Here is a 72089-nt window from a genome sequence, read left to right on the forward strand (position 1 = left end):
GCGATTCCATGCAGCAAAAAGAAGATTAGTGGCGGGTGGTCGAGGAAGATTTCCATCAACAAATCCCAACTTATTCTTTGCTGTGAGAGCCATAATCATGGCATAATTCCATGTATTGTAATTGGATCCTATAAGTTGATGGGAAACCAAAATGAGCCCAGGATGATCCCCACTGTGAAGGAAGTAAGGGCTGTCGGAATCCTCTGTAGAAGTGGCGACCATCATGCGATTGTCATTAGAATTGGCATTGGAACCACCACGAACCAAGGAGAGAAGAACTAGATCTGCTCTGATATAGAGGATTCCGACAGCCCTTAAAGAAAAGAAAAATTGTTTTTGGAACTCGTTTTGATTTTTTTATTTCAAAAGCAGAGACCAATTTGTGGATTCTATACAGAGGCTTTGAACAAAGTCTGTTATGACATATTTTTACTATTTGTTACTCTCATATTAATGCTGCTACAAATACCGAAAATACCCTAGTAATTCTTAATGTAGAATATTTGAATTAACAACAATTGAGTGAAGTTTCGATTTTGTTTATGAATGATTTGTTGCAAGTCCGTGAATAATTTGTTGTTTATGAAGTGGATGTTGATGGTAAGGACAGATGGCATGGTCGTGATTTGTGTGATTTGAAGACAACATTTGGAGATTATGATGAAGATGTGTGAGATGATTCAAGGTTGGCGGATTGTTAAGAAGGAAGGAAATATTCGATGAGGGGGCTATAGAGAATGCACATGCTTTGATCTTGCCAGGATCTGGTGGTAGAGTACTAAGACAGGGGTGTGGTATCAGATACCAGAGTTCATTAAGAAATTTAGATACAAAAGGAGCACCGAATTCTAAGAAGTTTTTTGTCAAGACCATTGGTAATGGTTTTCCCATGGACAGAGAGGATAATGCAAAGTTGGATCCAAGGATATCTCTGATTTGGTAAAAAAAAGTAGTTAAAGCTGTTGAAACTGAAGCTAAAGAAGACAATGCACCTCTTGAAGCCATCAAAGCAACTAGTGATGCTACTGTTGAAGTTGTCAAAAGTGCGGCTTTAGAGGTATATGACACTGCCTCCCCTTTCATTATTTTATATTTTGCTTTCACTTTAGTTAAAATTTCTGTTTTGTAAAGAACAAACATTATATTAAATCTTTTATTTTTAATTATTTGCTACACAGAAATTCAAAACTGCCAACGATGAGGAAGTTGCAGTTTTAGCTGCTTCCAAAACTGCATCTACTGTCATTGATGCTGTTAATGCAATACTTGAGTGTAAGATTGTACTATAGATTCCTATGTAATTTCAGTTTGTGTGAGTACTAACTTTTTAATGTGTTGGTGGCAGGAGCTCCAGTAATATGAATGCTGATCCAATGAATTTAAGAGGTACTGAAACAAAAATCAATGAAGCGGTTGAATAATTTTTCAGATACCAGATATTGGTGTGTGGGTGTGCCTCAATTGGAGTTGTACTCGCCTTTTCAATTGTAATCTCAAGTAATTAAATTTTGATTATTGTGGATGATTTGAATTAGGAAATTATTTCCTTGGTTTTGTTCTTCAACTCAAATCTGCCACTAAAACAGGACATGGAGACAGGACTAGTGTAATTGGTTTTGAGGTTGAGTTGGGCATAACAACAGCTTAGAAGATGTGGAGGATGTTCAGAGCAATTGAAGACATGTTGTTATGCAACTCATACTCTGCAATTCTGATTGAAATCCAAGTAAACAGAAACATATTATTAAAAGCTTTAGTTGGGCTAAAATGCTTTAATTAATTTCCACCTAAAAACCAATGAACATAATAACCCAATAAAGAATATGTTCATAATGCATTTTTACTAATAAACTTAGCAAATTTAAGGACATATTGAAATATTCAGTGTCAGAAATCCAAGTAATGAAGAAGGTTAACTTGATTTGTGCTTGCTTTGGCTATGTTGCATTCGAGAACAATGCCCATGGCAACATGTAGAACAAACATTAATTTATTAAGATGTTATTAAGAAATGATTTCTTATCTACCCTTATAGTTTCTTTTTATCTCATGAAGTAGCAATGGCAAAAAATCATTTCATTCCCTCCACACAAAGGACATTCTACCCTTGGTTTAAATTTCCTTTTCCTTTTCCTTTTAAAGTTTTACATGATAAAAACAGTATTACCTTCTACTTATAGTGACCTAAGTCAATGATTTTGCGTTAAATCCTAAGGCTAGGTGATCAGTGATAAATAATTCATTGCTTTGCATGGAAAATAGTAAGCTTAACAATTACAAAGTATGATTATATCCATGATCCACTAACTAGTGGAATTACCTTTTGTTGTCTAGAGTTGTTTTATGTTATTCTCTTCTATCATATTGTTTTTTGTGCACCTAGTAGTTATGCATGTGTTTTGATTTTATTTTTATATATTATTTGTCTTGTGTTACTGATGATAGACAATTTTTTTTTTTTCACTATGGAGAAAATGTAAAATCACTTTATATTCCTTTCTTATTAAAGTTGAGGGCTTATTTGTAAATAAAAAAAATGGAAGAAATTAGTTAGATTTTTTTTTTTTTTGTTATCCTTGGTGAGCTGGAATTAGGTTTATTGGCAATCTATCACTAGCCCTAAATATATTCTTCTTGTTCCCTTATTTCCTAGTTAATGAGAATAGAGAACTCTTCAATAGATATTGCAATTTCTTTCTCTTTTATAAAATGGTATCAGAGAATTCTCTTCCATTGCAACTATTCTCTATTTGTTTTTTTTTAATCTTCCTGATGGCTTGTGGAGAACAAAATAATAATCGAGTTGTTATGAGCTCCACCTCTTCTCCAATGGAAGATCTCTCCAATCCTTTTTTTCTTCATAATGGAGACCATCTAGGGCTTATTCTAGTTTCCCATCCTTTTCATGGCCCTAATTACAACACATGGAGTCGGGCGATGCTAATGGCTCTCACAACTAAGAACAAAATAGGCTTCATTGACGGTAGCATTCCTCAACTTGAAATTGATGATTTGCTCTATGGAGCTTAGAAAAGACGCAATAACATGGTTAATTCATGGATCTTGAACTCGATGGCTAAGGAGATAGCTAATAGTCTTCTCTACATCTCTATTGCTATGGAGATTTGTAACGACCTACAAAATTTTTTATCAAACCAATGCTCCACAAATTTTCCAAGTTAGAAAGGCTCGTATGGCTTTGAATTAGGGTGTGCTTGACATCAACACTAACTACACTAGGCACAAGATTTTGTGGGATGAGCTAAAGGAATCTCAACCTATTCTCATATGTCATTGTGGAGGGATGAAAGTTTGGATGGAGTATCAACAAAATTAATGTGTTATTCAGTTTTTAATGGGTCTTAATGACTCATATGCTTCCACATGGGGTCAGATTTTGATGATGGACCCTTTTCCTCTAATCACCAAAGATTTTACCCTGGTTGTTTAAGAAGAAAGGCAACGTGCAGTCAATCAAGGTTTGTCACTCTCTAACGATTCTCAGATTTTGGGTGATTCTAGCATTTCTATTATTGCAGCTTCCTTCAATTCAAAATCAAAAGGAGAAAGACCTTTGTGCCCTCATTGTGGTATTCAAGGACATACATTTGATAAATGTTACAAGTTTCACAAATACCCACCGAACTATAAAACCATAGGAAAATCAAATCCATCAAATGACTAGATAAATCAAACAATTAAGCTCCAATGTATTTGATGGATTTAGGTCATCATCACAGGATTCACCATTGAACACTCTGACTAGTGATCAATGTAAACAACTTATTACATTCTTGAGCTCACAGCTTTAAATCGGATCTCAAACCTTGATGGATACTCAGTAACTTAGTCCATCCATGTCGAGCTTCAATGGTAATCTTTCTTTCTCTCTAACCTACAACCTTTCAACTATTTCTCATTGTTCATGGGTGTTGGATATTAGAGCAACGCATCATGTTTGTTGTGTTTTAGATTTGACATGAAGGATATGAGTGATGCCTCTTATTTCATTGACATTAAAATACATAGAGACAAAGTTCGAGGAATTTTGGATTTGTCTTAAGAGACTTATATCAACAAAGTTTTAGAGAGATTTCAAATGAAAGATTGTTGACCAAGTATAGCTTCCATTGTGAAGGGTGTCAAGTTCAATTTGAACTAGTGCCCAAAAAATGATCTTCAAAAGGAATAAATGAAGGGCATTCCATATGCTTTTGTTGTTAGAAGCTTAATGCATGCTCACATTTGCACAAGACCTAACATTGCATTTTCTATTAGGATGTTGGGAAGATATTAGAGTAATCTAGGTACAGACCACGAAAGAGCTGCAAAGAAGGTGTTATGGTACCTTCAAGGGATGAAGGACTACATGCTTATGTATAGACAAACTGATAATTTAAAGGTGATTAGCTACTCAAATTTAGACTTTGTTGGTTGTGTTGATTCATGAAAATCAACATATGGATACATTTTTCTGTTTGCCAGTGGAGCTGTATCTTAGAAGAGTGCAAAGTAGACTTTAATTGCTACTTCCACTATGGAGGTTGAGTTCATATCCTGTTTTGAGGCTACCTTGCATGGTGTATAGATGAAGAGTTTCATTTCTAAGCTTAGAATTATGGATTCAATTTCTAGGCCATTAAGGATATATTATGACAATTCAATTGCAGTTTTTATGGCTAAAAACAATAAAAGTGGTAATCAAAACAAACACATTAACATCAAGTATTTAGCCATCGAGGAATATGTTAAGGAGAAAATAATGGTTATTGAACACATTAGCATTGAATTGATGATAGTTAATCCTTTGACGAAAGACATGACACCATCAAAATTCAAGGATCATGTGAATTGAATGGGATTTGGTTCCTTTGTATGATTTTCATTATAAGAACGAATGTTATTTGTGATAAAATTGTATTTATGTGATAATATTTTCTTGTATTTGATTTTAATTTGTGTACACATTCATTCATTTGAGAAATATTATTAATGTTTAGACCTAGAATAAATGTAGGGTTTATTCATTAAGTAATGAAGGCAAGTGTTCAAGTGAAAATGCATTGTGATACATGGAAGATAATACTTGTTTTAGAAAACCTATCACCATGTTTCGTTTATTTTGTTTCTTCCTATGGTGAATGATGGAATATATGGACCAAGTGGGAGAATGTTAGATTTTCCTAAAACGGGTCCAGAATTCTGGTCCATAATGTTCCATCAATTTTGGGAATAATGCTAGACTTTCCTAAATGGGTCTAAAAATCTAGCTCATAATATTCTAGGATTTCCATTGATTTAGTTTCCCTTTTTTATTGTCATTAATAGCCATAAATTATGGCATTGACTCTACTATGGGTAGGGTGAATATAAATAAAGTCTTCGTGGTTAGGTCCCTAAGCCTCTAATCTCTATTCGAACATATATACACCATCATTTTGAGATTAATTAAGGGCTTAGAAGCACCTCAACCCATCTGAATATCAAATTCGATTTTCAGATTATCAAACCATCAATGGTCGGACGTATGTTTAAGTTATTCCTTTATTTCCACATTTTATATATGCTATTAAGGTTTTGAGCATGTTTAGATTGGTTTTAGAACTAACATAATTAACTTTATTCATGATTTTTTGCTTCCAATTCTCTTAACCATATAGTAGGTGCTAACAGCCAAAGTTTCTTGTTCTTCAATTTTTATGAATCACCATGTTTAGCCCAAGAAGATGATAGGGAGGTACAACAAAAGAGATGATCCCATTTTATACATAAAATGTTGTTATTTTTTGTTTTGTCAAAATCCCAACAATTTACACAACGTAAGCCATATATTATCTCAATTAGCTTGAAGTATGAACCTAGAGCATGTCTAACAAGGATAATAGATAGCAGTACAATATAAAAGATATATCATAAATGTTAACTATTGATGAATATTTACTTAAAGGTCAATTCAACTAACAAGGAAAAATATTGACCGATCATTCGATGTTGTCTCTAGTATGCATCAAACATTCATCTTACCTATACTTAAACACTCAAAAATCCTTTTGATATTTTCAGTGTTTAATGTCATGTATCAACAATATTTCTCTTATGCCATATCGAATCATTGTACATGTAATTCATACATTTAAATAAGAGAAGGATATGTGTTATATGGGTTGATGCAAATGTAAAATAGTGTTACGAAATAAAAATAAATTAATTAAATTTTAATAAATGATAATTAAAAAATCATAATGAATACTATTATTATTATTATTATTATTATTACTACTACTACTACTACTATTACTACTACTACTACTATTATTATTATTATTATTATTATTATTATTATTATTGTTTGAAATATTGTGCCAAAGAGACAAGATAATCCCTACATTTGAAAAAACAATCAATATTTATTAAAAATTATAAATATAATCTCAATTTGACATTTTTACTCTTTCTCTTTTTAAAATGGGAGATGAGGATTAAAAAAAATTATCATATATATATATATATATATATATATATATATATTTCATGTTTTTAAAATATAGATATTATTCTTTCTTGTGTGTGATTGTTTAATTTCTTTTAATCAAATAACTTTTTTTATTATCATTCCTACAAAATTAAGGGATAATTGATTACTACTCAAAAAGTACTATTTCATAGCTTGTAGTTAACTCTTTTAAACACTTTTGAGTAGTAGTTATCACCTTTTAACCCAATTAACATATTAAGGACCCTTGCAATCAATTCTAATCAAATTGTGTTAAGTTTTGGTGTTTTGATAGCTTTTTGATCACCAAAGCAATCTGAGATTGAGGAGAGTTCTTTGGAATCCTTAAGCAAATCCAGAATACAAGGAGTTTGGGATCCTGCACATTCCACCCGGGTAGGAATTCCACCCGGCGGCTGCCAAAAGCTTTCCACCCGGTTGTCGCCAACTACACTCGGCTGCCGCCATTTCCATCCGGAAATCTGCCGCCGCCGCCATTCCACCCGGCTGCAAAAAGCTATCCACCCGGATGCCGCCATTTTCCACTTTCCATCTGAAAATCTGCTGCCACTTTCCACCCGGATGTTTCACATCCGGAATTATGACGCCGGATGGGAGAGGAGAGCGTTTCAACTTCCACGATCAGACATATCCGGATCCGCCGATAGCGCTCACCCGGAGGATTTCGCAGCAATTTTGCATAGTGCCGCGGTGTTCTCCTGAAGCTTCCCAATATGTGCGACAGACATCTTTAGATATTTTTCTTTAGATATTTTGCTTTAGATATTTGATGTCTAAATCCCCAAACTCTCCTTGTAACCCACCAATTATAGGATTCCTTAGTTATTAAGTTAGGAAAAATGATGAATAACCTTGTAGATATTATTATTGTAATTTTCATATAAATATCTCTCGGGAGCCTGTTCTCGAGGAGAGAGAGAGAGGACGCAACTCTTGTATAGTTTTTCAAAGGAAGAAAAATACAGAGCTTTGCTCTGCTTTTACCTTCTAATTTTGATTGTATTTTTCTAGCCAAACAACCTTTGAGGATGTTTTCCCAGAGGATGAGAGGCTAAACCTTTGGTTTCTTGGAGTGAAGGAAGCTAGGTGAAAAGTCCAGATGCAAAAGTGGAAAACTCTCGTGCTTTAAATACAGGTAGTTGGAGTTCATAAATGGCTTTTAAATCTAAAGTTTTGCTTTAAATCCCTTAGAATCACTTTGAATGGCCAATACATGGTAAACTTTTAGATCTCTGTGGATACTTATTGCTAGATCCACATAAGACCATTAGTTATCATGTACGAGCCATTGGAAAGTGGCTTAAGGTGAAGGCCCATAGTGTCTAAAGCCATTAATGGAACTTGACTACCATTTCTATTGACTTTTTATGGATTAAATCTTCATTGTTAAACCTATACCGGTTCGGGAAACAACCATCCTTTATGTTGTTGTCCCCAATGCGAAGAGAAAAATCCAGAATTTTCCACTTTGCATTCTGAACTTGATCCTAGCAACCTTTAGCTTCGGTAGACTTTCTTTCTTCCATTTTTACCTAGTTCTATGTTAGTTTAGTTTCAAACACCACTTTCAAAACAAATTTTATTTTCTTTTAAACTTTAAGTTTTTGACAAAGGAAATCATCAGATTCAATTTTGAATCTTGAGTCTATCACTGGTAGAGTGAAAACCCATCCCAGAGTTCGACCCTAGAGCTGCTATACTATAGTAGCTTTGCTACGCCAGTATGAGGTCATAGGATTTATAAATATTTTTTATTAAAATACCTGACTGGGCACGAATCAATAATACCTAATGAATTTCTCCAATCTTCTAAATAAAAAAAGACCTTATTTGTATTGATTTTTAAAAGAAGTTGAAAGCTTTAAAAAGTTCTTTTCTTTTTATAAAAAAAAAAATTAATTAATAAGAGTTTCTATGCCTATTTGAATATTTTTGTTTTAAGGAGCTTATAGATAATAAAATAAAATAAAATAAACAAACTTAATATGAAAGTCAAGCAAATGTTGCTTTTTGTAGAAGTTATATTTTAGTTTATATATGAAGTAATTTCATATTTAATAAAACTTTTACAATACCAATATTATTATTTAAAATTTATAACTTTATCTGTAGTTTCAACTTTCAACTAAAGTAAAACATAAGACGTCATAACAAATCAACTAGAAGTCTTCTTGACACTTGAGAATGTCGAAGAAATCTCACCTCAAGCCTAAAGTCCACTTTTTAAAATATATATGAGTTGGAAATTTCAAATATATTTGGGCTTCAAATCAAAACGAGTTTTGAATCATCTTTTAAAAAAATTGGGCTTAAGCCTAGTTTGGTACATTTTTTCATCGTTAGAGGAATTGATGATATTGGTTTGGTTAATTTTTTTCTCAAAAAAACTAATTAATCAAATTGATTTAAAACCTTTAGACAAATATTTTTTGAGATATATTATATAAAATATTTTACTAATTTTAATACTTATTAAAGATCATTGAATCGTAGATATGAGATATTTATTTACTATCTCATCAAATAATTTTTTGAATTGAGTGCATATTTTTTTAATACACGTTGGAAAGTGGATTCATTTCAATTCATGTCTTTTCATGTACCTATGATTTCATACTTTTTTTAGTACATATCAAAAAGTGGATTCATTCGTATTCACACCTTTTCATGTATCTATCATTTCTGTATTCATGTCTTTTTGGTGAAATAATCATGGTGGGGTATATATTGAAGTCTCAAAACAAAATAAAAAACCATCCCATGCATTTAAGGGATCATTGAAATAACTAAAAAGGGCATTTCCAATTGCATGCAATGAATATCTATGGATTACCTCATCTATCATGTCAAACATTGAAAATTATAGAATTATAAGAAAGAACACCTATGATATTATAAACATCTATTTCAAAATGGGATCGATGTACACCAATAGTTTCGGTACCAGCTACAAGTGTAACATTCACAGCCCCCATAAAAACTTGTTGAGTATATGTATATCCAACCAACCATTCTTCTATTATAAATATATTGTCCTAAATAAAATCTTTCTCAAGAAAAAGGCATTACCACAAGTTGCCTCCAGCCTGCAACCATAGGGGAAAATATCATGAAGAAAATGAAGAAAGAAAATAATAGAAACATAAATCACCTCGAAGTTCATCATTATAAATCTCTCTCTTGGAAATAGCTCTGGTAGTTGGTTCAATCTAAGTGAACTTGAGCATAAGAAAGTAGTAGATAAAATAATAGCTAATGATGGAAGAGTTCAACACTTAGACGGTAAAATTAAAGTCTTGTATTTTGGCCATAAAACTTTCTTTATAGGAGGGAAAGAATTTATGAATTCATGCCTTGTTAGCAACAAGGTTGGAGAGAGCCAATCCAATCCCTCATAAAGCCATTCACTAGAGGTTGCACAGGTGCTCTAAATGTACTTGGAAAGACCATATAAGCAAAATTAAAAACTATCTACCAGTAGGATTTTTAAGACAATATAGAGACTAAAATAAACTATTAGATGGCAGTACGACTAGAAAATTTACCAATGATTGTACCGGAGAGAGTGGAGGCCAAGCTTATTAGTTGTCTCTACAACATTCATTACATTAGGGAGATGTTGTTTGTTAGCAAATACAAGCAGCACAACATCACGAAGCTCATCCCAAAATCAGAAATCATTTAACATTGGTCTTTTAACATTGATTTTTTTAAAAAAATTTTCAATTAGTAATTGAAAATAGGTTGTGACAATGTAACACGACAAAAGCATAGGACTTGGAAAATAGGTACCATTGTGACAATCGTGAACTGCCACCCATTATTAAAGATGTGGATAACTAACCATCCTTCACTTTTCAATCATGAGTCTTAAGGTGACACTACACAAATCCATCGAAGGAGTGAGCCAGATAGGGCCTTTGATCACCCCTATTTATGCACTTCTACTGTCTTTTCTTTCTTTACTTGGATTGTTTTCCTCAGGAACACACTTCTATACATGCATCCATATGGGATGGTCTGAGGAAGGAAGTGGCATTGGTGTGACAACCATTCATGCTAGCTTAGTTTTGTGAGTATGTTGTGGCTTCCCTGGTCTATTTTTGACCATCCAAAGTGGTTTTTGGAGAAGAATGTTGACATCAAAATTCTTACAATTTTTTATCTACAGGCTGGATTTTTGGACCTAAAACTGCATTTAGTGGAAATAAAATGGAAAATAAGCAGAATCTAATGCTGGTTGATAAAGATCCATAATCTGGAAGGTCTCCATATCAGTAAATGAACAATATGAATGGGATGAATGAGAGAGCAATTTTCTTACACAAACACATGGAGTTACGAAAAATTGTTTCTAGTATCTACTACCATGTAGAAGTAAACAGAGCATAATTTTTATAACTTTATTATTTAGAATACTACTCTAAAATGCATATTGAAATGCAACGGAAATGCAACAAATCTAAATCTGATATTTATATTGAAATTTGAAAGCAAAGAAACTTAATGGAATCATTTACCATAACCTTAATGGAATGAAATCTGGAAGCAAACAACTATTACTAAGAAACTTTAAAGGATAAAAGGATATCAATGAAAAAATCAAATAGTCAAACACAAAGTAACCCACACCCACTTTGTGTAATGTCAATGTGGGTATGTTGGTTGAAATTGAAGGATCCGGTATCATAGTTAGAAAGAAACATGTTGGATTGCTTAGATTCTTACTGTTGCTAGCTCCTCCTCATGCTTAGGAACAAAGGTTGTATCCTTGCCTTTTCTGAAGTCTTGTGACACAAAGGCAGCATATACCAAGAAAGGTTAGATAGGTCCAATAACATTAAAATCAAACAAAAATGTCTTCCAAGAATAAAACTTACACCCGAAGATAAGAACTTTGCCTAGCTCAATATGAAGGATAAGTTTATGGTAATCAATGAGGAGACAGAAATGCCTGGATACCCTGATTAAAGATCTGGATGATTGGTAGATAACTGACAACTAAAGAAATGACAGAGATTGTAGTAGTATGAGAGACTCGAACTTGAGACCTCTATGTTTTAGCTTGCAGGAAAATTTTAGCTAGAATTTTGACCTACAATGTATGCCATGAGAGAAAAAAATAAAATAAAAAAAAACAAAAAAAAAACATATGTTTTAAATAGAAATTAATTGATTGATGAAAACTTACTGTGTTGCTTAACAAAAATTTAAGCAATTTAAAAACCTCAATGAGTAATCTGATTTTAATAACAGATAAATGTATCTTTCTGGATATGATTTTAATAAAAAAAATTCAATAATAATTTAGTTTAATAAAATAATTAAAAAAAAAAACTAGTACAAACTAGTAATAACAGTGTCATCAAGAGCCTTTTTCATACGCGTAATTGCTGTCTCGCTTGTTGGAGCCCATACAATAAGCTAACTAAGCTAAAGGAACCAAACAAAAACTATACAATGCTTACTTTGACAATTTGCTACTACGACATTTAATCACATTCTCCATGCATGTCAAACTATAAGAAATATGGCTAACAGAGCTTGATAAAACCAAGGTTTTTAAAGTGTGAAGATCTAAGTTTTATAAGAAGGTGACATAGCAAAGAAAGAAACTATGAACTAAATATTTATAAGACCAACAAGAGAAAAAACTACCAGAATATACAACTAAAAAAATACAATAAGCTGAAACTAGGAACAACCTAAAGAACAAAAATGAAAATAAATAAGAGAGAAGAGGTGTACCAAATATAGAGAATGCTCCTCAGTGAAGCTCCAAAAATAATGAATAAAATTCACTTTCTCACCAAAAATAAAAAAATAATAGAGAAAATACCAAAAAAGTGAAAGAGAAAATCCCGAGACCAAAAAGGAGAGCCCCCCTACCCCAGGGTCTTGTGCCCTTAAGTACAACGTTCCAAGCATCATTTTCTTCTATAGAATCTGTTGGTAATATTTTGACCTCTAGTTATTAATGGTCCATTGTGGTACAATCAAATCCAATGCAACAAAAGTTTTCCAAGTTTTTATTCTCTTGGACATAAAATAGCCAAATTCGGGTTGGGTTGTTGTACACAAGGTATATAAAATAAGTGTAATGTAGTTGATATAAGTATGGATAAATATAATATTTAACAAATTTTTATAAGAAAAATAGCATTAATTCATTTAATATATTTAAAAGATTTTTTTAAAAATTAAAAAATACTTATATTAAAATATATTTTATGACATTTTAAATACTTTAAAAAATTTATCATTAAATTATTAAAAATGCTAAAAAAATCTTTTTAGAAGTTTATCATCAAATTTTTTCTACAAAAACAATAGAAGAAGTTTATTTAATTCAATTTGAAAAAAAATTACCCATATTATTAAAAATATTTATTTTTAAAAATCATTCCTAAATATAAAATTCTATGGCTTTATTACTCTGGTAGCTACATATAGAAGCTAATCACCTTGCTAAACAAAGATTTATTACCACTATGATATTTTCCATCATGCCAAACGCCGCACAAGTATGCAATTTCGTTTTGTAAATGCTTATATCATCCACAATCATTTAAACCTCCATAAATGATCAATAACTATTTGTATTTCATGGCATTGACAGAATTGAACCTTTTGGGAATACAATAAATAATGTTGAAGGGACAAAATTAGAACTTCTAACAAAGTACATAAATTGGAAAGCTAAGACAAACTTGAGAAATAGAGAAAGAACCACCAGATTCAGCACACATTTAGGGTTCCATTTTGAACTTTCATCATGAAACATATCCTGGAATCAGTAGCTAGCTATAGTCCCCAATGCAAACCAATTGGCATCTCTTGTAGTAGAAATACTGGTGGTTGATGAGCCCAATCACATAACTTCGTGAGCTTTCCCATAATACCTGTTTATAAACGGTGCCTGAAAGGCATTCCAAACAACAATAATTACTATTTAAAGATTAATGAGTCATAGTTATTTCCTGAAAAATATGTAGAGAGGGCACAAATAAGATAATGTAATTAGCATTCATTAGCAAGTGTCTACTCTAACAGAAGAGGCCAAATTCATTGATATGCTACAACCAATCAACTATTTTTTGTACTTATTCACATAATGGATGGCAAAACATACCCTCAATAAACCATGGCCAGGTGAAAACTAGGTGAGTCAACAGAAAATACTCAACTTAATTAGCTAAGTAAAAGTCAAACCATTTAGAACTAGTGTCATATTGATCCATTTGGATACTAAGGAAAAAAAATGGCCACATAATGACAAAGCTTTTGGGCGATCAGTTAGTTGATATTCAAAATAGCAGATAGGTTTTGTTAGCATGCAACAGATAAATAAATTAAACATATATTCCATCAAGAGATTAATTTTTGACTATTTATTTAGGTAATGACTTATAGTAATACACCATGATCTTGAATGTCGCATCAAGGCCAACTTCAAAATGCACAAGATTCATAGGCTATCAATAGTCTCATATGGAGAAACAAAAATAGTGGCGTCGAAGATATTCTGTTCTTTCAATAGAAGGGATGTTCAAAATTATACCTTAACATTTTAGAGTTTTTGTCAATGAAGAATAATCAGAACAAACTCTCATAAATTCTTTTTTATGCTATCTCTGGCTTTTCATGACTGTCCATATTAGATTGTGTTGATTGGTTGGGCTCTTGATGATTATAGAGAGGTGTTTTTGTTAATCTCTCAATCTAATTGCCTTTATGTCTCATTTCTATACTTCTTGTGTACATTTGTGCACCTTCTTTTAATTAGGCGGTGTTAATAATATTATCTTGTGCAAAAAAAAAAAAAAAAAAAAAAAAACTGTACCTTAACATTTGATATGTCAGGAGTATCATCGGTCTGCACTGAGTAGAACTTGTTAAACTTCATGTTTTCAAAAGCTGCTTTAGTCTACTAACTCATTTCTGCAAGGGCTTTTTTCGGGCTTCTCTGGCCTACAAGAAAAGGAATTAACAAGTACTTAACATATCTAAAATTTATGTGCAAGACCAAAACTATTGCAACGATTGGTATCTACTATAAAATACTTCTCTATTGGCTTTTTTTGCCTCTTGGACTTTATCTTTGACAAAATCCTGAGCAACCAAAACAATATAAGTTCATGGTATGGTTTATTACATGAAGGAGCAATCAGTTACATGCATATCATCAATTACAGATCACCTTAAATGAATCATTTTGATCTACATGAAATTCATCCTCCTCAATCAGCTTATCAATGAACTCCTAAAGATAGGAGAAGTACAATTAACCACGAGACGTAAATAAAACATAATAAAAACCTATAAAGCTTCTGAGTAATGAAGGAACTTATTTCTTTAGAGGGTTCCTTCCACAACACACCCCTAGGAAAAATTAATGCAGGAACAAGTCATCTTTTGTCTTATTAAATGTATGACCATAAAAAATGACTCCAAACTAAGTTTAGTATCAATTGCTTTATAGATGCGAGACAGCCAAACCCACAATCAGATGGTAACAAGGATTCCCTCAGCTAAACAGAAAATACAACCATTTGACCAAATTAGTTTACAGGGTTGTTGAATTATCTAATAATTGGCTCATGATTATACATAAACAAAGAAAATTGGGGATAAGTTTAAGCAACCAAACCATGTATGATTACTACTCAAAAAGTGCTATTTTATAGCTTGTAATTAACTCTTTTAAACACTTTTGAGTAGTAGTTATTACCTTTTAACTCAATTGGCATGTTAGGGACCGTTGTAATCATTTCTAATCAAATTGTGTTAAGTTTTGGTGTTTTTCATAGCTTTTTGATCACCAAAGCAATCCAAGAATGAGGGAGATCTTTGTATAGTTCATGGCAAAGCAAGTTGCAGCTCAAATTCATGAAGAAACTAAGCTTTGGAGCTTCATAACCTTTTGCCAAAGCCAAACGAGGATGCAAGGAAGAAAATCATAGAAGAAATCAACCATCTAGTAATTTTGCAAGTTGTGGATTTTCGCAACTTGCGAAATAGGAAGAGGAAAGGAATCGTTGTAAGACAGAGAGTTGATTAGTTGCAGGACAATTTCTCAACTTGCGAAACCACAATTTCAACTTGCGAAATTTTCGCAAGTTGCATTTGAACTTGCGAAATCCACTTGTAATATGAGATATTTGCGCACCAACTCCGTTTGATGTTTATCTTCAGATATTTGTGTGTAAATACTTATTTTCTCCTTGTAACCCACCAATGACAAGTTTTCTTGGTTGGGAAGTTAATAGGAGGGGTGAATAGCCTCTCTATATAATATCTATTATAATTTTCTTTTTAAAAAAAAGATCTCTGGGAAGTTTTTCTTGGAGACGAACTTTGTATAGTTTTTCAGAAAGTAATACACAGAGCTTTGCTTTGCCTTACCTTCTCATTTTGTTTTCTCTTTTATTTTTATTTCTAGCAAAATCAAACTCTGAGGATGTTTTCCCACAGGATGAGTGGAGTGGCTAGGCTTTTTGTTCCTTGGAGTGAAGGAAGCTAGGTAAGGTTCCGGATATAAAAGTGGAAGTTTCGTTGTTTCAGTTTTTAATGAAGAGAAAGTGTGACCCGTTAATGGTTTTTATCTTTTTTAGTTAACTTAAAATCACCTGGGCTAACACTTGGTAAGGCAAGTGGACTCCGTCCATTGAGTTCCACTAGTTTATCTCTTGCGAGCCTTTGAGAGGTGGTTTAAAGGTAGGATTATCTAGAATAGCCAACACTTGGTAAGCTTTTAGACTCCCAGGAGATATCCATTAGTTATCACTTGCGAGCTTTTGACAGGTAATCCAAGGTTAAGGATCACCTTGAATGGCCAATACCAGGTGAGAGGTATGAACCATTGCAAGATGATTCAGTGACAAGGATTTAGTGTTTGAAACCATTAAGGGGAAGCATCTGTACCACATCGGTTCGGAAAATAACTATATGTTAAATCCCCAATGCGAGGAAAAGATCCAAGTGACCGGAATCTCCCTTTTTGCATAAGGAACCTAAGCCTAGTGATCTAAAACTCCAAGAAGCACTTTTCTTTGTAAGTAATTTCAGTTACTTTATTTTTGGTTTCACTTAAAACCAACCTTTTCACACATATTTATGTTTTCTTTTAAAGCTAACCTTGAAAAGAAAAAACACCAATTCAGTTTTTGAACTAATATAAGTTGTAATTTGAAAACCCATCCCTGTGGACGATCCTAGAGCTACTATGTTATGCTAGCTAATTGTCACAAGATGCTTCAAATGACCCTCCCCATGGCTTATATAGGAAGTAAGAAGCTTCTAGAGACCCTTGGAGACATCCACACTTAGCCACTAGTGGGAAGAATGTGGAAGGTTCTAGAAATGCCTAGAGAAGTCCACACAACTCTACACTATGGTAGAAGGCATGAGAAGGGTCCAAAGCTTTCTAGAGAAATCTAGAAGTCTCTTGTATATAGGCTTGTACATAGAACAGTGTAGGACATTCTAGAATATTCATGAATTGTAAGGAACCCTCCAAGGTTCTAGAGAGTTCCATTGGTGCCTATAAATAGGTGAGGGCCTCATTTGGCCAAGGCACCAAGCAAGTGAGCATCCAAGCACTTGTAAAGGCTTCTTGAGTTAATAGAGCTTCCATTCTTTCAAGAGTTGCCTACCAAGCTTCTTAAGCTTTTGAGTTGCAAGTGTCTTAGCCGAGCAAGCTAAGCATTGGGGAGCAAGGCTGACTTAGCAAGATCAAACGTCTTGGCTTGTCTAAGTGCCGCACGAGCTTAGTGAACGACTAAGTCCGTGACAAGTGGTATCAGAGCGAGGCTACGAAGCGGGCATAAGGGAAGCATGTCGGGCTCTAACGTGGAGGAGACTAGCAAACAAACCCGTGGGAGGGAGGCCGAGCCTACTACACGGGGCAGGGGCAGAGGTAAGAAGGATACATCTCGTGATGTTGTTGCCAACATGGAGGCAAGGTTAGCCAAGGTGGAGCTAGCCATGGCAGACACCCGGGAAGGGGTGGACTTGATTGAGCAAGGCATGGAGAAGGGCTTAGAGGATCTAAGGGAGCAGATCTAAGACCTTCGCGAGGGGGTGCTGGTCTCGCAAGTTCAGCCGGTGTCACACGAGGAGTTCATGTCCTTCCAAGACAAGGTCATGAGCATGTTCGCTAGTGTGGAGTCAAGGATGGAGGCCTTGACTGCACGCATGGAGGCCCGAGACTAAGAAATTCGACAAAAGTTGGCCATCTATAAGACCGTTGTATCAGCACGAGTCATGGCCACTCATGAGGCACCATGGGTGGAGGTGCCCAAGCCACACGCGTTCAGTGGCAAGAGGGATGCCAAGGAGCTGGATAACTTCTTGTGGCACATGGAGCGTTACTTTGAGGCCATTGCATTAATGGATGAAGCCACTAAGGTACGCACCGCGACCCTTTACCTCACTGATAATGCTACTCTATGATGGCGTCGACGGTTTGCCGACATAGAGAGAGGGACGTGCACCATAGACACATGGGATGCCTTCAAGAGAGAAATCAAGAGGCAATTATATCCCGAAGACGTGGCCTACCTAGCAAGGAAGAGTTTGAAGCGTCTCAAGCACACGGGCTCGATCCGTGAGTATGTCAAAGAATTCTCTACTCTTATGCTTGAGATACCTAACATGGCTGAGGAGGAACTACTGTTTAACTTCATGGACAACCTGCAAAGTTGGGCCGAGCAAGAGTTGAGGAGACGTGGTGTCCAAGACCTAGCCACGGCCATGGTAGTAGCCGAGTCCTTGGTGGATTATAGAAGGGGAGACTCTTCCAAGCCCAAGCCACCATCCAAGGGTAACCAGGCTAAAGGTGGGGGAGACAAGAGGTCGCAAGGCCATACCTCTAAGGAAGGATCAAGCAAAGGCCTTAGTGGTAAGGATGGCAAAGGCAAGGACAAGCGAAAGGAGTTCACGCCCAGGACCAATTGCTTCCTGTGCGATGGTCCGCACTGGGCACGGGACTGCCCTAAGAGGAAGGCTTTAAATGCTATGATCGAGGAAAAGGAGCAAGAAGGCGATGCTACGGTGGGATCGTTGCAGCTCCTAAATGCCCTTAAGGCTAAGCCGATGCCTAAGACGCCTCAAAGCAAAGGGCTGATGTATGTGGAGGCCCTGGTGAATGGGAAGGCCACCAAGGCCCTGGTGGACACAGGTGCCACTCACAACTTTGTCTCGGAGGATGAGGCAAGAAGGATGGAGCTCCAAGCATCCAAGGAAGGAGGATGGCTCAAGGCACTCAATTCAGCCGCTAAGCCATCACATGGAGTAGCTCGCGGGGTGACTATGCACATCGGCTCATGGGAAGGAAGGGTCGACTTCACAGTGGCACCCATGGACGACTTCAAGATGGTGATAGGAATGGACTTCCTACAGAAGGTCAAGGCCGTGCCACTACCTTTCCTACGCTCAATGGCTATCCTAGAGGAGGAGAAGCCGTGCATGGTCCCTACGGTCACTGAAGGTACGCTCAAAACCCCTATGCTATCCGCTATGCAAGTAAAGAAGGGGTTAAAGAGGGAAGAGGTGACCTACCTCGCCACCTTAAAGGAAGAGAAAGATGATGGGTCGGGAGAACCCATGCCTAAGGAAATTGAGGGGGTCCTTGATGAATTCAAGGACGTAATGCCGCCCGAGTTACCTAAGAGACTTCCTCCTAGGAGAGAAGAAGATCACAAGATTGAGTTGGAGCCGGGAGCCAAGCCCCCTGCTATGGGGCCATATAGGATGGCACCACCTGAGTTGGAGGAGCTAAGGAGACAACTCAAGGAGTTGCTAGATGCGGGGTTCATCCAACCATCCAAGGCTCCCTATGGCGCGCCGGTTCTATTTCAGAAGAGGCATGATGGGTCCCTACGAATGTGCATAGATTACCGGGCACTCAATAAGGTGACGGTGAAGAACAAGTATCCCATCCCGCCCATTGCTGACTTGTTCGATCAACTTGGAAGGGCCAGGTACTTCACGAAGCTGGACTTAAGGTCAGGCTACTACCAAGTCAGGATTGCGGAGGGAGATGAGCCGAAGACTACATGTGTGACCAAGTATGGCTCGTATGAATTCTTAGTGATGCCTTTCGGACTCACCAACGCCCCAGCAACGTTCTGCACCCTCATGAACAAGATCTTCCACCCATACTTAGACAAGTTTGTGGTGGTATACTTGGATGACATAGTCATCTATAGTAACACTCTAAAGGAGCACGAAGAGCACTTGAGGAAGGTCTTTAAGATCTTGAAGCAGAATGAGCTATATGTTAAGAAAGAGAAGTGTTCGTTTGCTAAGGAGGAAGTGAGCTTCCTTGGGCATCGCATCAGAGATGGCAAGCTGATGATGGATGATAGCAAGGTGAAGGCCATCCAAGAATGGGATCCACCAACCAAGGTATCTCAACTCAGATCTTTCCTTGGTTTAGTTAATTACTACCGGCGGTTCATAAAGGGTTATTCGGGAAGGGCCGCTCCACTCACTGATCTTCTTAAGAAAAACAAGGCATGGGAATGGGATGAAAGGTGCCAACAAGCCTTTGAGGACCTGAAGAAGGCTGTGACTGAGGAGCCAGTGTTGGCACTACCCGACCACACCAAGGTCTTTGAGGTACACACAGATGCCTCAGACTTCGCTATTGGGGGAGTCCTTATGCAAGAAAGGCACCCAATCGCATTTGAGAGTCGCAAGCGAAACGACGCGGAGAGGCGTTACACGGTGCAAGAAAAAGAGATGACAACTATCGTCCATTGCTTGCGCACTTGGAGGCACTATCTGCTAGGGTCTCACTTCATAGTGAAGACCGACAATGTGACCACTAGCTACTTCCAGACACAGAAGAAGCTGAGTCCTAAACAAGCTAGGTGGCAAGACTTCCTGGCCGAGTTCGATTATACGCTGGAGTATAAACCGGGAAGTGCTAATCATGTGGCCGACGCCCTAAGCCGCAAAGCCGAGCTAGCGTCTATGACGAGTCAGCTCCAAGGAGACATAATAGATCTTCTAAGGGAAGGACTGCAACATGATCCAATGGCTAAGAGCCTTATCGCCTTGGCTCATGAAGGGAAGACCAAGCGGTTTTGGGTGGAGGACGGCTTACTCTACACCAAAGGGAGACGACTCTACGTGCCTAAGTGGGGGAACATAAGGCGGAACCTGATTAAGGAGTGCCATGACACCAAGTGGGCAGGGCACCCTGGGCAACGATGCACTAGGGCACTGCTCGAGTCGGCTTACTATTGGCCTCAGATACGGGATGAGGTTGAGGCCTATGTGAGGACTTGTCTTGTGTGCCAACAAGACAAGGTGGAACAGCGACAACCTAGAGGCCTGTTAGAGCCACTACCTGTAGCTGAATGCCCATGGGACAGCGTCACCATGGACTTCATCATCGGGCTGCCCAAGTCAGAGGACAACGGCTCTATCATAGTGGTAGTGGACAGGTTCTCTAAATATGCGACCTTCATAGCAGCCCCTACTGACTGCACTGCGGAGGAGACGGCAAGACTATTCTTAAAGCACGTAGTCAAGTACTGGGGATTGCCTAAGTATATTATCAGTGATCGCGATTCCACGTTTCACTGGGAAATTTTGGACGGAGCTCTTCAAGCTTATGGGTTCGGAGCTTCATTTCTCCACCAGCTTTCACCCACAGACAGATGGGCAGACTGAGAGGGTGAATGCCTTGCTAGAGCTATACTTGAGGCACTTTGTGAGTGCCAACCAGAGGGATTGGGCTAAGTTGCTAGATATAGCCCAGTTCTCATACAACTTGCAAAAGAGTGAGGCGACCAACAAGAGCCCGTTCGAGCTAGCCATAGGGCAGCAACCCTTAACTCCTCACACGCTAACGATAGGCTACACGGGAAGAAGTCCAGCGGCTTTCAAGTTCGCGAAGGGGTGGCATGAGCAAGCTGACATAGCACGCTCGTACTTGGACAAGGCCGCTAAGAAAATGAAGAAGTGGGCTGACAAGAAGCGACGTCACACGGAGTACAAGGTCGGAGACATGGTGCTTGTCAAGCTCCTTCCTCAACAATTCAAATCCCTAAGGCCAGTGCATAAGGGCCTTGTGAGGAGGTATGAAGGACCCTTCCCTATACTTGGAAAGGTCGGCAAGGTGTCCTACAAAGTGGAGTTACCGCCAAGGTTAAAGATTCACCCTGTCTTCCACGTGAGTTACTTGAAACCATATCACGAAGACAAGGATGATCCAAGCCGAGGGCTTTCTTAGAGGGCACCTACAGCGGTTGTGACCTCCTATGACAAGGAGGTGGAACACATCATTGCAGACCGAATCATCAGAAGACGTGGTGTGCCTCCTGCTACGGAGTACTTAGTGAAATGGAAGGAACTACCAGAAAGCGAGGCTAGTTGGGAGCCAGCAAATGCACTATGGCAGTTCTAGGAGCAGATTGAGCGGTTCCGGGCAGAAGACACGACGAGGACGTCTGCGGCTTAGGTGGGGGAGAGTGTCACAAGATGCTTCAAATGACCCTCCCCATGGCTTATATAGGAGGTAAGAAGCTTCTAGAGACCCTTGGAGACATCCACACTTAGCCACTAGTGGGAAGAATGTGGAAGGTTCTAGAAATGCCTAGAGAAGTCCACACAACTCTACACTATGGTAGAAGGCATGAGAAGGGTCCAAAGCTTTCTAGAGAAATCTAGAAGTCTCTTGTATATAGGCTTGTACATAGAATAGTGTAGGACATTCTAGAATATTCATGAATTGTAAGGAACCCTCCAAGGTTCTAGAGAGTTCCATTGATGCCTATAAATAGGTGAGGGCCTCATTTGGCCAAGACACCAAGCAAGTGAGCATCCAAGCACTTGTAAAGGCTTCTTGAGTTAATAGAGCTTCCATTCTTTCAAGAGTTGCCTACCAAGCTTCTTAAGCTTTTGAGTTGCAAGTGTCTTAGCCGAGCAAGCTAAGCATTGGGGAGCAAGGCTGACTTAGCAAGATCAAGCGTCTTGGCTTGTCTAAGTGCCGCACGAGCTTAGTGAACGACTAAGTCCGTGACATAATGCTACCCTAGTATATGGTGAAATAGATTTTTAAATTTTGTTAATTATTCCTGTATGAGGATTGAAATCAAAGCACACCAGTTGATTGAACACCAATCAATAGGGCATACACCAGCTGGGCACAAATCGAAAGTAACTCCTCTCGAGGTGTATACCATAACGAGTGGCTACCTTCCAAACGAGATGTGGGTGCCAATAAGGTTGCACAAGTGAAAATCAAGAAGACCCGCTTAAATTCCTCAATATCATCGATGCCAACCATCATTGACTCTATATCTTGCAAACTCGGCATTTGACTAGCTTTAACAATTCCCTTGTCAACAATTAACTTTCTTCCACTATGTGGAATGCCCATCGTCATCCCAACATCATGACATGTCAAAGAGACCTTCTTACCCCCAAATAACTCGATTTGGGAATAAGCAATGTTTGTGTTTTTTATCAACCAAAAACATAAATCTAAATTAACTTCCTTACAACCTAATTGCAATAGCCTACCAAAACCAAGTTCTCTTATTACATCCTTCTTCACTTCTGAGAGCAAATGGATTCCAGAGAGGAATCTAGGGCCAGAACAATGACACCGTATGTTCATATTATCACTGCATTAAACAACCATAATTCATTAATAAATTAATCAAATGTTAAAGACATGTGAACGTGAATATAGTGTTCCTATATACATTCATCAGAATTATTACACAAATATAACATATATTAACAAAGAAATGGGAAACATTTTATTACATCATGTAAATGAAAATCATTAAGATCGGTTTCCCCCAACTCTCAATAATATGGTTATTAATAAGGGTGAAATTGTTATATATAGGGCCACCCACTATGATACCCACTGCCCAAAAAAAAAAAAAACACACAATGTGCATTTCAGTGGGTCAGCCAATTAAACAAATGGTATGCATCAAATTTACGTACTCATCTAACCAAATCAATATAGTTTAGGGAAAAGTGGGATTTGATTTACTAATAAGAAAATATATGGTAAAAAGAATCCCAAATATTTTAAATTAGTATTATCTTCATCTATTTAAAAATAATTTGAAATACATGCACTAAGTTATCCAATTATTCCAAAAAATGTCATTTTATTTGTCATGTTATTCAAATCAATTGACAACTAGACTCTTCCATATAAATGTTTCCTTTTTTTTTTGTTATTTTATTATTTTATTATTTAAGATTTTTTTTTCCTCTAGAAACAAACATCTTATAGGATTCTTATTATAGTTTTCTAAAAGTTTAGAAAATATTGTCAAACAAATCATATTTAATCATAATTAGCCATTCAAAAAGTAATAAGGTTGTTTATTAAATAATAAATAATAAACTTCGTAATATATAATTATTTTAATATTATAACAAATTTATTATTGAAAAACTCTTATAACAAATTTTATTCATTATTATATTAAACAATTATTAATATTATATAATAAATACAAATTTATTATTGGTTTATTTATTATCAAGAATATGAATCTATTTTTAACTTATTAATACTATAATAAATTCTGTTTTTTTTTTTTCACATTCTTACTTTATAATGTTTCTAGAGAAAAAAAAATCCCAAATAATAAAATAATAAAATAATAAAATAATAAAGAAATAATAATAATAATAATAATAATAATAAATATCTAAAAAGAATGGAAATATCTATATGAAGGATTCTAATTATTAATGGATTAGGATGACATGATAAGTAAAGGGCTATTTTTGGGAATAATTAAATCACAAATTAAAAAGTGCATGCATTTTAAATTATTTTTAAATAGATGAAAATAATACTAATTTCAAATACTTGAGGTTTCTTTTTTCTATATATTTTTATATTAGTGAATCAAATCTCACTTTTTCCTATAGTTTACAGTATTACAATTTAGAAATAACAGTTAAAAGTAAAATCTAATGAGTATTAAAGTGGAAACCAAATCAATACAGAGATTCTTTTTATTCATTATTTAGTGTCTTGGATATAATTTCGTAAATTTATTATTAAAATTATAAAGTAGTAGTAAATTTTGTATAACATTGAAAAGGTTATATTATATATATATATATATATATATATAATATAAAAATAAAAATTGTCAACTAATAATACAAACCCATAGAATTGAAGACAATGGGTAGTGATCCTCTCAATTTTATCCTCATTTATTTTAGGGTTAAGATAGGAATAACTTTAAAATATGCCTATAAATAATGATATTTATTTTAGGGTTAGGATTCATATAACTTTAAAACAAATCTAGAAAAAAAAAAGTGTAATACATCTATCTAGGAAAAAAATATAATATAAATATAAAACTTGCCTTGGTAGTTGAGGTCCAACATCAAAGGGTTAAAAAGAGTGAAAATGTGGAAGTACCACTATAAAGAAAGGGGAAAAAGAGATCCAGAAAGTATTCGTTTTACTAGATGTTGGGTGGTAAGGAAAGATAAGATTAAAATATAGAAGGGTGTTGGGTGTTGGCTTTCTTAACTTAGTATAAGATATTTATGGCAGTTACTAATAAAATTCATTTTCTAGATGGACTATGGTTACATAAGGGAATGTTTGGACAGTTGGATTTGTCATCCGAATTGGTATCAGTCTGTGGTCTTTCCAGCTAAGATTTTTCCTTCTTTTTGTTCTTTCTAATATCATCTCCTAATTACAATTCTTCTTCCTTCATTCATGCTTGAGAAGAATGCACAATGAAATCTTGAAAGAGGGTAGGATTGTCATTTTGAGGGTACATGATCACTTTGTTTTTGTTTGATAGATTCTCTCATATAACAGAGGAAACAGAGGTTTCTGGATAATTTTAGGATTGTTTGACAAGTACCCATTCCTCTTAGACTTGTAATTCACCATCAGATACATCCAGAAATCAAAAGGGCTTTCTCGGTGTCCATTTTTTCTCTAGGAAAATTGGAGTTTCTCCCTTCTTGCTCTAGAAAAAAAAAATGGAATTTTCTTTGTCAACCAATCAGTTTTGAGAAAAAAAGTTCTTATAATGAATAAGCTCCAGACTTGAGGAGGTTAGTTTTTGTATATATATAATGTATATATATATAACAGTTCATGTAAATTTTGATTTTTTTGTAAATTAAAATATAATGTTTTTTTATATTGATAAATAAAAGCCATACTGTTTTAAATGTTTAAAATAATGTTTGAAAAACAAAGTCCCTGAAATGGGAACAACTTAAAAGGTTAATTCTCAATTTAGACCAAAGAACAAATTAATTTATATAAAATATTTTCTTTGAGATTTAATTTCTACATTTGTATTAAAAATATGTGGTAACAAAATTTTCTATTAACATTAATTTATTTAAATAATTAATATTATTAATAATTTATCTTATCAAATTAATTTTAATTTATAAAATATTACTGATAAAAACTGAAATTTTGATTTAACCAAAATAAAGATGGGTAATTAATAATTAATAATTTTGATTTATAATATTGTTCTTATGATTTGTTTCCTTTTTATTTATCTATACTAAATCTAAAAAACAAAACGACCACCACTTCTCTCACTCTTTGAATTTGCTCTCCAGGTGAGCATCCGGAAAAAGGCCCTATTTTCCTCTGCCACTCTCAGGTACTAATCTATTTTCCTCTGCCACTCTCAATCTTTGCAGGTACTAATCTAATCATGTTATTATTATTTCTTTTCAACCCCCATTTGCTTCCCAAGAAAATCCATTCCCCATTCGATTTCCGGGAAAATTCATCCTCGTTTGATTTCCAAGAAAATCCATGTAAAACTCCTAAGGAAAAAAAAAAAATTCTTTTATTTTTTTTTGCTCCCTATATTTTCTGGATCTGTTCTAGGGATTTATTTGCTTTTGTGCCATTGGATTTCAATTTCACAAACCCTAAATCCACGATTTTTAAGCCATGCTGAAAAACACAACCTTTGCCTGCAAATCATGTTCAGATTACCAAATAACATCGGTAAATTTCCAAGATTTTGTATCCAGTGTGCGGGCTGGACTGGTAGGAAATATTGGGAAATTTTCGAAAAATGGGTAAAAATACCCATTAATACCGAAATCTTGACGATATTTTTTAAAAATTACTCAAATTTCTATCAACTGATAATCGGTGACAAATATTGTGTCGCCGAAATTTTTTGACATTTCAATCCTTCATCTCAAGTACTAAGCTGTTACAGAAATAAGAGAAGAAGGCTAGATCCGATCTCAACAAGCAACGATAACAACCCAAATTAACTCATAAATCCATTACATTCGTACCTGGGAAAGCTCCTCTCAGCTCGAGCCATCTTTCTCTGTTTTCACTACAAGCTCTCCTCGCGAATTGTGGCTGTGAAAGAAGGTGAAAAAAATATGGGTTTTTGGAGTTAGGGTTTGGTTCAAGAGAGAAGAAGGGATTTAGGGTTTGGTTCAAAAGAAAAGAAGAGATTTGAGGTTTGGTTCAAGAGAGAAGAAGGGATTTGGGGGTTTGGTTCGGTTCAAGAGAGAATAAGGGATTTGAGGGGTTTGGTTCAAAGAGAGAAGAAGGGATTTGGGGTTTGGTTCAAGAGAGAAGAAGGGATTTGGGGCTTGGTTCAAGAGAGAAGAAGGGATTTGGGGTTTGGTTCAAGAGAGAAGAAGGGATTTGGGGCTTGGTTTAAGAGAGAAGAAGGGATTTGGGGGTTTGGTTCGATTCAAGAGAGAAGAAGGGATTTGGGGGGTTTGGTTCAAAGAGAGAAGAAGGGATTTGACGTTTGGTTCAAGAGAGAAGAAGGGATTTGGGGCTTGGTTCAAGAGATAAGAAGGGATTTGGGGGTTTGGTTCAGTTCAAGAGAGAAGAAGGGATTTAGGGTTTTGATTCAACTTAGAAAAAGGGATTTCGGGTAAATCTCACTGTTATATTCTAGTAAATATTTTTAAAAAAATATTGCCACGTGGAGTGTCTAGATGGTTGATGACATGTAAATGAGCCATGTCATTAGCTTAAGTGGAACATGGATTTTCTGAGCAATTAATTATGTCAAAGTGCATGAGGGTATTTTGGAAGGGCCTCAACATCACTATTACAGTGTATGAAAGGTCGTTTATTTTCCACAAAATCCACTGAATTTGAAAAGTAAAAAGTAAAGTTTCCAAAAGACAAAATTTTGACCCTTGATGTATGGTTACATAATTCCCCCAAAAAAATGCCTTTTTCTTTACCTCAGAAAAATCTGCCTTTTTCTTTACCTCAGAAAAATCTGCCTTTTTCCCAACCATCCCGCTGCCTCTCTACAACTAGTCACCTTTTCGCTCAACTATGTCCCCCCTTTTTGAAACAACTCGTGCATCAACTCTTTTCTTCCTGCTTTTCATCCCGTCTAGCCATCCAAGGACAGCTCCTTCATCAACAACTCTCTTTCACCTACAGTCCCCTCTTTGTCTGCCCAAGGACAACTCCTTGGGGTGGCCAACAAATGATAATAAAAAGAATAGAATAAAACCCCTCTATCCGAGGGGGGTCTACACCAACATTATCAATATTGATTTTAGTATTTTTATTTAAAGTTGAATAAAATAAAAGGCCAACATTATCAATGTTTATTTTAAATATTTTAAAAATTAACCTAAAATCACATCTACTATTTTACCACATATAAAAATAAAAATAATAAAGCTTCTATCCCGTGACTGTCCATGTAAGCCAAAAGCATTACTTTATAATCATTTTTCAACATATCCATAGATACAAGAAAGTATTGAAGTAATAATAAAATCTTGGGTAGTGGGACAGAAGGAAAATGTAATAACAATTAATCAAATGAAAAACTTGTGGCTAAGATGATGGCTTAATAAGTGAAAATAGAAAATAATAATAATTTCTTAGATGTAATTATGTGAGGTAAAATAGATTATTAAAAGAGGGTTAGGAAGTAAAGGGGGGTCTATATAAATTTAGGAAGTTATTACTTTTAGATAACTAGTAAATAATTATTATTATTTATGTTTATTTTTATGTTAGAAATTGATCAAGTCCTTGAAAATTTTGATTGATTTTTTTTAGTCAAAGGTTAATAGTTTAATAAGTAATTTGATAATTCTTCATTTATATTTATCTATTTTTAAAGTATAAAAATATTTAAATTGTCTAAAGTGGATCAAGTAATATTTTTTTTTTAAATATATTCTATTTTGTTTTTCAATTATAAAATAAATTGAGAATATCTTATGATTTGTATGACTATTATGAAAGTGATTTTTATCTTTATTTAATTTATTAAAATGATTTTAGAAACTCTGTTTATTAGTGGTCTTGGTAAATAATGGATGTAGTTGACCTTTGTTACCCTTGATAGTTTAGTGACACAGTGTAACCCCAATCAATAAGGGTGTTATTAACCTTTGGTACCATTTACTTCCAAATCATCCCATCCTGGAAAAGGGGGAACAGATTAAGGCTACCTACCTAATTCAAGTCTCACTATTTTGACCTAATGTTATTATCAATGGATCATAGTAAAATGCTTATTCATGAAGTTCTTTTGAATATGAATTGATTATGAAATATGCATTATGCTATTTTATTTTTAAATTAAAATATTTAATTCTTTAAAGAAAGTGAACTTAATTATTGAATTAAATAAACTTACTTGCTAATTGACATTTATAAAAATAAGTTTTGGATAAATGCACCATACTTCAATCAGTTTGAAATTTTATTACATCCCATTTTATTTTGAGTGAGAAGGAAGTTGAGTAAAAATAACAAATGAAAATAAAGAGAGAAACAATTGATGAAATTTTAAATTAAGCAAAGTAAATGAAATTAACCAAAAACTATTTATGAATTGAACAGTTGGAAATCACTATCAATCACCTCTCTCATGTGTAACACCATAAATAGACATAAGCGTCATCTTCATCCATAAGAAGACAGCCAAAGAGAAGTTGGCAGCCACAATGACTTATTTTTGAAAGTCGACAACGGGCTTAAATAGAAGGCATCTCTGCTAAGAAACCTATCACATTTTATCTTCACAGCTACTTTCTTTCTCTTTTTGCTCATGGACTTCCTCTTCTCTTCTATCCTCTTTGCCTTTCTTCTCTTTCTGTACATGCTGTACAAAATGGGAGAGAGATCCAAAGCCAGCATCTCAACTAAAAAGCTGCCCCCAGGGCCATGGAAACTACCTCTATTGGAAACATGCATCAGCTTGTTGGCTCTCTTCCTCACCAATCCCTGAGTCGCTTATCCAAGCAATACGGGCCTCTCATGAGCCTACAACTTTGTGAAGTTTACGCACTCACTATTTCATCACCAGAGATGGCCAAACAAGTTATGAAAACCCATGACATCAATTTTGCTCATAGGCCTCCTCTTTTAGCTTCCAACGTTCTATCTTATGATTCTACAGATATTCTTTATCCTCCGTATGGCGACTATTGGAGACAACTGCGCAACATTTGTGTAGTTGAACTTCTAACTTCCAAGCGTGTCAAATCCTTCCAATTGGTTAGGGAAGCGGAGCTTTCAAATCTCATTACAGCGGTCGTTTCCTGTTCAAGATTGCCCTTCAATCGTAATGAAAATCTTTCCTCTTACACGTTTTCCATTATATCAAGAGCTGCTTTTGGTGAAAAATTCGAAGACCAAGATGCATTCATATCAGTTACCAAGGAAATGGCGGAGCTGTATTCTGGTTTCTGTGTTGCTGATATGTATCCTTCTGTCAAATGGCTTGACCTGATTAGTGGAATGAGATATAAACTTGACAAGGTATTTCAGAGGCTGATAGGATACTCCAAAACATTGTTGATGAGCATAGAGATAAATTATAACCACAAGCAGGGAAGCTGCAAGGGGAGGAAGATCTAGTTGATGTTCTTTTAAAGCTTCAACAGCATGGTGATCTTGAATTTCCCTTAACTGACAATAACATCAAAGGAGTCATACTGGTTAGTTTACCCTAGAAAGTTAGGTTTGATTAATATTTTCAACAATCAACAATCATGAGCTGAATTCTCATACTGTAAATGTTTGTGGTTCTCATTAAAACCACAATTAATAAAGGATTCTTCCTTTGAGTAAGGTATATACCCAGTGAGATATTACACTTGTTGACAATCATGAGTAATTATCCCCAAGTTGGTTCTCCAACATTCAAACCCCTAATTTTTTCTCTACTGCTAGCTATGCAGATAAACTAGAATAACTAGAATTCTTGTAAATATGTGATTGTATCTCAACAACTATAGTTTCCTTATTGTTAGTCAATCAGTCCTAAAATATAGGATCTAAAGTTGTATACAGTGGCTATTTATGCCCATCCAGTAATAGAGAAAACTATTGGAGTCTTCTCCTCACATACTCTGTATTTTTAACTTGGTATCAGAGCGGGTATTATTATCCACTCTATATCATCACAACCTGAATACTTTTATACCCCTTGCACCATGACTAATGGAAAACCCGAATCATCCTTTGTACCAGTTATCCATGTTCAATCAAAAAACCCCAGTTTCACAACTAATGTCATCTTTATCGAAACCAATTATGATGTCTGGTCTCAAATCATGGAAATGCAGATTATAGAATGTGAGAAGCTTGAATATCTTACGAGTAAAACATCTCCAAAGGTTACTGATACTTCCTATGCGAAGTGGTACGCTGAGAATCTAAAGGTCAAAGGATGGTTGTTGACCTCTATGTCATCGGAGATTATGAAACGATATCTTAGATTGCCTACTGCATATGAAATCTGGACTACTCTTGCTAAAGCATTCTATGATGGGGCAAATGAATCGCAACTCTTTGCACTGAATCAATAAGCATTCTTCACAAATAGGTTGGTCATCCTCTTTCCACTAATTATGGTGATCTGATAGAAAATTTTCAAGATCTAGATCATCGTGATAAAATTGTTATGAACGACCCCGATGATGTTATTGCCTATAAAAATCAATTGAGAGACTACAGGTGCATATTTCTCTGAATGGACTAGATGCAAAATTTGAACAAATTCGAGGTGAGATTCTCAAGAGGGATCCTGTACTGGATCTTGAAGAAACTTATGTGTATGTTCGTCGTGATTCTGTTCGCCAAGATGCACTGAATGGCGAACTTGAACATTCAGAGCTATTTGCTATGGTAGCTCGCTGAGTTAAGTATCAACAACCGCAAACAAACCCGAAACTAGATTGAACATCTGGTCCATTGAATCATGATCATAATCAATCGTTTGGATCACAAAATCGCAACTATGAAATAGGACCTGCACGACTAGAACGTATGTGTACTCACTATGGTGAAACCGAACACACTAAGTCACGGTGCTATGAATTGATTAGATATCCAGAATGGTTGGATTTTTCCAAGGCACCTCGCAAACGAAATTTCAAGACAAACCACCATGCTTCTATTGCTATGATTGAGCCTAGTCATGCTTCCACCAGAAATCTAGAGAAAGCCTCATCTATTGTTGCTACTTCTGGGAATGTGGGTAAGGCTCTTCATACCTCTACTCACGTTAGTCATAGTGAATGGATAATTGATTCGGGTGCCACAAATCACACGACCTTTAACAATAATCATATTTAGTCCATAAAATCCTCAAACCAACATATAGTGTCCACAACCAATGGTACCCCTTCTCCAGTGTTAGGAGAAGTTTCAATTTCTCTTACAAAAAATTTGAATTTAGATTCTGTTTTGGTTGTTCCTTCCTTTAGTCATAACTCATTGTTTGTTGCTCAAATAACCCTATTTTAAATTGTGTTGTGATTTTTGGTCTAACCTTTGTGTCTTTAAGGACATTCAATCTTGGAAGACAATTGGTTATGGTACTAGGAGAGGAAAACTCTACTATCTAGATCTAATGCTGGCAAGCTCAAATCAATTGGCTCAAGTTTTTTCAACTAATACTCCTGATAAACTTCAAAGTTCAGAAATCTAGTTGTGGCACAGGCGTTTAGGCCATGCATCTTTTGGATATTTATAGAAATTGTTTCCACAACTTTTTTCACAATTGACTGTTTCAGATTTTAAGTGTGAGATTTGTGAATTGGCTAAAAGCCATCATGTTCCATTTCCCATTAATATGAATAAAAGTCCTGTACCTTTTATGGTTATTCACTTTGATGTATGGGGGCTTACAAATACTCCTTCTTTGAGTGGAACACGTTGGTTTGTTTCATTTATTAATGATCACACTCGCATGACTAGGATTTGCTTGATGAAATCAAAGAGTGAAGTGAGTTCCTTATTTCAACAATTTCACAAAATGATAGCAACTCAATATCAATCTAACAATCAGGTTATCCATATTGATAATGGAGACGAGTTTATCAATCAAGACTTGAAATGGTACTTGAATTTACATGGAATTGTTCATTAGACTACTTGCCCTTACACCCCCCAACAAAATGAGGTAGCTAAACAAAAAAATTGTTACCTTCTTAAGGTTGTTTATGCTTTCTTGTTTGGAGCTCACATGCCCACCAGCTATTGGGGTGAAGCCATCACTACTGTAGCCTACCTCATCAACCATATACCTTCTAATTCCCTACAATTTCAAACTCCCTTTGATGTCCTTCATCATACTGTAAGTGCCCCTACTATACTGAATTTGTCCCCTAAAGTTTTTGGATGTGTAGCCTTTGTGCATTTTTACAAAGGCTTGAGAACTAAGTTAGAACCCCGAGCACTTCGATGTGTATCTGTTGGCTATGCCTTGCATCAAAATGGCTATCGGTGTTATCACTCTCCCTTCTCGAAAGCTTTATGTTACCCTTGATATGGTCTTTCATGAAAATGATATGTATTATTCTGAGTCTTCACTTTAGGGGGAGAATAGAGATGAAGTGTAGACTTTACATCATCCTTTGGACAACTTGGATTTTATAAGAGATAATAACTTGGAAACTAGTGGTGAATGTTAAAGTGATGATAACACCATGGATAACGGGAAGGAGTGTACAAGTGAGATTGGTGATGGTCTAAAATTTTTTGAGGATGAGAATCAAGGTCTGATGGAAGTTTAGAATCAAATGGAAGTGCCATTAGTCTCTCACGATGTACCAGCTAACCAATTATCTTCTCCAGCCGATTCCATACCTGAGTTATATGAAAATTCTGAATCTAAACCTCACCTAAAAAGGTTACCCAATCGAGTCACAAGAGGGAAACCCAAAGTTAACCATGAACCTGTCATCAACTCTAAATATAAATATCCCATAAATAACTATGTGTCCTGCCAAGATTGTTAAAGGAAAGTATGACATTTGTGAATCAATTATCTGTTGTATCTATTCCTAACAATGTGTAGAAGCCTTGAAAGATCCCAGATGGAGAGAGGCAATGAATGAAGAAATGAAGGCCCTTCAAATTGACTTACCTGTAGGGAAGATACCTGTTGGATGTAGGTGGGTCTTCACCATTAAATACATAGTCGATGGAACTGTTGAATGGTGCAAAGCAAGACTTGTCACCAAGGGATATACTCAAACATATGAAATTGATTATATGGAGACATTCGCACCAGTGGCCAAAATTAATACTATTCATATCCTATTATCTCTGGCGGTGAATCTTGACTGGCCTTTACACCAATTTGATGTAAAGAATGCATTTCTACATGGAATCTACAAGAAGAAATATATATGGAGTTGCCCCCTAACTGTAATCGGCAAACTGAAGGAAATAAATAGGTCTGTAGGTTGAGAAAATCCCTATATGGTCTGAAGCAGTCTCCTAGAGCATGGTTTGGAAGGTTCACAAGTTTTATGAAGTCTATTGGTTACAAGCAAAGTAACTCATATCACACTCTATTCTTGAAGCATAATAAAGAACAAATCATAGCTCTTATTCTGTGCGTTGATGATATGATAGTGATTGGAAATGATTATGAAGAAATGAAAACACTACAGGAGCATCTTGCCCATGATTTTGAGATGAAAGACCTTGATAAATTGAAGTATTTCCTCGGAATTGAAGTGTCAAGATCGAAGAAAGGTATTTTTCTATCACAAAGAAAATATACCTTAGATTTACTAAATGAAACTGGTATGACAACATGTAGTCCAACAAACACTTCTATGGAAGAAAATTTGAAATTGTGTGTGCATTCAAATCAAGTTCCTACTAACAAGGAACACTATCAGAGACTAGTTGGAAGATTAATGTATCTTGCACATACTTGGCCTGATTTAGCTTATGCGTTGAGTGTGGTTTGTCAATTCATGCACTCCCCAAGCAAAGAACATATGAATGTTGTCATTCATATCTTACACTACTTGAAGTCATCTCCAGGAAATGGAATTTTATTCACAAAAGGAGACAATTTGGATATTAACGGCTATACATATGCTGATTGGGCTGGGTCAATTCAAGATAGATGTTCTACATCTTGGTATTTTACGTTTGTAGGAGGAAATTTGGTTACTTGGCAAAGTAAAAAAACAGAAGGTAGTTGCTAGATCCAATGCTGAAGCCGAATACAAAGGAATGGCTAAGGCAATATGCGAATTGTTATGGATCAGAAATCTGGTGCAAGATTTACATATTAAGCAAGTCAGCCCTATGAAGTTATATTGTGATAACAAGGCAGCATGTGATATTGCCCATAATCCTGTCCAACATGATTGAACCAAATATGTTGAGGTTGATAGACATTTTATCAAGGAGAAACTGGAATCAAAATTGATTGAAGTTCCTCATGTTCGATCTCAAGACCAGCTTGCTGATGTGCTGACCAAGGCAATGTCAAACCAAGTATTTAATGGTTGTCTCGACAAACTAGGCATGAGCGACATCTAGGCACCAACTTGAGAGGGTGTGTTGACAATCATGAGTAGTTATCTCCAAGTTGGTTCTCCAACATTCAAGCCCCTAATTTTTTCTCTACTTCTAGCTATATAGATAGACTACAATAACTAGAATTCCTGTAAATATGTGATTGTATCTCAACAACCGTAGTTTCCTTATTGTTAGTTAATCAGTCCTAAAATATAGGATCTAAAGTTGTATACAATGGCTATTTATGCCCAGCCAGTAATAGAGAAAACTATTGGAGTCTTCTCCTCACATACTCTGTATTTTTAACTATACCTATGTTTTTATTCATCACTTTGATCTATCCTCTTCCAGAACATTTTCAGTGGTGGAGGCAAGACAACATTCACTTCTGTGGACTAGGCAATGTCAGAAATGCTGAAAAACCCAAGAGTGATGGAGAAGGCACAGGCTGAGGTAAGGCGGGTGTTTGATGGAAAAGGGAATGTGGATGAAACTGGCCTTGACGGATTAAAATTTTTTAAGCAGTAGTGAAAGAAACCTTGAGGCTACATACTCCTTTTCCTCTATTACTCCCAAGGGAATGCAGGGAGATGTGTTGGATTGATGGATATGAGATACCCGAGAAGACTAGAATCATTGTTAATGCTTGGGCAATTGGCTGAGATTCTGTTTATTGGGTTGAAGCTGAGAGATTCTACCCAGAGAGATTCCTTGATAGTTCAATCGATTACAAGGGTACTGATTTTGGATATATTCCATTTGGTGCTGGAAGAAGGATATGTCCAGGCATACCGTTTGCTATGCCTTACATTGAGCTGCCACTGGCACATTTGCTCTACCATTTTGACTGGAAGCTCCCGAAGGGAATTAAGGCAGAGGATCTAGACATGACTGAAGCATTCTGTCTAGCAGTCTGCAGAAAACAAGATCTGCACTTAATTCCCATTCCTTATAATCCATTGCATGCCCAGTAATACTACCCAGAAGAAGCATTAGATTGATGGACGTTTTTTATTTGGATTAATGTGAGCTTTCTGCTATATGTATTGTCTTAAACAATAGTATCTATTTCTACTATATATTGTAATTAATGCAATTGAAGTTGCTACAGTATAACGAAAATTTATTGTTCTTCAATCTTTATGAATCATTGTGTTTGTCCCCAGAAGATGATTGGAGGGTATCCTAAAGGAGATTATCCCATTTCATACGTATATACTATCTTTTGTGCACACAAGATCTTCATAGAATCCAAACAATTTGAAATACCAACATCGGACTTCATATCACTTGGGATGCCTCATAGAGAGACCAAACTTAGCAAGCTTCGACTGAACCTCAGGTAACCTATCCAATCAGTAAGTTTAGGCTTATGCAGGTATATGACCTGGCGTAAACCTTCCAAGTTATGGCACTAATTGGGCCACAATTGTAATTAAGTATAGTTTTTTTATTGTCATAAGTAATACTTACCTTCTCGTAATCTTTTCAAAGCGCTGCCTGTGCTTGCAGGAATTCTCAACTTGAGTTTGTCAAGCTCCAATTCAAGGGTTGAGTACCTGGTGCAAATGTTGTCCATGATTCTAATATGAAATTGGTATATATATATAATATATTCAAGTACGATGGTGTTCAAACATTAATGTTTTCAATAATGCTTCCAACACTCTCTCTGGTATCTCACTCTACATATCACTGTCTCTAGAACAAGAAGTACCAAGTACTGATAGAAGAAAGGAACCTTATAAGAAGATTAATAGAGTACTTGTAATGACAGAGGTACAATGTTATCCCAGTGGCAGAAACAAATCACCTTCCTTCTCCAATGATCTCATGGAGCATTGGTTCAGTGGGACTAACAGGGGAAGGCATTTGATCAGCTGTATTATCCTGCTTCCGGCTCTTAGATGCTACAGATGCCTGACTATCTTCTTTCAAAAAGCTGTTTGTTATGTCTTTGAAATCCCAATCTGTTAAGTAACTGGGTTTTGCTGTAACTATGCCTACTTCAATGTCTCCTGCAAGCATTGCTGCAACACGCGACATTGTTGGCCGCAGCATTGGTGATGCCTGGGTGCACAAGAGAGCCACTCCTATGATCCGACTGGCTTCACTATCATCAAATGCTGTCAATGTTGGATCCACCAGCTCCAAGCTTCGGTTATTTTCATGTAGATTCCATGCCTGGAAACATATAGAAATGACCATGAAGAAGGAATAAGCTTTTTTACTAACATTATCTTGGGAAAGAGAGACAAATATGAGAAGTTATTTCGCTATACCCATTCCAGAAGATATATCTTTTCAGTATCCAAGCTGTTATCAGAGTTTGGCCTCCCACTGAGGATCTCTAGAGCAACAACACCGAATCCAAAGACATCAGCTTTTTCTGTCAGATGCCCTCGCATTGCATACTCTGGTGCTAGGTATCCACTTCAAGATTGCATCAAAATAGCTTAGTTGAGGTTAATTCAATGAAGGCTTGTAATGAGGCCTATGAATTTAAATAAGAAGGCATATTCCAAATCTAAAAAGTCCAGGAGCTTTCCTAAAAGAGGAATGAATTTAAATTTGGTAACAGCAGGTATCAGAACCAATCTATTCAATATAAAAATAAGCCATAGAAAGTGATTTTTTTTTGAGGCATGTATGAAGGCTATGTATATAGTTTCACTTAGATATAGACCATAGCAGAATACAGAAGTAGCAATAGAATGGTTCCAAAGAAACAGTTGAAGGAGCTCACATTGTGCCTGCAACTCGGGTGCTGATGTGTGTTTTCTTGTCATCATACAGCTTTGCCAGTCCAAAATCTGATATTTTTGGGAAGAGCTCTGCATCAAGGAGAATGTTACTAGCCTTAACATCCCTGTGTACAATCCTTGGCCTTGAGTCTTCATGAAGATAAGCCAACCCTCTAGCTGTTCCTAAGCATATATTGAAGCGGGTTGACCAATCAAGATGCAAATCATTTTTGCCTACAAGCAGCGGCACCCATTTGATTAAAAACAAATTAAACTAGCAGAAATGATGAAAAATTTCAGACAATTGTAATCATTCTAAAACTGGGGAGTGCTCAAGAGTACGCAGATTTTTTCCTCTCCAAAGGCTCATAGAAGTGCAAGATGGAAAGTATTCTAAAAATCCATACCAAAGAGAGCCTGATCTAAGCTCTTGTTTTCAAGATGTTCGTAAACAAGGAGCCGTCTATTTCCTTCAATGCAGCACCCATACAACTTCACAAGGTTTCGATGCTGCACTGCAGATATGGCAGCAATCTCTGCCACAAATTGACTCTTCCCTTGTTGAGATGCTACTGAAAGTTGCTTCACAGCTACTACCCTCCCATCATTAAGGGTGCCCTGTAGAACACTAAAATTCAGCAACATAATACTTTTGGAATTATTTAATGCTCTAATTACAATGAGAAAAGGTTTTGACATGCAATACATTATTGGTAACTCAAATTAAGTTTACCTTGTACACAGGCCCAAATCCACCCTCCCCTAGCTTATTTGCAGGATTGAAGTCTTCTGTTGCAGTTCGTAACTCTGAATAACTGAAAGTGTTTGGTCTAGGGCCTATTCCAAGAAACTCTGCAACTTCATGGAACACAAATGTTATCGAAATATCAGTACAATTTTAGATAATGTCCATTTCATTTTGTAGAAAGTGGTGTCCTTCATATGATAGAAAAGGTTGTATCTAATCTTTCTGTGCTTCAATCACCAGACTATTGAGGGTTTTCAAATTCCAAAGTAGAGCAGAAGCAGTACCTTCATCCTCATTGACATATGAAGCTTTCCTTTTTATGTAAAGAACTGAACATATCAGTATCATGCTCACAACTCCAACAGAAACTGCAACACCCACAATCAACCCAGTGTTGTTCTTCTTTGAGGGAGGAATTGGTGGATTTCCAGCTACAGTTGGTGTAAAATCTGAGAAAAGAAGCGCCATTTGGATCATCTTGTATTAACTGAAATTCATAAAATATCATTCAAATATGTTACCTGAAACAACACTGAGAGCTGAAATGGATGGTCCATAATAACCCTGGATTGGATTGCAGCAGGTTCCCTTACCGGCCCAAAACAGATGAATTTCGAGATAGTTTTCTGATACAGTAGCATAGAATTTTTTCTCAAGTGCTCTCTCAACCCCACCAGCCTCTTTTGATATGTCAAAGTCTTTGAATTGAAGGGCTCCCTGCAGAACAAGAAAAGAGATTAAAATAATCAAATGGATTGTAAATGGAAGAAATTTCATACAAGGCAAGACTGTTGAAGTTCAAATGAGGATGTTCAGATTTTCAGCTTTTACAATTTTTACCTGAATGTAAATATCAAAAACACGCCTGCCTAGACTCTCCCAAGTTTGTGTATCTCGATCTTTAAATACTGTTTCCGCAAATTCCAAACTTACTATGTAAGGTCCATTTTCAAGTCCCAGGCCATAGTATCTAAGTGATCCAGGTGATATCCTTGAACTCTGGAAAAGCTCTGGAGTATTAGTGCCGGTAACTTGCATCAAGTTGTTATCAACATATGATGGATTGCTTCTGTCAGAAAACAACCCCACATTGCTCACTGCCCATTTTTCTGTACTGGTAACATAATAAGATGCTGCTCCAAGAGTTGAGTTTTCAGCCTCATACACTATGCCTTCTGCATTTCTCATCTCTGAGCCACCACACTTGATCGAGAAGTTGGCATCTGCCATTTATATATACACATATCTTATTCTTTTCTGAATAATTGCTTTTATCTTTGTTTTCATGTTGTTTATGGCAAGAACAAAGAGACTTACAGCGTGGAGTATTCTTATTGCATGGGAAGTTTCTCTGTAGACAATTCAATCCTGGCAAAAGACTGCAAGCACAAAGAATGAGTACGTCACAATGGGAAGTTTCTTATCTATGCTATTTCATGTTAATTGCTTAATCTTAAACTAGATTTAAGATACCGTAAGTCACCTTCTGTTTGAGCTATCAAATGTGAAGTTGTTGGCCACTAAATTCCTGTATTATTCCATGCAACATTCAGTAACAGCAGGAGTTATGCTCACAAAATATTCAAGTAAAGCAAATTCAATATCATTTGCATGTCAGTATATATAAGTACAATAAGGTAACAATTATCTAATGAGAGCAGAACTTAGCAGAGTTAGCAGTCTGCTTCTCCATGGAAGAAGAATAGATCAAAAACCCCTATAAAAAGATGAATTAGATAGGATTAGAATAAAGTTCAACATCTCAACTCCCAATAACGATGTGCATCTAATGGTTCCATAGACTAACATATGTGCCCCCGTATGGAAGACCTTATTGTCTGCCACATGAATTTCTTGGACAACCAATTTCTAGTGAATGAATCCTCCACTATGTTGTGACAAACCTTGCTGTGACAACTCATGACAAAGAACAATCATTGAAAACTAAATAAGAAAGTGAAAATAGCTGTCAGTGAAGAACTTCCACTGTTGTGGAAGGAGATCACAATCTAGATGTCTCAAACCTTCTCAACGTGCTGAAGTATTTGAATACCTTCTCAATGGACTATTTATGTGATATGTATATTAAATTTGCTTCTGGTTCACTATCTTTATCTACTTAAAATCTTCTTTGCAGCTCAATGATAATTTATTTCAAACTCACCAAGAAGTTGAACTTAAAAACGAAAAAGCAGAAAAACAAAGCAAAAAAACATGGTCCAGCTCCTTGCTTGAAATCATAAATCCTTCCTGAGGCATATAAATATGTTCTTCCAACTTGCTATGCAAAATTGCAATCTTAACATCAAGGCGATCCAACTCTAAATCACAAAGAGCAACCATGGCAAAAAGCACCTACATTAGGTACTTTATGCATCAAGACGCTTCAACTGGGGTATTTATAATCTAAGCCAATGACAAACAGACCCATAAATACCTGAAAGTAACTTGGGCCAGCCCCAAAGCTCCTGTTAAAACTGAGGGAACTCACAAGACATGAACTTTGCAGTGTCATAAACAAAGTAACAGGCACAAATATCATACATCTAACATCTTAATTCCTAGATATCTAAATAATATCTAGATCAAGAATTTATGTAACAAGTATCTAACAAGTATCGCAAATAGCCAATGTTTTTATAATTAGACCGGTCATTGAACAGAAAAAGTTACAAATTCATGGTTCACTGGTCAGATTGATGGTCAAATTGTGATCGAACCAGTGATGTAATAAATTTATATTTTATATATTATTAAAATTATTAAAAAATTTAAAAATAAAAATAATAAATTTAACCTAAATTTTGACATCATTTACTATGTTTGTTGAACTATTTCTTTTTTCTTTTTATTTTATGTTAGTCACTTTGTGAAGTAAAAATATTAAATCTTTAATTTGAAAATATATAATTTTAATTTTGAATTATTAGTATTGTTAATAAAGGAATAAAAATATTTATTAAAAATAAATTATAAAGAGAATTTTTAAATAATACTAAATATGAGAGGGATTTCATTTTTTTAATATTAAATGTTTGTTATAACTGAAGTAATGAATGCTATCACATTAATTATAATAAATGTTAATTAAGTATTATTTATGACTTCCATTAATACTCATTAAATGGAAACCATTAATGTTATTTATGAGTTCCATTAATATTCATTAATGAGAATATTAATGGAAGTTATTTGGAAAGCCTATAAAAGAGCTTCCCATTCCCTGTTATATGCATCCCTAAGTAAGAAAGAAATTTCTTACTTTCTCTCTCATTCTCTCTGTCTTTCATTCTCTCAACTTTCTCAATTCTCTTTTATGATTCCTTCTTTCCATTATATATATTGTTAAAGTAAGACATATTTTATCTCTACTACTTTATTTGCATTGTATTTATCCTTATTTTACAACACGTTATCAGCACGAATTGCTTTGAAGGTAATTCTCGTATCTTAAACTTGAAGTTATTTATATAGAATAAAATTTTACATATTTATATTATTGTTGATTTTTTTGTTATATATTGTTAAAAGTTATAAACAAATTATTTGATTTTGTTTATAATCAATGTTATACCAATGCTATCAATTTATTATAACTAATAATAATAATATTGTTTTGTCACATATTTGAAATTATTTGACAATGTCGAATCTCACAAAAGTCGAATTAATAACACTTGACATTTCGAGAAAGAACTATCTATCTTGGATCCTTGATGCTAAAATACATCTCGATGCAATGAATCTTGGAGCTATGATCAAAGAAGGAAATCAAGCATCCCTGTAGGATCGTGCAAAAACACTGATTTTCCTTTGTCATCATCTCCATGAAGGTTTAACAAAAAAAATAAGCTTTTGATGAGAAATCACCAACTCGTCCAACTAGATCTGAATCATTCCGTGAAGTGAATGCAATATGGTCGATGAGGACGTGGTCATGGTCGTGGAAGAAATCCCCAATACCATGGTTCTTATAGTAATAATTCACCAAATTCTCAGAAAAAGAAAGTCTCATTGCACCACCAAAAGTGGAATAATACTGAGGTAAAACAAGAAAATGAGAAGCGTTTACAAGATAAACCTCCTAAGAACCATGAGAATAATTGTTATAGATGCGGTATGAAGGGGCATTGGTCGAGTACCTGTTGTACGCCCAAACATTTGGTCAACCTTTACCAAGCATCAATAAAAGCAAAAGGAAAAGAGATAGAGATGAACTTTACCAATAGTAATGGATTGGACCTAACCTATTATGACATTGATTTCTTTGGAGGTTCTAGTGGAAAAAACAGACCATTTAATAAATGATGAAAAGATTAACATTGATTAATGTTACTTTATATATCAAATAATATAATATTATGTCTTATATTTACATCTTATTTTCTTTTGTTATTTACATTATGCCTTGGTTTTTTTAGTTATATCTGAAATCCATGTGTTATTTGGTCTCATGATGAATGGGGATGATGTATGCCTCACAGACTGTGCAACCACGCACACAATTCTTCGAGATAAAAGATATTTCCTCGAATTGACATTAATGAAAGCTAATGTAAGTACCATATACCCTACAAACTTAGTTGAAGGCTCTAGAAGAGCAAACATAACACTACCAAATGGAACTAGATTCCATATAAATGACACTTTATATTCTAGAAAATCCAGAAGAAATTTGCTCAGTTTTAAAGATATCCGCAGAAATGGATATCATATTGAAACTATGAACGAAGATAATGTAGAATATATTTACATTACTTCCATTATATCTGGCCAAAAGCTTATAATGGAAAAACTCCCGACTTTCTCCTTTGGGTTATATCATACAACTATAAAGCCTATTGAATCATATGTTGTCGTGAACCAGAAGTTCAACAACCCAAAAGTTTTTGTCCTTTGGCATGACAAGCTAGGTCACCCAGGGTCTTCAATGATGCGTCGAATAATCGAACACTCACATGGGCATCCACTAACCAATGAATACTCATGTGTTGCCTGCTCACAAGGTAAATTGATAGTCAAACCATCTTTTACTAAAGTCATATCCGAGTCACCAGTCTTTTTAGAAAGAATACATGGGGACATATGTGGGCTTACCCATCCACCATGTGGACTATTTCGTTATTTTATGATCTTAATAGATGCTTCTACTAGGTGGTCACATATTTGTCTCCTTTCTACATGTAACGTTGCCTTTGCTAGACTCCTTGCACAAAAAAAAAAAGTCAGATTACAAGCACAATTTCTAGATTATCCAATTAAGACAATACGTCTTGATAATGCTGGCGAATTTACTTCTCAAACATTCATTGACTATTGCATGTCAGTAGGGAAAAAAATTGAGCATCCTGTTTCTCATACTCATAACCAAAATGGTTTAGTAGAATCCTTAATCAATCATCTCCAATAAATAGCTCGACCATTACTAATGAAAACCAAATTACCTACTTTTGCCTGGGGCCATGCTGTTATGCATGTTGCAGCTTTAGTCCATATTCGACTTACAACTTACCATGAATACTCCCCTTCACAACTTTGCTTGGAAAACAACCAAATATCTTTCACTTACGAATCTTTGGTTGTGCAGTATATGTACCAATTGCACATACACAACGCACTAAAATGGGTCCCCAACGAAGACTTGGGATTTATGTAGGCTTTGATTTTCCATCTATCACAAGATATATTGAACCTTTGACAGATGATGTTTTTACAGCCAGCTTTGCGGATTGTCATTTTAATGAGAGTGTTTTCCTATCATTAGGGGAAGAAAAGTCGATTCCTAAAGAACGACAAGAAATTAGTTGGAAGACATCTACTATGACCCATCTTGATCCTCGTACAAATCAATGTGAACTAGAAGTTCAAAGGATCATTCATTTGCAAAATCTTGCAAATCAATTACTAGATGCATTCATTGATACAAAGAAAGTGACAAAATCACATATCCCGACTACAAATACTCCAGCACAGATTGATGTCCCTATAGGACAGTTAACAAATGAATTTAAGATACACCTGAAGCGTGGTAGACCTATCGGCTCAAATGATGTAACTCCCCAGAAGAGGAGAACTCAAGAAAAACTTGGCACTCTAGAAGAAACCATCAAAACGACTGATCAATTTAAAATTAATAAATCTATAGCCCCAGAAGAAACACAAATAATGCAAAAAGCCCCTGAATAGGCACATATTGAATGAGAAGCCCTTGAAGATGCACATGTACTTGAAAATTGTGAGATCTTAGTAAGTTATGTACACATGGGAGAAAAATGGGATTGAAATAATATTATTATTAACAATATTTTCGCTTTCCAAGTGGCCTTCGATATCATAAGAAATGATGAAGATCCGGAACCACAAAATGTGGAAGAATGTCGACATAGAAATGATTAGCCAAAATGGAAAGAAGAATATAGGCAGAGTTAAACTCATTACAAAAAGAGAAGTTTTTGGACCTATAGTCCAAACACCTGAAGAAGTAAAGCCTGTTGGGTACAAATAGGTATTTGTACGAAAGCGCAATGAAAATAATGAGATCATAAGACATAAAGCGTGATTAGTAGCACAAGGTTTCTTGTAGAGACATGGTATTGACTACGAGGAAACATACTCTCCTGTCATGAATGCAATCACATTTTGTTTCTTAATTAGTTTGCCTGCCTCAGAAGGACTAGGTATGTGTCTCATGGATGTTATCACAACATATTTATACGGATCCATGGATAATGATATATACATGAAAATCCCTGAATGATTTAAATTGCCTTAAGCAAATAGTACAAAGCCTCGTAGCATGTACTCAATCAAGTTTCAATGATCCTTTGTATGGATTAAAGCAATCTAGACACATGTGGTACAATCGCCTTAGCGAATACTTGCTAAAAGAAGGGTATGTGAATAACCCTATGTGCCCATGCATCTTCATTAAGAAATCAGAAACTGGATTTGCAATTATTGCAGTCTATGTTGATGACTTAAATCTTATTGGAACTCCTAAAGAGCTCACAAGAACAATAAATTATTTGAAAAAATAATTTGAAATGAAAGATCTTGGAAAAACAAAATTTTGTCTCGACCTGTAGATCGAGCATTTTCCAAATGGAGTTTTAGTACATCAATCAACATACATTAAAAAAGTTTGAAGCATTTTTATATGGATAAAGCACAACCTTTAAGTTCTCCAATGGTTGTCTGATCACTTGATGCAAAAAAAGACCCATTTTGTCCTTGCGAAAAAGATGAAGAATTACTTAGTCCTGAAGTACCATATCTTAGTGTTATTAGTGCACTTATGTATCTTGCCAATTGTTCACGTTCAGACATTGCTTTTTCTGTCAATTTATTAGCAAGATACAATTCCGCTCCAACTCGAAGACATTGGAATGGTATCAAACATCTATTGTGTTATCTTCGCGAAACTACTGATATAGGTTTATTTTACTCAAGGGAATCAAAACAACAATTTCTTGGATATGCAGATGCAGGATATCTTTCAGATCCATATAAAGGTAGGTCACAAACAAGGTATGTGTTTAATTGCAATGGTACTACTATTTCATGGAGATCTTTCAAACAAACAATGGTGGTCACATCATCAAATCATTCAAAAATACTGGCAATTCATGAATGTATATAGCTAAGATTTATGATCCAACATATTTGGGAATCATGTGGACTATTCTCTATCAAATGTGACCCAATAATATTATTTGAAGATAATATTGCATGCATTGCACAAATAACAAGGGGTTATATTAAAGGAGATAAAACTAAACACATTTCATCAAAATTTTTTTATACACATGAACTCTAGAAGAGTGGTGAAATGGATGAGCAATAGATACGCTAAGTGATAATCTAGCCGATTTATTCACAAAATTATCGTCAACCTCAACATTCAAGAAATTAATGCACGGGATTGGAATGCGTCAACTCAAGGATATCGACATGAGGGGAGTATGCTTGTAAAAGGGTGTTAGTGTGTAGTACTCTTTTTCCTTCGTCCAGGTTTTGCCCTATTGGGTTTTATTGGCAAGGTTTTTAACGAGGCAGTCCTAACATACCAAGAAAGGAACCTATGTCGTAAATAGAAGTAAGAAGTAAAGACTCGCATGGAAACATTTCTGTATACAGAATGGGAAGAAAAAGAGTCAGTCCTATCCTATACTAATCAAAAGAAATCCCTCCTCACTGGCTCGATAGTTCTGACCTGCAAAGTGAGCTCCGAAAACTGGCAACCTATGACCAAAAAGCTTCAAATTAGGCACAGTAGCTGATAGAGTAGAAGGTGAGATTCTATATTCTATAGCCTATGCGCCTGCTTCTGATGAGATAGAAGTAGGAGGTGCGTCTTCCTTCGGTCGGCCTGTCATCGAAGGATGTTAGCAAAAGAAGAAGAACTAGAGGCTCGAAGGCTCGGGACGAAAGAAAGATGGAACCAGATGCATTCTTAAAAGAAAGCGCTTTGCCTTACCTATGATCTACGACCACTTCTGATCTTCAATCAGCCCTCTCGTAGACCACTTCTGATCTTCCAACTTAAAGAATTATAAGAATATTGTACTCTTTTTCCTTCGCTAGGTTTTTCTCATAGGGTTTTTTACTAGCAAGGTTTTAATGTGGCATATTCTTCAATGTGGTGGACATCCAAGGGGGAGTGTTATAATTGAAGTAATGAATGTCACCGCATTAATTATAATAAATGTTAAATAAATATTATTTATGACTTCCATTAATACTTATTAATGGAAACCATTAATGTTATTTATGAGTTCCATTAATATTCATTAATGAGAATATTAATGGAAGCTATTTGGAAAGCTTATAAAAGGGTTTCCCATCCCCTGTAATATGCATCCCTAAGCAAGAAAGAAATTTCCTACTTTCTCTCATTCTCTTTGTCTTTCATTCTCTCAACTTTCTTAATTCTCTTCTCTGATTCCTTCTTCTCATTATATTTATTGTTAAAGTAAGATATATTTTATCTCTACTACTTTATTTGCATTGTATTTATCCTTGTTTTACAATAATGTTATATTTTTATTTTTAAAATAAATTTATTTCTATTTCTATTCATTTCATAAATCAAATAATAATATGGTATAAATATTATTATATATTTAATGGAAAATGACCTATTGTGAGGAATAAATATAAGAATAGTTTGAATTAAAAAAATGAAAACAAATAAATAAATTGCAAGATTCTCGGTGGGAGATTTGGAATCCAATGGGGTCCTCATCGGCATGTAGAAACAACAACTTTGATGATGGTGGTTGCTTCAACGTGGTGTAGTTGGAGGCGTGCAGGGTGGAGTATGGAGTATGGATAGTGGCTAGGCTTGCTAGGAAGAAGAGGGTGGGGCATACATATAAAGCAAAATGGTGTCGTTTCGATGCCAAATGCATCAAAATGACGTCGTTTTGATGGCAAAAAAATATAAAAAATAAAAAATAAACTATGAGCCATTCGGTTTAGGGGAAACTGGTTGATTCAGCCGATTCACCGGTTTTGACGGTTCTAGGTCTGTCCAACCCATGGCGATTCAGATCATCGAACTTGAATGTTGACCAACCGATGGTTGAACCGATTGGATCGGCTGATCCGGTCTGATTTTTAAAACCATGCAAATAACAAGCTACAAAAATTGTCATACAATTCTCCCCTATAGTCATGGCCCTAGATACTTTATAAACTTCATATCAACTAAGAAAATTGTTTTTGGCCAGTAAATCTAAATTGATAGTCGAGATTCTTGTCCAAAAATTTCTGGTACGGTTGATGTTGATAAATAAAAAATTTAATAGATAAGGAATTATATGAGCATGTGATGGCTAGAGCTTCAGAGTAATGTCTTAAACCTTGAAAATTAAGATGAAAGGGAAAATATGTATCATGATTTTAGAGACATACAATTGTAAACCTGAGGTTACCCATGAAGGAAAACTTCCTGAAAGTTCATTGTAAGACAAATCTCTGCATGCAAAGACATTTACAGGAGTTAGTTGGCATACTTTGCCCCATAAAATCAGAATGTTAAAGGAATTAAAAGACAGACAATATAACTTTCATTAAATGGATGTAAGCGATATGTCACATAGGTAAGACATTTTATCATCCATTTCTTAGATGACCATAGTTGCACTAATATATTTTATAAGTGGTTATGAATGGCCCATAGGCAGAACACATCCCCTGTAATAACCTTTTAAGTACTTTTAACTTATCAAAGACAGACACATAAACCAATATTTCAGACATATAAATGCATCTTAAATTTTTAAACAGTGGAATGTTAGTGGTTGCAAAATTCTGATACATTGAACTAACACTGGAAAAAAATACACTCACATATTTTGGAGTTGTTTACTTTTTTGGGTTGGAAGAGTTCCAGACAGGCTATTGTTTCCGAGAAACCTGACCATTTAAACAGGATGGGGGAGAAAAAAAAGTACAATTTAAGGTGAATGACATAACGAAGATCTCAAAGAAAGGATATTTGAATCTTACAAGTTAGCGAGAGAACCCAAGTTGAACAACGAACTGGGGATTCCACCGGTTAAGTTGTTGAAACTTAAATCCCTACAAAAGTAAATTAATAAAAAAAAGAGTTAAAAAAAGTAAAAAAAGAAAATGGAAAATGGATAAAAGAAAAGAAAAATTGGTGAATCTGTAGGCACATTAGAACTTACAATCTTTGCAAACTTTGGAATTCTCCTATGTAAGAGGGAATACTTCCAGTGATTAATGCATTCCTCAGAACTCTATGAAAAAAGTAGATTAGTTTAAGTCAATTAAAGGACATACAAGAGATCCATAAAGCAAAAAGAATAAGAACCGTTTATAAATGAATGGAGGATTATCTTACAAGTCGGTTAAGTTCTTCAAATCCTTAATGAAATCAAGAGATGAGCTCACATTGAATAAATCACTTATTCGCCTGCATAGAAATTCATGAACACAGTTGGAACTGATCTATTTTCCATAATATATACATAGACAGACAGAAAGAAAGAAACACATAAAAATTCAGAAATGATTACAAAGGGATCGAAAACTCACAGAGAGCTCAATGAGGTCAATTTAGAAAAACTGGAAGGTATTGGACCTTCAAAAGAGTTACCTTGAAACCTCCTACAAGACCATTTGAGAGACTTCTCATCAGAAACCATTTCTCTACTGTGTGGATGGCTTGTTTGCTCAATTTTAAAGAGAAACAGAAATGTTTTAGACAGCTTACAAAGATGTAAGCTTGGTCCAGTTCCCAATGAAGTCTGGTATCTTTCCACTGAATGGACAGTCTGATGCCCGCCTGAAAGCCAAAGAGATGTTCATACAAATTAAGCTTTGGAAACATTACATCATGGATACAGTGGGAGGAAGCTAAAAAAGTGCCATGACCAGTTGGTGACATATCTTACATGACTTGCATGTTCTCAAGGTTAGCAAATGTTGAGGGAATCTCACCACCTACGCCAAGGCTGTTAATATAACTGTTGAATTCACAAATCAAAAATTCTAACTTTCAGCTCATTTGAATCCCTCCGAAAAACTCCAATGTTTTCATTTTCAAAACATGCTCACACAAGAATAAAAGATAAAACTTACAGTTCCCGAAGGTTAACCAGATTTCCAAGTTCTGGAGGAAGAGTACCAGAAAAATTATTTGAACTTAAGGACCTGCATTGAAGTAAAAGAAAAAACAAAATAGTAATATACCATAGAAGTTTTTTTCGTTAGTATATGGTTTGTTAGCTTATTGACTTCTATCTAAGAGACTCAATATGTGAGGTAGGAAGCCTTCAATTGCTTTTCTTCCTCCTTCTCTTAATGAAATCCCTTGGGATAATGCCCGACTTCTTTCTGTGGCTTTCTTTTATGATTTCCTTAAATTATCCCATGGGTCTAATGGACCAAGCAAGACCTTCAGTTTGGATGGATCACTTTTTGAAGCTTTATGTTTTAGGTGAGGAGGTTGAAATGGATCCAATATTCTCATCGGTTCTTCTTTATCAGCATAAACCATATGAGTCTCCAAGCTTTCTAGACCTCTTCCAAGCTACCACAATAAATCTTGAGATTTATCCATACCTAGAATTCCTCTAACCTTCTCTGCAGTTCCTTAAAACAAGAAGATTTATTACTTCTATCTATTGTTTCATTTTGTACAGTGCAATTGATATTTCGTTTAAAAAAAATGCTGAAGTGTTTCAGAACTTACAACACTGTTAGTTCCTGGAGATTTCCAAGTTCCATTGGAATGGTCCCAGAGAGTGCATTGTGAGCAAGTGACCTATTCATATAAAACCCACGTAAGAGATCCACAAAAAAATCAACAAATATCAGAAGATGCTCTTATTTAAAGTTAACTGGCAGCCTTGGTCATTTAATAATCAACCCTGAAGTCGCTGTTTTTAAGTTTTGCATCACCATCATCATCATATCTCATGATATCTTAGAAGCAAGCCTCTCTTTCATGCAACACAATAGAATTGTTTAATCTTCTTAGCATTGCATTGTAGCTCACTGAACTTCCATATTTCTACAGATGGAAAACTAGTTTGGGAGTTACAAATGGATGCTGTAAAACAACTGATAATTAAGTATAACTGTAAGAATACTTACAATAATTGCAATTTGGATAAATTTCCAATAAATGAAGGCAAAGGACCTGTGAAGTAATTTTGATCAATCTTCCTGCAAATTTTATTTTATTTTTCATGAAAGGGTTAAAATTTTACTCATGAAGCCTAGTTGCCACTAATTAAGATTCAAGAACAAAATGGATAGTCTGAATTGAAAGAAGGTTTGAGACAGAAATTAATTCTCACAAAAAGGTGAGATAAGTCAGAGCTGTGAGTTCCTCTGGAATGACTCCTCTTCTGTTCAAAGCATACACTCTCCTGAAATGAATAAACACATAATTAATTAAATAGATAAATAGCATACAGATAGATATATGATTTTTTATAATAACACTTACAGCTGAGTAATGTGGCAGGTGGTAGAATTATTGTAAGTACAGTCACAAGTGATAGCTGGGTTGTTAGCTGTCTCCTCAAATCCACTCCCACTTATGGCTGACCCGGTGCATGGCTCCCCACTGATGTTCCACAATGCCGCCGACTGTGTGTCCCATTGTTGGAATATTGAGTTCAATGCTTCAGCTGCCATTCACAAACATTCTCATCAACCATTTGTCTAAACTTACATTTTACACTTTTCTCCTCATATTTTCTTATTAACTTCAAATACTTTTCTTTTCAACTTTAATTGAAACACATTAATTTTTCTAAGAAAAAAAAAAGTGGGTGTTTCCTATTTTTAAAAGCTAGATGGACAATGTTTGAAGATTTAGCATAATTTTAAAGAATGTTCCTATTGTTATCATAATATGTGCAACAGTACTAATTACTTGTACATCTATTTCTTGATTGCTAAAAATAGAAGTTAAATGTGATTGAAATTGACCCATTAATTATAACCATATTTATTTAAATAAAAGAAAACAATTTAGTCATAACATATTTTTCTATTCAATTTTGATTTTATTTAGGCTAAGAATTTAAGTGAGAAGTGAAAGTCGGCTCAAATTTGGGTTCACACATAAAATGTGGATTGAGTGTGAATGGGATTGAAAAAAGTCAAAGTATGCAAAAGTTTCATAATCATAATGTTGAAAAATGATTTTCATAAATCCTTTAAGAAGAATTGGTTGGTTTCTTTGTTGACTATTGATGAATTTCATTATCAAAATAATTAAGTGCTTAGCATAATTCAAAAGGTAGTTTAAAATTATTATTATCCCCTTAACAAGAAACAATCCAATGGTATGGGTCTCATTGTGAAGTTTTTTAAAACAACTGTTAAAAAATAGTTTTTGACAATACTTTTTTTAATTATTTTTAGAACTAAAATTTTGTTTGAAAATTCAAAATAAGAAAAATAATTTTCCTAACTTAATTTTCATCAAGGTCCTACTTTTTTATGCCAAGGTAATTTAGGTAAAAGTTTTCAAAGTGTTTTTTATTTTTATTTTTAATTTTCAATTGTTAATAAAAAATAACAGTCGGAATATCTAAATTTATTTTAGAAAAGATGCTTTCATATTAATTTTTATTTATAACTTTTATGAGGAAATCATTTCTCTTTGCCTTTATGTTTAACTCATTAATTTAACCTTTCCATCTAAATCATAAGATTTTAAACTTCTAAATAATATTTCTCTTTCACAGTATTCAGTTGTCAAGTGAGACCTAATCATATACAAATGTTACCAACTTAAAAGTGATGCCCATATGCTAGAATTTAGTTTACTTGATCAAGAAGTATAAAAATTCAGAAATAAAGTAATTTTCTAGTTAATAGCTTCCTTATTTCTGAATCCAAGTGATGATCTTCCTTCCTTTCCTCTTACATTCAACATACAAGATTGAGGTATTTGGTGAAGAGAATCAAAAGACGAAACAATTGAAAAACATCCACCTAAACCCACCATTGAAGCCAAGGGTCAAAATAAATGTGCAATATTTTGGAGTGTAGTCACCATCTCCATCTAAATCTCAGGCGGCATTACTTATATTTTATTATTTCAGCTGGTAACTGTCAACATTTTTCAAATTTAAAATTCATGTTTTCTTCTATGGCTAAGCATGTCGGATATCTTATTTTATCAAACATAATGGCATGTCTCCTCATCTAAAACAAACAAATAAATAAAATTGAAGGATGTATTTTATATTATATGATAGGATTAGAAATATGCAGAAGCTTTGATAAGCTCCCAGAAGTTAGATTTCTTGAATAAGAAGCAAGACTTCCAAGAATGGTAGAGAAGAAATTACAGATGAAATAAAACACCAACACCATTACTAGAGAATTAATCTTTGAGGAGGAAGCTACTGATTAAGAGTGATATCAATTAAACCATGAACATCAAATTAGAAAAGGGTTCCAAGCCATAAAAATATGGGGAGAGAAAGAGAGAGAGAGAGAAACAGATGATATACATGGATAGGGACTAGGGAGGTACCTTCAGATGCGTCCAAAGTAGCATTCTGAGCAGTTGATCCTTGAAATAACGAGAAGATGAAGAAGAAGAAGAAGGTGGTCATGCAACCCAGATGAGGAAGATGAAGTGGATGATGAGAAGCTCGTTTCACTTTAAAATTCATCTTAATCAGCTGTGTGATTCTGTGTTACAAAACATCTGAGGAGCAGCAGAGAGGTTTCAGTCTTCCAGATATAAAAATGAATAAGAGTTGAGAGCTTGTATGAGTATGAGGGAAGTTCATCAATATTATTGACTCTACACAATATGCAGTCATGGTGACGTGAAGAGAGGCGATGCTATTCAGAAAAATGTAGTTACTTAGACCCAGAAGAGCCATTGACCACTGTATTCTCACGTGCCTTTGAATGACATATTGGCCTTTGTATGAAAATATGTCTTCTTCAATGATATAATGTCATACTACGAATATTTGAGTTTAGTTTATAGTTTCAACTTGCTCGCCTGCTTCGTTGAAAATTCTCGATAAGGCCTAGTTAAGAAATTTATGTTTTTTTAATTACTTTATTATTTTTTATTATCATAAGTATTCTTATATTTTTTTATTTATTGAAAATGGCAATTAGGATTGCAACATCAAATTGACATTAACCCAACTTAACCCGATTTAAAATGATGTAAACTTAGGTTGAGAACTTTTATCCTAATCTAAGATCAAATTTGATATCTATACAGGCTTCACCAACTTGACATGAAATTCAACCTATCACATCATAATAGAAGATTGAAAAAAAAAATGGCAACTTGTTACACGATCTGAGTAAGTGGTTTCGTCTAGCTGCCAAGAGTTTGATGAAAGAAACGACCAACAATTTTGTCTAAGTCTCATAAGATGCAGACGACTATAGTCCTTGCACAAAAGGTTGTCCAGATGGTTTGTTTGGGCACACCCCTCCGATGCTAAAGTCAGTAAGTGACTCAAGCAAGTAAGGGATTTTTTTCCTAAAGAAAGCCCCTACCATTTGTAGAATCTGCATAGTTATTTATACTTTTTGCGATATAACATTTTTCCAGGTGTCTTAATAGCACCTTAACTACGCTTGATTGCGTGATATTATGACATTGACTACCGATGCATAACGGTTGTCTAGCCATGATGACTCGTTGAGGATGGAATGTTTTCCAATAATGACTATAGTTAATGTGGAGTGTGTCCGGTGTGCAATTTGCGCATTAATGGGTGAGTAAATACATGTTGGACAGTTAGGCCTCAGTCATATTGCATCCATGTAGGATTTATCCTTAGGGCCGTTAGGCCATACGACTGAAGTCGGTCTCCTAGACGGCTTGCCCAGCCAAACGAGCATGAAAAAGTAGAGGACTTTAGGATGACCTTGCAAAGGGGGTTCCACAATGGCCCTCAAGTCCTGCAGTTGGGCTTAGATAGAGATCAATTGTCCAAATGCAAGAGTTATGACTTTTGGAGAATTTGCAATCATGGCGCCAAAATCCACATGTCCTACACTCACTTTTTTAGAGGTCACATCATTCGAGGCATTGTGTCAAGCTGCGCATTCCTTCGAACGCCTTGATTTCTACAACCATACCATATATAGGTTGATTGTTTTTAGGTAGATGGTTCATTTCTTAGCTTTTATTACTCTTAGCTGTCTTTTCCTCTTCACCAGCAACACTTCAGGCCTTCATAGTTTCCATCGTCGACAGTCCATTCTCAGTAGGGCGACTTTACTTCCACCACAACACAATTCACTAGGTACGTAGTTCCTCTTTGGTCTTTATTTTTATGGATTTTTTCATTGATGAATGCACTGCAACCAATTTTTCTCCTTGTGCTTCCATAAATCTTTGTTGAAATATGTTCTTGCGTCAATTTGGTTGTGACATTGAAGTCTATTTTTGCCTATTACTAGCATTATGTTGAGTTCTATAACATTTTTGGGCTTAGGCGAGACTATGGTTTGAGGTTATCGACGTTGTTTGGACATGACTTGCTCAACAAGTTTTGTGCTAGGTCGTTTAGGTAGGAGATGCATCACTTTCCGTGTGATGAACATAGCTTTTGTTTAGGTGCCTTTGTATGGTGTCCCCATGTTGACTAGTTAGCGCTTTTATCGTGCAAGTGTTCATTTGACCCTTTGTTTTGTTTGTAAATATGGACATAAGTGAGGTTGCATCCACAAGTGATAGAACTCAGCGCAGTGGGGCTATGTCGTCTTGGTCTAGCCGTTCCCTGACAGGGCGTCCAATAGATGAGTTGTCCGAGCAGGAATTCCATGCTTGCTTCTACATGTCGGACTCAATTTCCTTCCAACTATCAAATAGAGAAGCTTGGTCTATAGACGAGCTTCCCAACAATATGATGTATTTCATAGAAAAATAATTTGGAGTGGGACTCCAATTGCCCATCCCCTCCTTAGTGAAGCAATTCTTGCATTTTTCTCGGATTCCACCTGCTTTCATCCATCCCAACGTCATCCGAATTTTGATGGGATGCAGTGTCTTAGACACCCTATATTAGTTGGACTTGTCTTTACTAGAGGTGTTATTTATCTACACCATAAAAATGAGCCATAAAGAATGATTTAGTTCGTCGGCTCACATCCTCTCTCTACAATTCATAACTGGACTGCTAGACTCCGGTTAGTTGGGTCAAAGGACATGTACTAGTGTCTAGTCTGTGGAATGGATCAACTGAGGGTCTTAATAGGCTATTTAAGCCCACACGATCTTTAGAGATACCAAGTATTGAATGCTTTCATGACTTGTGTATGATTTGTATACTTCTTAGTCTCATTTTCTTGCGACTTCCACTAATATGTGTTATGTTCACGTAGGCAAAGATAGACAAGGCCACTTGGTTAAGTGGGTAGAGAAGTCATCTTTTACCCGTCTCAACAAATTGTTTGAGACTGACTAGACCAAACAAAATCACAGTGTGCTACTTATAGAGAAGAATATGAGGATCATTCTTACTCAAGCTAAGTCATTTGTAAGCCCTCTTCTTTCACGACTAGCACCATCGACTCTTTTGTTGAGCGAGCACTTTGTGTTAAAGGATTTACCTTTCTACGAGGTGACTCATTTTGCTGACGTCGAAGTAAGATAGGGTTGTTTAGACGCTGGGGAGAAAAAACACCAAGAAGGGACTTTGTGTTAAGTCCTTAGTTCAACTTCTTGAGTAACTTCAAGCCTTACCCGCAGACTAGCAAAGAAGAAGATCGTCGTTCGGCCTCAAGCTCAGAAGATTGTGACTAAGACGGATGAGATGTTCGAAGCAAGACTAGCTAAGTGGTGTGAGATTGTCGAGCTGGTCGTGCCATCTATAATTGAAGAAGTGAAAGAACAAGAAATGGTTGCCAATCTATGAGTCAGCTTCCACGAGCAACAATAAAAAAGGTTGAACGAGGCTGTTGAATTCGGGCCCTCATTTAAAGGCAAAAGACGGGCAATGAAAAAAGCTCGTCCTCTAAGCTTGTTACCACACCTCCATTGGTGCCGATTCTCCCATCTCCGCCCGCTCCTAAGGCACAAGACGTGGAAAACATTCATTTTCACGGGTTAAGAGAGACAATCACCATACCAGGTAATGACTGTACACCTAGTGTGCAAATTTTGCTGACTACACTCATCAATATGTCCAACCAAGAAGTGTTAGGCATCCTTTTGGAGTGTTTCCCCACATTCACCAATATGAAGCCTCCAACATCCCATATGAACAAGTTTTTCCCAATACTAAAGAAAATTTCAATGGATGTGACTGCTAACCCCCATCAAAACTTCATGACTCGCGTCCCACATGGGACCACAGACAAGACCATTGAAGCGATCATGCACTTGTGTAGACCATGTAGACAGCGGAAGTGGTATAATACCTTTTACACATAATGTATGTGCTTTTACATATCATTTTCCTTACTTGTTCTTTTTGGCACTTTGTGATAGATTGTAGTCAGGGTCCGAAATCTAATTAGACAACGTTCTCATCTTTTTGAACAGTTGAAAGCAACTAAGAAAATTGAGGCACATACGACCCTAGGTGTGGACTGCCAAAATGAACTATTGGCCAAGTTGGAAATGGAAAAGACAACCGAAGTCGCTGCATAGAAGGTGATAGTTAAGGGTACATGCCTACTAAGAAAGATGGAATTGAAGAATGATGTGCTTCAAGCCGATATCCGTCAACTAAAATTGGATATGGCTACCTTAGAATCATCCAAGACCAAAACTGAAGAAGAAGGTGTTCAACTGAAGTCGGAGCTTGAGCAAACCATGTTCGGCTTTGCCAAGGAAAAGAAGAAGCTAGAAGTGGCCTATCAACAACAAGTAGATGATATGTTCTTCTATGGCTATCACTGTTGTATGAAAAAACATGGCATCATCAATGACATCACTAGCATTCCTTCAAATGAGGAAAATAAAGCTGAGCTAGTTGAGGGTGTCGGGCAAGGGGACAACTCGAGAGTGAAAGACGAATCTACAACAACTGGCCATGAAGATTAGGACACTGCCTGAGACTATCGCTTTCATTGTTCTTTTTTTTGTTGTTTAGGCAATTTTATTGTATAGACATTGGCCTTTTGGCCTTTTTTGGATGCTACAAATGAACATAGCTTTTTAAGGAATTTGTCTATTTATGGAATTTGCCTGTGTATTTGGTTTGCTTCATCACACTCACTACTTGGCACAAGTTATTCTCTTGGCCTTAAGTAGCATTAACTATTTCGAGCCTTTTGTCATTTCTTTTATAGGAGCTTATTACTTGCTTTAAGGCTTGTGTCGCTTAAGCTATGCCTTTAAGTTATAGTTTGCACCATATTGGTTATGTCATTTACAATCTAACTTATAGCCATTCAAAAATAAAACACAATTATGTACAAGTTGTTTATTGATAATATTTCTTCAAATTTTCTACATTCCAAGGATAGAGCAGTGGCGTTTCGTTTAATGTCTATAGGTGGAATTCCCTTGTTCTTCCTGTCTTAAGTATAACTGCGAGCATGCTCTTTTGTCATATTGAGCCATTGTTATTTGCTAGTAAGAGGCCAGTCGGACATTTGTGGCCTCGCGTTCTTCATCTGCCCAATCTAGATGTATTTCAAGATTTTCTTCATTGATTTCCGATTCTTGCACTGTTGTTCTGATCATGGGTAGTCCTATCTCGATAGGAATGAAAACTTTCATGTTGTATGCTAAAGCAAAGGGGTGACCCTAATAAGTTGTCTGCTGGTGGTTCTATAAGCCCATAATATGCCAAGCAATTCATCTACCCATTTGTCTTTCGCTCCTTCCAACTGTCTCTTTAAAGAATTTAACAATGTTTTATTCATCGCCTCTACCTGCACATTACTTTGTGTATATTGAGGTGTCGAATAAACGTTTTTAATCTTCAGTTTTGAACAAAACTCTCGAAATGTACTACTATTAAACTATGGCTAGTTGTCTGTGACAATGGTGTGAGGAATTCAAAATCAGAAAACAATGTTTTTCCAGACGAACTTTGTCACATTTTTGTCTTTGATGCTAGCATAGGCCTCAACTTCCACCTACTTGTTGAAATCATTTGTGGCTACAAGCAGGAGCTTTTTTTAGCTGTGCCAGTTGGTAATGGGCCGACTATGTCCATTCCCCACTAAGCAAATGACCATGGACTGGTTACTAGGTTAAGGAAGTTGGTTGGTAATCAAGGAATAGGTGCATGCCTTTTATGCTGATCACATTTGCAAACATAATCCTTAGCATCTCATTTCATTGTAGGCCAGTAATAGCCTTGAGAATACGCTCAATGCGCTAAGGTTCGTCATTTTGGGTAGTTTTCGTATACACCTTCATGCAATTCAGCCAAAACTTACTGAGCCTTTGAATTGGTTAAGCATTTCAAATAAGGCCCCCCAAAGGACCGTTTGTACAATTGATCATTGATCAAAGTAAACTAGGCAGCTTAAACATGAAGTTTATGTGCTTATTTTCCATCCTCCGTGACTTCACCAATGCGAAGGTAGTTGGCAATAGGATGCATTCACCCTACATCTACATGGGCTACATCATGGATCTGTTCTGATGTGATAGAAGACATGGCTTGGATGTAGCCTAGCAACATGATAGATTCGGTGATTGGTAGAGTGATGACAACTCCGGCTAGTGCATCTGCTTTTTCGTTCTCTTCAAGGAGAATATGATTGACTCATCAATCGACCATCTTGGCTAAACTAGCTTCCACACTATTGAGGTAGCAAGTCATTCATTCGTTCTTAGCCTCGTATTCAAGCTAGATTTGCCTAGCCACTAATTGAAAGTCACTTCGTATTTCCACTTTTGATGCTGCAAGTGTTAAGGCGAGTTCGAGGCCAACTATCATTACCTCGTATTTAACCTCATTGTTAGATGCGGGAAAATCGATGTGAATGGACTTCTCAATCTGCTCCTTAGTAAGGGAGAATAGTACGAGTCGTACCCCAACCTTTGATGTTCTTGAGGCTTTGTCTACATGCAGGATCCACCAGTGGTTGGTAGTGTCAATTTGTACTTGTTTTCGGGGTAGCTCAGTTATAAAATCTACGAGGACCTTGCCTTTCAGTGACAAGCGAGGCTTATATTGTATGCCATACTCACTTAACTCAATAGCCCACTTCGTCATCCGTCCAGATAGATGTGGCTTGTGTAAGGTGACCCTTAATGGTTTATTTGTCAAGATTGTAACTTGATGTTCCTAGAAGTATGGACGAAGCTTTTAAGAAGCAATGTGCAATGCTAGCGCTATCTACTCTACTTGAGAATAACGGGTCTTAGCGTCCACTAGAGCTTTACTCACATAGTAGACGGGTTTTTGCTCGTCTTCTATGGCTTGTTGAAATAGGACGGTGCTAACTGCATGGTTTGATACAACAAGATACATGTATAGTTCATCCCCCACCTATAGACTGCTTAAGTGGGAGGTTTTGTGAGGTATTGTTTAATAGCATCAAAGACACTTTTGCACTCCTCTATCTAGCTAAAGGTTTGGGTTCCGCATAGAATAGTGAAGAAATGATAGAGCTTATAAGTGAATTGGCCTATAAATCGGCCCAAGGCTATGAGACAACCCATTAGTTGCTGCATTTCCTTCTTAGTGGACAAAATGGGTGTCTCAAGCATGACTTTCACTTAGTTTGGGTTTATTTAGATTCCTCATTGATTCACCAAAAAACCAAGAAACTTACCTGTGCTAAAACCAAACGCACATTTAAGCGGGTTGAGTTTCATATTATACTTCTGCATTAGGCCAAACGCTTCTTCTAAGTGTTGAACGTGTTTTGAGCGGGTTTTACTTTTGAGGACTATGTCATCAATGTACACCTCCACTGTTCGTCCCATCAATGGTTTAAAGATTTTTATCATTAACCTCTGATATGTTATGCCTGCATTTTTTAGCCCAAAAGGCATGATGTTATAGCAGTATAATTCGTAAGGCGTGATGAAGGTCATTTTTTCTTGATTAAGATGGAACATGGGGATTTGGTGGTAACCAAAGAAAACATCTAGGAAATAGAGCATTCCATTCCCAGACACAGAATCAACAATCTGATCAATTCGGGGTAAAGAGAAGCTATCCTTTGAGCAAACATTGTTTAAGTTCATATAGTCCACACACACTCGCCAAGTTTCTCATTTCTTTGGGACTACAACGACGTTGGCTAACCAATCTAGATAGGTGACTTCCTAGATAAAGCCAATGGTCAATAGATGTGGACTTTCTGTCTCACATGACGCATGTTTGGGAGAATATTCAATTTATGAGAAACCATAGAAGGGTCGATTCCTAGCATATCCAAATGCATTCAAGCAAAGATATTTGTATTTCAACGCAATAAGGCTTCTAAGTGGCTACGTTCCTCCGTCGTTAGCAAAGAGTAAGCACTTGTCATACGACCTTCTTCGTTTGATAAGGTTAGGGGCAACAGATGATCAACAATTAGTGGATCTCTCTCTACTTGCTACTGTAATTGCTATTGGCTCTTTGCACTTGACGACTCAGGTTCATCTCTAATTGGGTCTATTTGCTCAACTTCTATTGTCACTTGGTTGCATTGTCAGGCAACCAATTGGTTGTCGAGTATGTCCATTTGCCCAGCCTCAATAAGGTAACTCACTATTTGATGATATGTAGATGGAATGACTTTCATTTTATACAACCATACTCATCCCATAATAGCGTTATATGGTGATAAATCCTCCACTACTGAGAATTGGACATTTAAGATGACCTGATTGGCCTGGATGAGAAGAATGACATCGCCAGGGAGACTGTTGATGCTCTATCGAAGCCGATCAAAATGTGGTTGGGATTTTCTAAAGTAGACGAGGAGTACCCCATTTACCTATAGGCTGACATTTTTAGGTCTGCGCACATCAAAATCATTGACCCTAAGTGTTAAGACCAACACGTCCTTGTGCGACAAGATTACCTGGTTGGAGTCAATGAGAGGGAAGGTAATGGGCCCACCTATCGGTCGGACACTTTCAACAATGAACATGCATTGAACGGTATGTATTCTCTCTCTCTCTCTCTCTCTCTCTCTCTCTCTCTCTCTCTCTCTCTCTCTCTCTCTCTCTTACAAAAGTTGCACTAACTAGCCTTTATCTCTACCTTTTGGAGTGGTATTTGTCATATACAAACCCTTCATGTATATAGTTGATGACCGCTATAGGTGTTGTAGGAGACGAAAGGGCCCATTCGATTATCTCTACTTTCTCTAGTTCGTCGAGGGCATAGATGTATTATTTTAGGTGTTTGGCCTTAATGAGTTCTTTTACTAGGTAATGCAAATTTTTGCACTACTCTGTGGTATGTCCATGCTCCTTATGGTAGGAGCATCATTGCTTCCCGTCTCACCTGCCCGGATCAATCTTAATCGACTCTAGCCATCTAAACTTTGGCAACTCTTGAATCAGTGGGAGGAACTGCTCATATTAGATGATCAATGAAGTGAGCCTGAGAGGCTACTGTTGTCATCTGTCCTACTTTCATCCCCCTTATCTGGACTGGTTGTTTTAGGGATTTGAGCTTCTAGCCTTATTATTTTTTTTTTTGGCCGGTTCATGATCAGAACCTGCAAAGAAGCTATTCGAACATCATCTTCGAGCATGACATACTTATCCACCTACTTGAACAAATCGTCCATTGAGGGGAGCGACTTTTTGGCAAGGGACACAAAAAACAAAGTACTTGGCCTTATGCTCCATTTGAAGATCTAGAGAATGTCATCCATGCTAAGGACTCAACCTAAAGTACCGCCTAGCCAAACCGCTTCTTAAAATCCCTCAACGATTCATTTTCTTGCATCTTAATTTTCTATAAGATGTTTATATTATGCTTCTGACACGTAAAATATAAGTAATGGCCGACAAATGCCTCAAAAACATTGTGAAATGAATTGATGGAGTTTTGAGGGAGGCGATGAAACCATGACAAGGCCAAACCATGGAGGCTGGCAAGAAATACCTTGCAAAGTAGTACATCATTCCCAATATCCAATGTCATCAACTGTCGATAGTGCAGTAGATGATCAAATGGGTCACTCATACCATCGTACATAGTGAACTTGGGCACCAGGAACCCCTGGGAGGCTCGTAGCTTATGATATGAGGGTTGAACGACGTGGAGAGCATATCATCCAGTCATCAGTTAATGGAGCCTAAGGGTGTCTTTCCTATGGGCTCGAGCACTATTGGCAGCTCCACCTGCAGAGACTGGAAGCTTGGTGATGCCTCATGTTTCTGTTGGCCCAACTGGGCCTTCAAGGCATCGGATATGTTCGAAAGTGCTTGGGCTCGTTAGTCTTGGGGTCCTAGAAGGGCCTTCATGGCTTCAGACATGCGAAAGCCTCGTCACTGTCTTATTTTTCACTTTCCTTTGTTGGAACTAGCAGTCTTGTCGAGGTAGGACTGGCTAGTTGAGGCATAAGCCTATTCAGGCCAAGTAAGAGAGTGACTAGAGGAAAAGTCTTCCTCATATGTATGGTGAGACGACTCTATGTGTCGTTAGGATGAGAGTGTCGTCTAGCTACAACTCCAGTTAGGGTTGGTTTATTGAGGAAGGGTGCAATGGCTCTGCAAGCGACACTCCTCAACCATTTGAGCTCCCAACTCTTGATTTTCCTATCTCAATTTCTTAGCTTGCTGGATCAATTACTACATACGACGCTTATTTTCTTCTTACTTTCTTTCCATTCTAACTTGCCAAGCTTGGAATTGGTCAGCCATAGTAGTTGACTAGGAAGCATTAGATGTATTGGCCATCATGCTAGTATGCTTTTTTTGTCATTCCCACAGATGACGCCAATGTTGTTACATGATCTGAGTGAGTGGTTTCTTCTAGCAGCTAAGAGGTGGATCAAAGAAACGACCAACAATTCCGTTTAAGTCTCTCAAGATGCATACGACTATAGTCCCTACACAAAAGGCTGTCTGGATGGTTTGTACAGGCAGGCCCTTCCGATGCTAAAGTCAATAAATGGAATAAGTAAGGGAATTTTTCAGAACAAAAGTCCTTACCATTTTTAGAATCTGCATAGTTATTTATTCTTTTTGTAGTGTAACGTATTTTCAGGTGTCTTAATAGCACCTTAACTGCCAATGCATAACAGCTGTCTTGCCATGATGAGCTACTAAGGATGGAATGTTTTCCAATAATGACTATAGTTAATATGAAGCATGCCTAACGTGTAATCTACACATTAATGGGTGAGTAAATGCATGATGGATAGTTGGGCCTCAATCGTACTGCATTCATGTAGGATTTATCTGTCTGACCTAGTTTAGGAGGAATTAATCACTCGGCCATAGGGCCATTGGGCCATACGACTGAAGACAATCTCCTAGACGGCTTGCCCACCCAAACGACCGTGAGAGAGTAGAGGACTTTAGGACAACCTTGTAGAGGGGGTCCCACACAACTAAAATCATAACATAAATTAATGAAATTTTATTTATTTTTACATCATGTCATGTTTTTTGACAACTGAAATCATAATATAAATATATTAATGAAATATTATTTTATTATTTTATGTCCCGTTTTTCATATATGGTTTTATCCCATTTGGATCCTCTCTTCCTTTCTCTCTTTGCATTTCATTATTTTAATTTTTGGTTTATTATTGCTTATGATTTTCACTAGCATTCAATTATAAAACTTGTACAAAGTAATCATTGTCTAATTTACTCCATCTCTTTAATTATTATCTTAAATTGGATTAACATAAATATAATAACTTGGATTCAATTTTGGCATTTTTATCCTTGTCTTCTCCTCCAACTCCAGCGCTCTCGGGAGGGTGGGATGACATAATTTTTATGAAATTCCTCATAGTGCGCCTAGATCATATCCTAGATCCTTGGTGTCCTTCATTGTATTACACACCTAGATAAAGGGATCTCTAATCTTAAAAATCTCTTCTTCCTCCAAATCTCTTTTTTCATTTTTTCTGTAACTTCTTATTTTCTTGTAGTATGCTTATGTCTTATCATGCAAATCTTTGTATTTCTTTTTTAATGTTGTTACTTTTTTTTCCTCTTTATTTTTTACATTATTATCAATCACTTTCTCTTTAATGTCATTTCCATTATCTCTTCCACCATCACTAACCTTTTATTTTCTTTTATTTTATTTTTTTATTCAAGGGACTCTTGATTCGACAATTTAACTACTCTGGGCCAAGTGCTTGTGGGAGAAGGTGGCAAGTGGGTTACCTAAAAGGATGATTACTTTTTGATTGATTGGATCCTCCAAATTAAGCTTTCCTAAATTACTGTTTAAATTGGTCCCACCTTGATTTCATATCCTACTTACCCAATTTTTTTTTCTAAACATGCATTAATTCTTCTATGAATTTGTATATTCTAAAGTTTGAAAATTAAGTAACATCCATCCAAGTAGAAAATCTATCAATCAAATAATTATTTTTTAATCACTTGTTGAAAAATACTCTAGGTTGTTGAATGTGAATGTCACGGCCCCACTCTCCATCGAATACTGCCAGATTTAGGGTTACGGTTACGCACACACAGTCCACCAATCAACCTGATTTTACTTTTTTATTGGGTTTATATTCTTAAGAAAATACTTTAATAGTGTGTTGTAAAAGTCTTACATGACTTCCCATGGACCATGTGGGGTGCGACAATAGAAACTTTAATTTCGTTACTGAATTTTATTATGGAAATGGCAATATTGAGTTTAAAATATAAAAAAAAACGATATATATTTTGAATGATCCCATAATAAATATATAATGTTATTTATTTTTTGTACTTTTGGGTATGATTCAAAATTTTCATAATATACTTGGAATGAGTTGTAACCTTGGTTGCATTTATGGTAATTATATGATAAAATAAAAAATTAAATATTGTAATGAAAGCTCATGTTCTATTCTTTTGAGATTTGTATAATTGCATCCCTTTTCCGAGGTTCATTGTTCACCGCATGATTCTTCCTTCCGTACCAATTCTTTTAAATGTCTCTCCTTAAACCTATTTTTCAAAGAATCCTAACCTTTGTAGAAATGTTAATCCCTTCTTAATCCCTAAATTCATGTTTTCTTTATGCCAAATCATTTTTCCCCCTTTCTTCTTATATATTTTTAAAAAACAAATTCTTTTCACTTTGGAGGAGGATCAACAGGGGTTTGGTTATGGTTAAAGAATGGAAACTGATTAGAATTTTAGGGTTAAAAGTTAGGGTTTCAGTGAATCATAAGAACAAGCAGGCTCAAAGATAAGAAATAAGATGATTGAGACATGGATATTGAGGGTATACATATAAATATTAAACAAAGAAATAATTTAAATAATCTATCAAAAAAGAAATTTTAAACAACCTTTTTAATGGAACTTTCAAAATAAACTTTCAAATAAAATAGTTTTTATGAAATCTTAATTAAAAATTTTGAATAATTCAATTTTTATCCAAAATATAATGATAAATGGTTCAAAAAAATTTATAATTTTCTAGGAAGTTTTATTTTTTATTTTTAAAAAGAAAGAAATAAGCATAAATATATTAAAGGCATTTAAGATAATTTTATTAGAAAATTAAGTAAATATAGATTGACTAACAAAAGTTTGAATAATTTTAATTAGTTTAAAGTTATTAAAAAATTTTTAATGTTAACATTAATTATATTAACACTCTTACAATTCACATTTCTTGTAAACACATGTGTTATATTATTTTTTAATATCACAAGCTATATCATACATATATTGTTTTTTCAACCCAAAAACCTCAATATATGTACCTATTATTCTATCATTTAAAAGTTTTTTCTAATATTTTTATAAGTTTTTATCCATCTCTATCCTACCAATATTTTTCATCTAAAATTTTAAACTCATTTTCAATATTTTCTAATATTTTTGCAAATGATGATATTTTGATCATTGAGTGTAGTTAAATAATGTTTTATATTTTAATTAATTAATATATCATTTACATATAATTTTTATTAAAAAAATATATTATTACAATCTAAAAAAATGTTAATTATATGTTTAATTAGTGAAGTATGATATTATTGTATTGCATAAATGAGTTAATGGTATATATCATTGATAGCACTCAAACTTGTTAAAATATTCACTTTCAAGATAGAATTCAATCTTTCTCAACTTAAACCAAAGCATAGTAATAAAATAATGATGATATAAGAAATATTGTGATTTTGTCCAAGTAATATCCAGATTCTATATTAAAGAGAGAAATTTCTATATTTAGAAGTAAAATTACTACATTTGGCAGTGGAATAACAACATTTGGAAATGGAATTATATTAAAACTCCACCTATATAATATTTGAATTTTGTCATATAGTATAATATTACAACTGTTAGTGTAATATCCCACATCGGATAGAGGGAAAAGTTCTTACTAGTATGTAAGTATAAACTCCTCTTAATCCTATAGACGTGTTTTAAAGTCGTGATGGGCCTAAAGCAGACAATATCTACACAGTTGGGTGTGGATTGTTACAGTTAGGAGCTAAATCTCTACATTTGGGAGTTGAATAATATGGAGGAGAATTATGTTAAAATTTCTCCATTGCATGTGAAGTTACATATTTGTGGAACGGGATAATATATAAGATCATGTACATGAAATATATGTTTTCTCATTTTGTAAATCATGAAATTATATAATAAATATTATAAAATATTTTTAATTATATCGCCCTTTAAATAATGAAAGCCTCTCATGATCAATTTTCTACAAAAATTAAATCTACCCCATTTATATTAAACTGTTATATAAACTAATTCTTATAACTAATTTTTCATCCACTTAAGTTACTCTAATATGAAAGAATTCCACTATAGTGCCCCAAACCCAATTTAAGGGGTAAAATCATAAATTTTAAAATAAAAAATTAAATAACTAATTAAATTAATTTAATAAAGGTAAAATGGCCTTTTTGTATTTAAAATCTCTATGTATAAATTAGATCTTTCTTATCTTCTCTACTCAAAAAACCCTTTTACACGAATATTAGAAATATCAAAGAGCAGAGGGCTGAAGAATTGAAGATTTAGGGTTAAAGATCAATTTTTCAAGTAAAATTTTAATCCTTAAATTAGTATTTTATATTCATTAATTAGTTTTGAACACTTTAGATGTTTTTTTTTTTTTTTTGAAGATTTCAATCTAGATTAGGGTTTCTTAAATTAATTTTTAGATCAAAAAGATTAAAAATTTATGAATATGAATAGAGTTATTAATAAATATCGGAAAGTTTCAAATATTTGAATTAATAAAAAAAATAGAAGAAAATAAATTATAGTTTTGGATATGGAAGAATATATATATATATATTTTGGTTGAAGGAAAAAAAAAAGGATTACGTGATTTTCTAGAAGTGTGATGAAAAAAAACAAAAACAAAAACAAAAGGGATGCATGTGCACGGAAAGAAGGAAGGTTTTGGAAAATATTAATAATAGTAGTAAGAATTGTGTGATTTGGATGGTTGTGAGTGACGTGCAGTAGGGTTGTTTGGATGTTACTAGGTATTGAAAAATATAGTAATAATAATAATAATAATAATAATAATAATAATAATAATAATAATAATAATAATTGTTTTTAATAAAAGTTTTAATTTAGTTTAAGTATACAAAGAAATGAATGGTTAGAATAAGATTTGGAAGAAATATGGGTTTATAAAAATTTATAAATTCATTAAATTATATTATTATTGTTTAAGAAGTTGAAAATAATATTGGGTGGTAATAATATTAACATGGGAAAATAATTAGGATCCCTAATACTAAATAAAATATTTTTAGGATTTTCAAATTTATACCTTTAGATAATTTTGTATGATATTATATTAGGTGATGAGTAAATTCTTCAAACTTAATTCTTCAAGGTTTTTGAGTGCTTTGAGGTAAGGGAAATTAATGCAGTTTTGTAAAAGGAAATAATTTCATTTTTATATTGTATTTTGAAATGTATAAAAATATTATTTCTGTGTATGGATCGAATATATATTTTGCATGAAAAATATGTTTGAGCATTTTCTTTGTTTATGAAAAATGAAAATGAAAATAGTGAAGATATGATATTTTGTTTTGTAAGTTTGAATTAATGAAATGAAATGTTTGTCTTTGATTTCTATGGCCCTAATCAACAGGTTATAATTGTTGACATTTCTTGCCCTAATCAACAAGTTATAATAGTTGATATTCTATAGACCTAATCAACGGGTTATAATAGTTGACCTTATGGCTCTAGTCGATAGGTTATAATTGTTAATCTTTGGTTTTGTTCACCTTAAATTGAACAAATTTGAAACTAGTTATTCATTTGTAAAGTCCTACTTAATTGGACACCATTTGTTATATGATAATCAAAGTGAAAATATTTGAAATGTGTTTCATTTGAATTTGATGTGAAATGGCGTTGATATGTATGAAAATCTTTGGTTAAACAGTTTAAAATTTATTAACATATTTGAACTCAAACGTTTTTGTGAAAATCATTTTAAACTGGATTTCCTATTTGTAAGCATGATTGAAACTATTTAATCCATGAAACTGTTTTAATATTCCTTATTGGACTTTGAGCTCATTCCCCTTTGTTGATAATTTTTCAGGTACTCTCAGTTTAGGTGAGGAGTGATGGATAGGTTGGGGAATTTCTTTGTTAAGATTTTGTTCAAACTTTATTTTGGACATTGTTTAGATGTTAAAATTCAATTCCTGTATGAATGATTTCAATTTGAAGTTATTTGGATAATAATACTATTATTGATATGTTGGTTTAAAAGTTGAGATTAGAAGATTTTAGAATTTTTGTTCTACTACTCTGAACAAGAAATTTGGTAATTTCCACTTGCAAGATGAATGTTTGTGTCATTTTCACTTTGAGCCTTTGGGCTTGAGATGTGAAATGACCGTTATGCCCTGAGGTTTTGGGGCATGACATCCACTCATAGGAGTATTTATGAAATTATTTCACTCATTTCATTAAACAATGAGACCAAAATACAAACATGTAGAAACTAAGAGTTTATTTGGCTGTGTGATTTAAAAATAGTTTTCTATTGTTAAAAATAGAAAATTATTTTTAAAAATTCTTAACATTGTTTGGATATTGTTCTTGGGAAATAGTTTTTAAAAACAAAGTCAAATAGAAAATAGTTTTTAGAGAATAAGTAAAAGTTGTTTTCACTAGTTTTTAAAAATAAAAGGAAAACATAGAAAATTAAATATATATATATAGAATGTAAATTTAACATGATATCATTCTATTTCTCTCTCCATGATTAATGTAGATACTAAAAATCTTAAAATGGATATTCCTTTAAAATACACATACTTTTTAAAATTTCTCTAAAATTTTTCATTAAGCAGATAAATTTCAAATCAAGTTGTACTTGATACATAAAATTTAGTAATTTTCAAAATAATTTGAAACTCAAAAAGCTATTTAATTAACACTACAAAGTCATGGAATTCAATAACATTAATAAGTAATTAACTAAAATTTATTTTACATGTTTGGGTTAGTTTATTCTTTATATATATATACACATAATTTTTTATTAGATAAATAAACTTCAATTAAACAAGACTTAATGTGTTAGATTCATTAACAAGTCTAGTAATTTGTAAAAATAACTTAAAACTCAAATAATGATCCAATCAATACAAAAAATTATGGACAAAAATTAGTCTAAAATGACTCTATTGTTTCTCTTCAACATATATCATTATTTTCCAATTTTTTTAACTAGGCAAAGAGTTTCAAAATAAACAAAACTTAATGTGCTGAGTTTATAACAAGTTTAGTAATTTTTAAAAATAATTTGAAACTCAAATAATAAACTCATTAATACCATAAATTTATAGATAAAAATTGGTTCATAACAGTTCTATTATTATTATTATTATTATTATTATTATTATTTTGCACATAATTATTTAATCATTAAAAGTTTTGAGTCATGACTTTACCATTTCTCCAATACACACAAATATATTTTTTGAATTTATGTATATAAATTATAAACTAAATAAGACATAATTAATAATTTTAAATTATTTCATGAATTTTTTAATTTTTAAAAATAATTTTGAATTCAAAAAACCAATCTAATTAATTACATATAAAATCAAAACATTTTATAATATTATGTTCATAATTCAATTCTAAATGAATACATGAAATGAAAATTTTGACTCATTTTAAAAAATTTAAACTTTATTCATTATTCAATTTAAATAAAATATTATTAAAATTTATTACTTTAAATATTTATTATTCATTTGTAACCCAAAAAATGAGGAAGATGTTAATATTTTTATCTTTCTAACATATACTAAAATAGTATTTTTTTTATAAAAATAAAATAAAATTAACTTATGATTTTATTATAATACTATTATTCATGTTTTACCAAAAAATGTTCATTTTGTTTAATTTATTTATAATTAAAAAAATATTTTCATTTTTAATAACACTTGAACTAAATTTAATTTATATTATATAAATTGAATTTGTAATGTTTTTATAAAACCAAAACAAAATAATTATTTTAAAAAAAAATTTATTCAAACAATTTTTTTTTGTTTTTTATTTTTTAAAAACAACTTGCCCAACACCCTTATTTTTATAAAGCACTAAAAAATTATTTTTGTTCTTTAACTTAAAGGTATTATTTAAAAACAAGTTTCAGAAAATATGACTAAATGAGCTCTAAGGTA

General features: G+C 34.8%; 1 protein-coding gene and 1 pseudogene across 1 annotated transcript; one reads left to right on the forward strand and one right to left on the reverse strand.

Moving 5' to 3' along the window:
- The first annotated feature begins 29595 nt into the window (after positions 1 to 29595).
- On the forward strand, positions 29596 to 36298 carry LOC100266628 (cytochrome P450 71D10-like; annotated as a pseudogene).
- Positions 36299 to 37133: 835 nt separating this feature from the next.
- Positions 37134 to 52038, reverse strand: LOC100261421 (probable LRR receptor-like serine/threonine-protein kinase At1g56130). Its single transcript, XM_010657569.3, has 23 exons — positions 51802 to 52038; positions 51650 to 51721; positions 51444 to 51515; positions 51040 to 51111; positions 50427 to 50498; positions 50240 to 50311; positions 50059 to 50130; positions 49881 to 49952; positions 49687 to 49758; positions 49511 to 49582; positions 49329 to 49400; positions 49170 to 49235; positions 48732 to 48794; positions 40300 to 40344; positions 40134 to 40195; positions 39657 to 40039; positions 39338 to 39533; positions 39101 to 39265; positions 38802 to 38920; positions 38476 to 38686; positions 38071 to 38302; positions 37607 to 37757; positions 37134 to 37508 (listed from the first exon to the last, which is right to left on the reverse strand). Exons 1-23 carry the CDS (start codon positions 51990 to 51992, stop codon positions 37134 to 37136), a joined length of 2979 nt encoding a protein of 992 aa, XP_010655871.2. The 5' UTR covers positions 51993 to 52038.
- Between the last annotated feature and the right edge of the window lie 20051 nt (positions 52039 to 72089).

The sequence above is a fragment of the Vitis vinifera genome, chromosome 10 (genome assembly GCF_030704535.1).
Source record: "Vitis vinifera cultivar Pinot Noir 40024 chromosome 10, ASM3070453v1".
NCBI lineage: Eukaryota > Viridiplantae > Streptophyta > Magnoliopsida > Vitales > Vitaceae > Vitis > Vitis vinifera.

Excerpts from the sequence above, each read along its gene's own strand:
- LOC100261421 (XM_010657569.3), bottom strand. The coding sequence starts at position 51,992 with ATGGCAGCTGAAGCATTGAACTCAATATTCCAACAATGGGACACACAG. Across the intron at positions 49,583-49,686 it reads TTGAAGAACTTAACCGACTT|AGTTCTGAGGAATGCATTAA; the intron begins GTAAGATAATCC and ends CTTTTTTCATAG. Across the intron at positions 40,040-40,133 it reads CAATAAGAATACTCCACGCT|ATGCCAACTTCTCGATCAAG; the intron begins GTAAGTCTCTTT and ends TATAAATGGCAG.